This window comes from Prionailurus bengalensis, chromosome E2 (assembly GCF_016509475.1).
Source record: "Prionailurus bengalensis isolate Pbe53 chromosome E2, Fcat_Pben_1.1_paternal_pri, whole genome shotgun sequence".
Taxonomy (NCBI): Eukaryota; Metazoa; Chordata; class Mammalia; order Carnivora; family Felidae; genus Prionailurus; species Prionailurus bengalensis.
Genome location: NC_057352.1, coordinates 17,775,123 through 17,845,305, shown reverse-complemented (window position 1 = coordinate 17,845,305; position 70,183 = coordinate 17,775,123). Strand labels below are relative to the sequence as shown.

Here is a 70,183-nt window from a genome sequence, read left to right as displayed (position 1 = left end):
CTGAGACCACTATGTGTGCAGACTTGAGGCACTGAGAGGTGAGGCACTTAAGGTGCAGCTAGAGAGGGCCTTGGTAATGGGGTAGCAGCCCTCAAGTGCACCAGGAAACAGGCTGTTTGGATATGGCTGCACTCACTTGCTGAGCCTCCCTGTCTGTGTTCAGCTGGGAACATCCAGGGTAAGCTGCCAGTAGGGCTTCTTCTCACTTTCTTAAGAGAGGTAACAGGACAGATCACTAGCATGAGGACTTTGACTTTTACCAGGAGAGAGGTACAGCCAGAGGAGGACTCAGTCAGGAGGGCCCAGTCAGGTCAGGGCCTGACTCAGGGTGTCACAGGCTCCATCTGGCTCTGGGTGGGATGCCCACTGTGAGGGCAGGCATGGGAGCAGGGAGCCTGGGGAGGGGCTACTGTGGTGACCAGGAAGAGGAGGGTGGAGGCCTAGCCAGGGCAGGGGCAGTGCAGGGGAAGAGAGTTTAGATTCTGTTGGTGAAGTCAACAAGGTTTCCTGACAGGTTGGAGTAGGTGTGAAAGAGAGGTCAGGGATGATCTGGGGGTGTCTAGTCTCAGTCACTGGAAGGACAGGGAAGGTGGGGAGTGAGTATATTTGGGAGTAAGTCAGAAGCTTAGTTTAGGATATGTGCAGTTTGAGACAATTATAAGACAGCACCCATCCCCCCCCCCCCCCCCCCCCGCCCAGAAGGTGAGTAGCATGCAGGTTGTAGGAGCCTGATGTCTGGGTTGAAGACAGAAATTTGGATATTAATAGCCTAGAGATGGAATATAAACCATGCATGTGGGGCAGATCCTCTATGACATGAGTGGGATCCAGAGGAGCAAGGCCTGAGACTTGGAACTTGCCAGGATTAAGAGGTCAGGGAGACAGACCTAGGTGACAACAAATGGGATAAGATGGCAGTGTGTGTTACAAGGAAGTATAAGTTACAAGCAGGTGACAGCAAGCCTCACCTAGTCATGGGTGGGGGTGGAGACTGGGAGTGCTTCCTAGAAGAGGTGACTCCTGAGCCGACACCAAAGCCTGAGTACATACATCACCAGGCAAAAAAAGCAGGAGTGTTCCAAGTAGAGGTCACAGCCCATGCAAAGGCTGGCAGCAAGTGAGCCGCTGGAGAGGGCAGAGAGCGGAAGCTTTCCAGTATGGCAGGGAAGGGTGCGGTGAGAAGGGAATCCGGATTAGTCATCATCAGGTTTTGGCATTAGCCAAGCCCAGGTTCACACCTGGTCCTGCCATCCTCTGTGACCCGAGGCAAGTGACCCGGCCTCTATGTTTTCTCTCCAAGTTCCTGCCTCATAGGCAAGTATTGTATAGCAATTCTTTGGCTTGGCTGCAACTGCATTTTTGTCTGTTGTGATCTTGTTATCTGAGATATTATCATATTAATTACATTATTTTATTTTTTTTTAGTAATCTCTACACCCAGTGTGGGGCTCAAACTCATAACCCCGAGATCAAGAGTTACAGGCTCTTCCAACTCAGCCAGCTAGGCGCCCCAATATTAATTATATTACGGAATATATTACGGAAGAGTCAAATACATTAAGGTAGTGGTTAAGGTTACAGGCTAGGGAGTTTATGCTCAGTTTCTTTCTTTGTAAAATGGAAATACTGAATTCACCCATTCCATAGGACTGTTATGAAGGCATATGAAGATATACATAAGTGCTTAGGAGAGTGCTTGGCCTGTATTTTTATCAGTGTTGTCAGTCAGTCAACCACCTGCGGAATCCAGGTGGGCTACAGGAGGGAACAACATGGGTACAGACACACAAAATTACTCTTTACTAAGTGTTTAACTACTTAATTCTGAAGGGAGCTTGGGAACACTTTTACTCATTTTAAAGATTAAAGATTTTAAATCATTAAAGATTTTAAAGATTAAAAAAATCCTTAAAAAAAATAAAATCCTTGCTCAGAGCCCAAAGGATCCGTTAGGAAATGGCAGAGTCAGGATTCAAACTCAAGCTAAGCCAGACTCCAGGGGAGATTCTAAACGCTAGACTTGGGATTAAACTCCATCTGAGTAGCCCTGAAATTTGGAGGTTGGAGCGTGAGAAAGGTCTCCAAAGGAGACTTCAGTCGCTATTTTCCCGGCCAGCTTCTGCATTCCCCCCACCTCTCACCCTTAACCCGCTCTTGGGAACATCTAGCCTCAAAAGCCAAGACGTGGCCAGAGGGACTCTTCCTGTGCCCGGGCCCCTTTAGAGATGGGAAGAATGAGGCGACACTTGGTGACCCTGACTCGGGATAAGAGGGTGCGGGATTGGAGGAGGCAGAGACAGCTTTTGCAGGCGGCAAAGTCCTACCCGCACGACTGACCGCCATCCGGGCTGCTGCAGGGTCCCCGGGCAAGCCTTAGCCCCCTACCCCAAATGCGGGCACTTGTCCCCGGGCTGTGGGCCATACAAAATTCAGGGTCTCCGGATGTTTTGTCGCGACAAGGCTAGGAGCCGAGTGCTAGAGTCCCTTTTCCAGCGGACAGAAAATCGCACCCGTGGCCGCGTGGAGGCTGGCTTTGGGGCGAAAACTCACACTGCAACACTAGGGTGTGATCTCGGGCACGGTGACTGCAATCCCCCCGGATTTCTTCAACAGAGCCGGAGACTAGGGTAAGACCTCAGAGCTGTGAAGCCAGGGCGGGGACAGAACCCACCGTCCTGGAAACCAGCAGGGCGGAGCTGTGGCCGCCGCATCTCGTTTTGTGAGGAGGATCCGGATCACGCACGCGCAGCTTCCATGCCGGCGCTAGGACCGCGCGGGTGCATGCTTGGCCACGCCGCAGTGCTTAACCCGGTCCAGGCCGCCTGAGTCACGAGCCCCGCCCTACGGAGCCGGACGCGGCCGGAGGCCCGGGAGCAGCACAGGCGAACGGACCCGCGGACCTGTGAGCTAGGCGGTGAGCGCCCGATTTGGATTATCCCTGTGCTCTGTAATCCCGGCCCTTGCGGCCCCAGATTCCACGAGACCCTTAAATCTCGGCCTCAGGGGTCTCCCAGACCCATGATCTCAGATTTGAAGCCCCAGTCTGTCCGATCCCTATCCCGCCCCGGGGACTTTTCCACCCTCAGTTTTAGGATCTAAAATACGAGCCCTTGGATTTGAGAGGTACCCCACAAATTCTGACCAGGGTGGGATCTCCAGAACCACGATCCTTACTTAGATCCGTGTTCCCAATTCTAATGGGAACCCTGTTATCCCGGGCCCCGGGATTCACATCCACAATTTTGACCCGAGCCCACAGAACCAGCGGTGACACTGTAATCCCTCTCCTGGGAGTACCTAAACCCTCAAGCCCACATTCTGGATTTCCTAAACCCTGACCCGGAAGCCTCCGGGTCGGGAATCTCTGATCCGCGCCCCTGACCCGCCCAAGATCCCGAAGTCCAGTTCTGAGGCTCAAGTCTCAGATTCGAGTGGCCAGACACGTCAAACTTGTGGCCCTCATCTTGAGAACCCCACCAGAACCGGGACCTCTACCCTTAATGATGCCTATGCATAGACTCAGTCCAGGGTCCTTCAAGCCAGACAGAGATCCTTTGGACCCCGAGGGGATTTCAAGATCCTCCTTCCCTATCCCACTCCTCCAAGAACTACCTTCCTCCGGAAGCCCAGACCCCATCCCAAATGGACCTTCAAGTCCCAGCGGGAGGATAAGTTCCCGCCCGGAGGCCTCATATTACTACCCCAAGTGCAGCTGCCAGAAATGCCTATTTTTGTGGGGAGGGAGCGGGCTCAATGGCGATGCGGCCTATTGACCCCTTTTTTCCCCCTCAGGAATCTAAATTCGCAGCCATGTTCCTGGTTAACTCGTTCTTGAAGGGAGGCGGCGGCGGGGGAGGTGGGGGCCTGGGCGGAGGCCTGGGGAATGTGATCGGAGGCCTGATCAGCGGGGCCGGAGGAGGAGGCGGAGGCGGCGGCGGCGGCGGCGGCGGCGGCGGAGGAGGCGGTGGCGGAACTGCCATGCGCATCCTGGGCGGGGTTATTAGCGCCATCAGGTAAGGGGGGGGGCCTGAGGAGGGGAGGGGCCTGGCGGAGAAGCATGTCCCACCTGCATAGATTGAGGTAGTCTGGGGACTGACCTGCATCCTTAATTAGGCTGGGCGGGGCCTGGGCTGGGGTTAGAGGAGGGCCCCTCCCGAGGGGGCGGGCCGTAGTGAGGCTAATGGCAGTTCAGGAGGCGGGGCTTGTTATGGGCGGAGTCTGACAGTTGAAGGGATATTGTGATGGGACGCGGCTGGGTTTTGGGAGGTGGGGCTTAATGGGTCTGGGCGAGGCCCGCTTCCCGCTAGCCTGGAAACGAACGTTAAGAGGGTGGAGCCAATGAGGCTGGGAGTGGCTTCATGGGGGCAAGGCTTGTCTTAGGGTTGGGGCAAGGCCGTCGTAGGTGTGTCAGTGAGGAAGTAGACGCAGAAGAGGCCGAGGCCTGATGGGATAGGGGAAATGTTCTTGAAAGGGCTGGGTCCGTCTCGGAACTGGCTGGATTAAAACAGAAATACGTCCTGGTGGAGGTAGAGCAGGTTGTCGTTAGGTGCCACTAGGCCCCTAACCTTGGCCACCCCTCGAAGGGGTGGGAACTCGTGGAGCTGGGGTGGGATGTTGGGAAGACACCGGGGTTTAGGAAGCCAGGGGATGGAGTAGGTTCCTAGACAGGACCTGAGGAGGTTAGCTAACCTGGGAAGCTGGGTTAGCGCTTCCATGAAGCAGCCCTCAAAGGGGCTGGGTCTATTGAAGTATCTGCTATAGGGCAGTGTGCTCTGGCAGGAGCGGGACCTACTGTGGGGGGCGGGCCTGTAGGTTTCCTGCCAGGTGCAACCAGGGCAGCAAAGATAGGGGTAGATGAAGACAAGGACAAATGAGGCAGGCAGAGGGGGCAGGTATGGAGAGTAGTGGTAGGGAGGTTGAAGGGTTGGGGCGTGGGGTCTGGCACTGTCTATGGAGGCCCCGCCCCTTAGCGCTAACTCCCTTACTCCTCTCTCCAGTGAGGCAGCTGCACAATACAACCCAGAGCCTCCGGTAAGCCACCCTCCACAATCAAAGACCTTGCTTCTCACTCCAAGGCCTTTTTCATCACCCATCCTTGTCCCCTTTGTCTTATAAAATTCTTCTCATTTAGTTTCTCCCTTGTTGTGTCCCCGAATTTAGTCATGGGTCTTAGCTATATCCACTCCCTCTTTACTGACCACCTCTCATTCCTTTGATCATCCAGTCACCCAGCCCACTCTGACTTTCCCACCTAGGGCTGTTCTGGCCAGGGCACCCCTCCCCCACTTGCTCTGAGATCTCCTCCCTCTACAGCCTCCACGCACCCATTACTCCAACATTGAGGCCAATGAGAGTGAGGAGGTCCGGCAGTTCCGGAGGCTCTTTGCCCAGCTGGCTGGAGATGTAAGTAACCCTGGGCTCCCATCCTTGTCCTAACTTCTATGCCTTCCTTTGGGCTGCCCTTGCATGCACACTCAACAACTGCAATATCCAAAGAATCCCCATTCTGCCTCATGACACTCTTCCCTTTTAACCATCCCCGGCTTCTCCCTACAGGACATGGAGGTCAGTGCTACAGAACTCATGAACATTCTCAATAAGGTCGTAACCCGACGTGAGTGATTGGGGTCAACACACAGGGCAGGTTTAAAGTCATGGGTGCTGGCTGGGGTAGCTGTGTCCTCTGGCCTCTGACTTTCAACCTGTCTCCCACAGACCCTGATCTGAAAACTGATGGTTTTGGCATTGACACATGTCGCAGCATGGTGGCCGTGATGGATGTATCCTTGGGGCAATCTAGAGGAAGTTTTGGATGAAGAAGGAGTTTTGTGGGAGCACAGTTGGGACAGTCAGGGTGTAGCTTTCATACCCACAATGTGGACATGCATATATATCAGAACACACATCCACTACCACACATCCAGACATGTGGCAATAAATAGTAACATCACCTGTCACTTCACAGCCATCCTGTTAAACAGGCAGAATTGTTATAGTCCATTTTATAGATGAAGAAACTGAGACTCAGAGAGGGGCAATCATTTGTCTGAAGTTATAAGTAAAGGGTAAGTGCCAGGATAGGAATTTGGACTCAGGTCTTTTAGGCTTGAGGACCCAAGCTTATTTCTTGCCTTCCTGCCTTCCTTCCTTTTTTTATTTTTATTTATTTTAGACAGAGAGAGAGAGAGAGAGCAGGGGAGATGGGCAGAGGGAGAGAGAAAATCCCAAGCGGACTCTGCACTCAGTGCATAGCCTGGGATTGTGACCTGAGCCAAAACCAAGAGTCAGACATTCAACTGATTGAGCCACCCAGGTGCCCCTCTTTTTTTTTTTTTTTTTTTTAAAGTAAGCACTATACCCAGTGTGGGGCTTGAACTCATGACTCTGAGATCAAGAGTAACATGCTCTACCGACTGAGCCAGCCAGGTGCCCCAAGAACCCAAGCTTATAACTGTTATAGTTGTGCCCATATACATGTACATGTATACAAGGGCATACCCGTATACATGAAGATATGTGAAGGCATGGTCAAAGGAACACATGCATGTTTACACATGGGCCAGTCATTAGCTGATCGTGAATATGCGCACGCTCAGCACATAGGGAAAATGTAGACACACATATTGTCATGTGATCACATACATGTGTTGCACAGTTACATAATCTTGGCTGTGCCATTTAACAAGGTTACTGAGCCTCTCTGTGCCTCAGTCTGCTTGTCTATGAAATGAGGTAAATGATTATGGTGACACTTGATTTGGAGCGCCACCCAAAGGTTTAGCACACTGCATAGCGCTTAGTACTAAATGGTCTGTACACATTAGCTGCTACTGTGATCTTCTGTAGATTTTCATCTCTGAATCTGTTTCTTTCTCTGTGACTGGGGAATAATACTGGTAGGCCAGTGTCTTAAGAATTTAGTGAGAAAAGTAATGTTCCTGAGAAGCTTAGCACTGCCTGGCATGTGTTAGGTAACTTGATAAAATCTTGGCTGTCCTTGTTATTGAGAGTTTATCAAATACTAGCCTCTGAGCTAAGGGCTTTATCTCATTCTGTTTTTATCACAAACCCAGCGGGTGTTTATTATCACCTTTCCTTAGAATTCTAAGACCCTTGTTTTTCACATGTCCTCACATTTATGAAATTGAATTGCTATTACGAATTTTATAAATGAGGAGTTAGCAACTATTTTCAGGTAAGGAATTTATAGTTTAGAGAAGTTCAATATAATTCCCCATGGATATGTTTAAATTGGAAATATAGGGGCACCTGGCTAGATCAGTTAGTGGAGCATGTGACTTTTGATCTTGGGGTTGTAAATTCGAGCCCCATGTTAGGTGTAGAGATTACTTAAAAGTAAAATCTTGAGGCACCTGGGTGGCTCAGTTGGTTAAGTGTCTGACTTGCTCAGATCATGCTCTCATAATTTGTGAGTTCAAGCCCCATGTCAGGCTCTGTGCTAACAGCTCAGAGCCTGGAGCCTTCTTCAGATTCTGTGTCTCCCTCCCTCTGCCCTCCCCCACTCACATTCTGTTTCTCTCTCTCTCTCTCTCTCTCTCTCTCTCTCTCTCAAAAAATAAATAAACATTAAGAAAATAAAAAATAAAATCTTAAAAAATATATGAACTAAACTACGTATGGATAAAAAGAAAAGTAAAACCATATCCAAGGTGACATGATTGGGGTGGGATGGGAGCTAGGGTTTTAGCCCAGGTCCCCCTGCTTGGTCATCATTCCATTGCATACAGTGCATGCCTCTGGGTACAACCATCACACTATTCTTAACACCCTTCTACCAGAGTGACACCACAGGCAAGCTGGGCTTCCAAGAATTCAAGTACTTGTGGAACAACATCAAAAAGTGGCAGGTGCGTGGTAACCTCACACTCCTAACATAGAGACCCTCGAGCCATGAAGATGCCATGCCCCACGATGTTCAGTTGACTTCTTCCCTCCCTGTCCCCACAGGCCATATATAAACAGTTTGATGTTGACCGTTCAGGCACCATTGGCAGCAGTGAACTCCCAGCAGCCTTTGAGGCGGCAGGTACGGCTGGCAGGGACATGGTTGGACTGGGTGGGGGGATAGGTAAGCCCCTAGTGCGCTGGTCTGAGGGTGAGTCCCAGGGGTGGGAGTGGGTTGGGCCTTGTGGGCCTCACACCTGAGAAATGAAACCATTCTCAGGGTTCCACCTGAATGAACATCTCTACAACATGATCATCCGACGCTACTCAGATGAAGGAGGGAACATGGATTTTGACAACTTCATCAGCTGCCTGGTCAGGCTGGATGCTATGTTCCGTGAGTGATATACCCCAGCTCTCTTCCTGGGTGGGGATTTGTTCTACCTCCTATGGGCGAGGTCTTCTCTGAGTCTGGCCCTGAGGCAAGCAGCTCCAGTGAGCGAAACACCCCCAGTTCCCACCCTCACGTCACTCACAGTCCACTGGAGGAGAGGCAAATCACCAGACAGCAGACAGTGACAGCTCAGAATGGTTACATTTGGGGTAGGGAAGCTCAGGGCAGAGTGATCGAGCGTGAGAGGAGAAGCTCAGGGCCAAGTGGGTTTAGATTTATGAATGGGGACTATTCATAAATAGTGGACGATTTGAACCTAGGAGGTACCCGATGCAGACTAAGGGATCAAGAGAGCTTCCTGGAGGAAGACACATGTGAATTGGGGCCTGAGGGACGAGGAATAACTCTAGGGGTGGAGGGGAGACAAGTGTTCCTCTTGGAATAACTCATGCGAAGGCCAACAAGGGAAGGTGCTTTTGGTGTTTTTTGTTGAATTCCATTCTCAATGCTGGAAAGGGGGTAGGGTGCGGAGACAAAGGCTGGGAGGGGTTAGCAGGGGCTAGATTGTGAGGGCTCTTATGACCATGATTGCATTGAATCCTTAAGACTACCCTGAGAAATGGGAGTTACTGGCCCCATTTTCTGGAGGAGGAACCTGGGGTTCAAGGAGGCAAAACTGCTTGCTCACAGCCACTCAGCTAGGAAGTTGCAAAGCCAGAATTTGAACTTGGATCTGAGAGAACTGAGTGAAAGGAAGTAGAGCAGTGGGCATGGTCAGGCCATGCAGGGCTGTGAGTGTCACGTTCAGGGGTGTTCAGACATTACTGGGGGGCATTGGAGAGCTATAACAGGTTCTAGACAGAGGAAGGACAGGGCCAGATTTGGTTTTAGGAAGATCCTCTAGCCTCATGAGAGCCCAGGAAGGGCAAAGCATTAAAACCTTGGGCCGAGAAAAAGGGGCATGTATGTCAAGGACATGAAGGGGAAGGTGGGAATGGACAATAAGGGCAGATGATTCCAAAAGTCACATATGAGAAGGCCTAAGAAATGGCTATTGGCAATAGTAAGTGTAGTGAGTGCAGTGTCTGGGACACTACGTGTGTGGACACCTGAGGGTATAACTGAGTGGTGAGTGAGAGAGGGAGCACAGACAGTGTAGGCTCAGGATTGCTTAGGTTTGGCTATGGGTGGGGAACATGAGTCAGGTTTCAGGGCAGGAGTGGGGACCATACCAGACTGTAAGAGCAGGAAGAGGAGGAGAGCTAGGCCCTTAAAGGTTTATGCAAGGCTGGGGCTTGGGCAGAGGTGGGGCACAGGTCATATGGAGGCCATTATTGAGGGGGCTCACAGCCTGGGTTCCAATCCTGATGTTCCTAGGGCACATTACTTCACATCTCTGGCCCTGTTTGAAAATGACAATCTGGGCGCCTGGATGGTTCAGTCAGTCAGTGCAGAGCCTGCTTTTGAATCCTCTGCCCTTCCTCCACTCATGCTCTTTCTCTCAAAAAATAAATAAAACATAAAAAAAATGACACCTCACAAAATTTAATTAAATCAATTAATACATGGAAAGCACTTTATGCAGTGCTTGGCACAGAGTAAGAACTCAATAAGTGCTTGCCATTATTTTTTTCACGTATGTGTGTGTGTGTGTGTGTGTGTATTATTGAGTAAATGACATCCAATGTGGGGGCTTGAACTCATGCCCCTGAAATGCTGCAGTCAAGAGTCGAATGCTCCACCAACTGAACCAGCCAGGTGCCCCAAGTGCTAGTATCATCATCTCATGTATTAGTATATTTTTATCCTTTTTTTAAAAGATTTTATTATTTTTCTAATGTTTATTTACTTTTTGAGAGAGAGAGCGAGAGCAAGAGAGCATGCAAGTGGGGGAGGGGCAGAGAGAGAAGGAGACAGATAATCTGAAGTAGGCTCCACACTATCAGCGCAGAGCCTGACTCAGGGCTCCAACTCACGAGCCGTGAGAGCATGACCTGAGCCAAACACAACTGACTGAGCCACCCAGCCACTCCTAAGATTTTATTTTTAAGTTATCTCCACACCCAACATGGGGCTCGAACTCAGAATCCCAAGATCAAGAGTTGCATGCTCTACTGACCGACCCGGGCTGTATATTTTTATCCTAAAAGCCGAATCCCCATCCCTTTCCTTCTCTAGGTGCCTTCAAATCTCTTGACAAGGATGGCACTGGACAAATTCAAGTGAACATCCAGGAGGTAAGAACCCCCACTCTGGGATGTGGGTGTCTGGCAGGGGACTCCCTCCTCTCAACCCCATGTACCAGCTCTGAGCTTGGACTCCCGCCCTCCTATTTTCCCAACAACCCCAGGGTCAAGGCAGAGAATGTGTCTGCTAGTATTCCGTTCTCTGCTCCTCACTCTGTGCCTTTCTCTCCGCAGTGGCTGCAGCTGACGATGTATTCCTGAATGAGAACCCCAGACCTGCCCCCTCATTGCCTTGCTATAGGAGTCCCCTTGGATTCTTCCGTCTCTCCCAGGGCTGAGCCAGTCTGCAGTGTCGCCTTCATGGGTCCTATTGGCCCACAGGTCTTTCGGTTCCCCCAGCCCTTGGCACTCGGCTTTTCAGTCAACAGCCAGGGCCCAACATGCCCCGACATGCCATGCCCTGAGTTACCCCTGGCTCTGAGACACTCTAACACACCCTGCTCCAAGGGTTACCCCACGCCCAGCACACCCATCCCACACCCACTCCATAACCCCTCTCATGTACATGTGCCAAACCCAACAGTTATGTTGCTTCCGCACCCCAAGGGCCCTTCCCTCAGTTTTGGGAGGCTCCCTCCAGTCCCTACACACTCTGGCACACCTGTTCACAGTTACTACCCTGGCCGAACTCCAGGCCATAATAGGCCCAGGCGCCCCTGTGCCTTTGTCTCTACTCTGCTCTCAGCCTGCCAGGCCCAGGAGGAAATAAAAGCACCCCAGTTGCTGCTGTCTCTGAGATCTGCCTCCTGTTTTGAGAGTTGAGTGGTGGCTCTGTCTCTATCAGGGGCAGAGGGAAGTCTAGGTCCTAGGAGGCAGGGGTGGTTTTGTCTGTCTCCCATGTCTGTCCCCAGGCCTGGATCTGCATGTTTCCTAGTCCTTTTTTTTTTTTTTTTTTTTTTTTTAATTTTTTTTTCAACGTTTATTTATTTTTGGGACAGAGAGAGACAGAGCATGAACAGGGGAGGGGCAGAGAGAGAGGGAGACACAGAATCGGAAACAGGCTCCAGGCTCTGAGCCATCAGCCCAGAGCCCGACGCGGGGCTCGAACTCACGGACCGCGAGATCGTGACCTGGCTGAAGTCGGACGCCCAACCGACTGCGCCACCCACGCGCCCCTCCTAGTCCTTTTCTTATCTATGTCTTTTTTTCTCATACTGGATTCTAGTTGAGCCGGAGCCTCATTCTTGCTGAGATCTCTCACAGATCCTGTGGAGACTGAGACTGGGACCCATAAGCCTGGGCAATTTCTGCTTCTGCTGCAAGAGCCAGGCTCTTGGGAGGTCTCAGTACCACCCCTGGCTCTGTCCCCCAAGGCCATGTTTGCCCTGTCTCTGCTCTGTCCTGAGTGAGTCTGCCCTCAGTTGCCTCTGCCTCTGTTGTGTCATGGGCCAAACTTAGTATCTTCCTTCCCACCCTCAAACCTCTGCAGGGAGAGGGGCTGCCATCCCAGAATCCAGAGGCCCTGTCGAACAGGGGACACAACCCCAGACTCCCAGGTCCGGAGAGGCAGCCCAGGGGTGCTGTTTGGGGTCCCCAGCCCCTCAGGAGGGCTGAGAGGCAGCGACATCGTAGGAGTAGGCTTGTAGTAGCAGTGATCCTCTAGCATGAGGGACTCCAGGCTGGGACAATGTGCTGTCCATAGTGTAGAGATTCCTTGCTGGTGGGAAAATGGGTTTGGGGGGCATACAAACAGAGGCCACGGTTGGGCTGGGTTCCCCAAGAAGCCAACACATTTATTGATGCTTGTTCAGGTCCTGCAGGCTTCTTGTCTCACTTGTTGTGAGGGAAGGAGGCCCAGCCAAGGCAGTACAGGCTATAGACGGTACCTAGAGAGGGAGTATGGTGACAAAGAGTGAGATCCTAATTGCTTCCCTGAACCCCATCTCAGGCTTTGAAGGCCCTGTGTAGGCTCCTTATCACCAGTCTGGATCCTATCCCCAGATCAGGCTCCAGCTCCCTTCCTAAACTGCACTTCAGGTACAGAATCCCCTAGCCTTGATCCAGACCAGGCTTCCAGCTTTCTCCACAATTCCTGCCTTGGCCCCCCTCACACCCGCTCCTGGGACAGGAGCCCAAGCTCTAGGTGCTACCTTCCTATATGCCAGCGTGGACTCCTGGACGATCCCCAAACCTGGCCAGCCCAGAACCCAATCCCCCTCCCAAAGCCCCTGCCCAGTCACTAGCCCTCTCCCCAGACCTCAGCCCAGGAACCAGCCCGTTTCTCACTCCAGCTCGAGCCCCGCGCCCCCCCCCCCCCCCCCCCATCCCTCCTCGCACAGTTCAGGCCCACAAGGCCCTGCACTCACCCCCTAGACACAGGCCCATGGTCAGTCGATACAGGATGTTGTCTGTTGCCCCGCCCTTCAAGTGTACTGGGAGGTCATTGTCCGCCTGTGGGAGCGACCAATGAGAAAGGGGTGCACGTTGCTCTGTGGACTGTATTCCCCGGCTGCCCCTACTCGGCTCAAGGACCGAGCTTGGGGGTCAGGGTTCTTCCCTTCGCCCCGCCTCCGCTCCGCCTACCTGGAAGACTTTCTGTTTCTCAGCCACTCGGTTCTCAAAGCGGTTCCGGGTGGTTGAGCTGAAAGAGCGAACCAGTGCTTGGGAGACCTGGCAGGGGAGGGAGTGGATGGGTATTGGAAACACCTGAAAAGGCCCCCCGAAGGGGTCCGGCTGTTGGGGGGTGGGGTGAGGAGTCGGGCTTTCAAGAGGCCCCGACACTGGGACGGCTCTATTCCTTGCGAGAGTCTCAAAAGCTAGATCCGAACCGCCAGCACGAGGAAAGGAAGGGGTCCCGTCAAGAAAGCCCAGAAAAAAGGGCTCGCGCCTAGAGGGTCTGACTGAGAGGTTCCCGGATTGTTTAGAGGGTCCTGGAAGAGGGGGGAGGGGGGGCAGATGGGAGACTTGTTCTGCGTGTCCAAGTCCGGGGGTGTTTTTGGGGGCGAGGGTTTCCTGGATTAATGGGAGGAGCCCAGGTCCCAGGAATGATCCACTCCTGGATCTGGGTGCTTAGTGGGGATTCCATACTGCCTAAGAAGTGAGGGGGAGGGGAAGCGGTGTTAAGTTCCCAGGGCCTAGGTCCGAGATGTTAAAGGAACCCTAGATGAAGGAAAGAAGCTCAAACTGGGGCATTGGGCCATGTTGGGGGTTCCCGGTTGCCTCAGAACCCCTTGGATTAGAAGGGGGGGGGGGCTGAGGGTCCCAGACTGTTTAGGAGGTAGTCCCAAAGTCTGAAGGGGGCTCACGTTCCAAGGCCCCAGATCCCGGGATGTTCCGTGAGTCTCGTTATAGGGGCGAGGGCTTCCGGGTTGGGGTCCCCGGCCCAGCTCTTGGGGGCCCTCACCCGCAGGGCCCTCATTCTGCGTCTTCCTCTTCGGCCGGAGTCACCTCCCCTCTCAGCCCAAGGACACACAGGGCCCTCCCCTCCCCGGGAATTGCAGGCCACGCCCTCCGCACGCCGCGGGACAGCTGGTCCCGGGGTCAGTGGTGGCGGGCGGGGTGTGGGGGGAAGTCGAACAAATCCGGCAGCCAGATCACATTTGTCCAACAGACGCGCGGAGAAGAGGCTCCAATCCCGCCCCCGTACCAAAATGTTTAAAGCATTCTCTGTTCCTTGGAATTTCTACTGGTCCAAGTGGAGAGGAAAACGGAATGTGTTTTTGGTTGGTTTCTTCGGAGATACTCGTCCAGGGCAAGTGCAATTCCTCCCCCAGGGTCTCTCAGATCCGTCCTAAGTGGGTGATGGCACCTCAGAGCCTTACTTAGCGTATCTGTAAAATGGGGACTAAGTCTGGATCTTCCTCAAAGGTTTGTCAAGATCATTAAATGAACTAGAACAGCGTAACTGAGCTAACAGTTATAATTGAGGTAATAACTTGCAAAATTATTGCATAACTGGACTAATAACTATTGCACAGAAACAAATAAGACCTTACTCTTACTGTTTTCTAGCGGTAAGCTTGTTAAAAAATTTAACCTCGTAAATTTGAAGATCTGAAAGACTTTCATTAAACGATTCATGAATTGGGCAGCATCCTAACAGGTTTATGTATCAAATATTTTTATACTTAGCTAATTTTCATTTTACCATGGAAAATTTCAAACAGAAAAAAGCAGAGAGAAAGGTACAATGAACCTCCATCTTGGACCCATCACCTGCTTCAACAATTACCACCATTATGTTTTTCTTGTATTTGCCCCGTTCACCTCCTTTTTTCCCTTTCTTGAAGTATTTTAAAGCAAATTTCAAGATTCAAGATCATATTTCATATTTACATACGCATCTCTAACAGCTAAGGGCTTGAAAAAAAGGAAAAACCTGACAATCCACAATTTATGGATTGAATCTTGGATTAGGAAAAACCATTTAAATTGTTTTCTTTTTATTTGTGGGACTGTGGGTAAATTTTCAAAAAGGTCTGTGGATTAGACAATATTGTGTCAGTGTTAATTTCCTGATTTCGATAATTGTGCAGCAGTTATAGGATGTCCTTGTTTTTAGGAAATAACATGCTGAAGTATTTGGGAGTAAAGGGTTTCATATCTAATTTATTACCCTAAGATGGCTAAGAAGCAAATTATATGTCTATATTCATATCTATTTGACCCTGATGTGCTGCCAGAGTTAAGTACAGTTGCCCTAATGGTTTTAGTCATTGATGAAGTTTTGGGGTGATGGTGGGGGGGGTCCAGAGCCAACGACCAACAAAGAATTCTTGAAGACATCTTTCCTGCCAAAAAAGGTGATCGTGATAAAGCATGGGGGACAGGACCCACGGGTAGGAAGGGCTGAACTGGGGTTGTGACAGGTAAGTCATTATATACCCTCAGGTTGAGAGGGGGTCAGAGATAGAGTAAGTTTCTAAGGAATTTTGGAAGCAAGGTTTCCAGGACCTTGAGGGACTAGCTGTTGCTAGGGAAACACCATTTATTACTGTTTAATAAAACTTCAGTCATGAGACCCTTTAGATGCATGGGGAGGGACATAAGTTTGGAGTATGATTGCCAGCATATATCTTGGGGCAATTGAGATAAAGGAAGTAGACTTACAGGATCCTCAAGGTTGGGATAATGTTAGGCCAAGGTTCTCTTTTGCCCCCAGCAAAGTGTCATCCTTGAGGCAGCAGAGCTCCTAGAGGGAGGTCACTCTGCCGGTCTCAAGGACTTGTCAGTGGACAGTAAAGGAATTTAATTTTTCATTTGCCTTTGTTTCCCACATCACCATGGCAAGCTCTTAAAAACCCTTTCCTTTGTTTTTGGCTAACCAGGAGTGTCTGAGGAATATCACACGTATTCCACTTGGGGCGTGCACGTGCACTCTTGCTCCAGCCTATAATTTGCCCTCAGCTTGCCCGGAGCTCCCTCATCAGTCATGATTGTGGCATAGTCTAAAAGGGTTTAACAACCTCTTTTAAAGAACACTTTTACAACAATTAAATTCCCTTAACATTTTCAAACTAGGCTTGTAAATTTAATACGTTAGATGTTTCCATTTAAGAGCCACAGTAGGCTAATTTACCAGATGAAGCTTTGCTCAATACTTAATATAAGTTTTATGACTTTAGAATTATAAACTTATAAATGTGTTAAATCTTATATTCCATTAATCATTCCAATAGTGTATGTAAACAGTAAGGTTTCAACTAAAAGTCAGTCTTAGACATTAACTGGATTCCATATTTTAAGTTGGAATTATAAAGCTGACCTGTTATTTGAATAGACCAATTTATCTTAACATTATAAATACTTAAAATACTAAATATTAACAGATTACCTAAAACAAAACAATTTAATACCATGGTTTCAACTGTCTTCAATATTTCTTTTTTTAAGTGTTTCTTTTTTTTTTTTTTTTTTAATTTTTTTTCAACGTTTTTATTTATTTTTGAGAGAGAGAGAGACAGAGCATGAACGGGGGAGGGGCAGAGAGAGAGGGAGACACAGAATCGGAAACAGGCTCCAGGCTCTGAGCCATCAGCCCAGAGCCTGATGCGGGGCTCGACCTCACGGACCGTGAGATCATGACCTGGCTGAAGTCGGACGCTTAACCGACTGCGCCACCCAGGCGCCCCTTAAGTGTTTCTTAAAGTAACATTTATTTATTTATTTTTTTAAAGTTTATTTATTTTTGAGAGAGAGAGGGAAATAGGGAAAGAGAAGGGGAGGGGCAGAGAGAGCAGGGGAGGGGGAGGGAGAGAGAGAGAGAGAGAGAGAGAGAGAGAGAGAATCCTAAGCAGTCTCCTGACAGTGTGGAGCCTGATGCAGGGCTTGAACTCACGAACCTCAAGATCTTGACCTGAGCTGAAATCAAGAATTGGAGGTTTAACCAACTGAGGCACCCAGGTGCCCTAAAAGTAACACTTACAAAAAAAAAAAAAAAAGCTGGGGCACCTGGTGGCTCAGTTGGTTAAGCGTCTGACTTTGGCTCAGGTCATGATCTCAACAGTTTGTGAGTTTGAGCCCCACATCAAGCTCTGTGCTGACAGCTCAGAGCCTGGAACCTGCTTGAGATTCTGTGTCTCCCTCTCTTTCTCCCTCTCTCTCCCCTGCTCACACTCTGTCTCTCTCTGTCTCCCAATAATAAATACACATTTAAAAAAATTTTTTTAAAAGTATATTTATTTATTGAGGGAGAGAGCACAGGGGAGGGGCCAAGAGAAAGGGAGAGAGAATCTCAAGCAGGCTCCATGCTTTCAGCACAGAGCCCAATTTGGGGCTTGATTTCCTAAACTGTGTGATCATGACCAGAGCAGAGATCAAGAGTTGGACACTTAACCGACTGAGCTACCCAGGCACTCCATTAAATATTTTTTTACATAATATTTCTATACCCATTTTTTATTAATTCAAAATCTTCCCAAGGTTAGACAATGCTTACCTACATTGTAAGATGCTTGATATCACACTATCATGCATCATAAGGGAAATGCAAATTAAAGTTCATTTATTTTGAAAGAGAGAGTGTGAGCAGGGGAGGGGCAGGGAGCAAGAGGATCCTAAGCAGGCTCTGTGCTGCCAGCACAGACCCCAACACAGGCTCGAACCTAGGAACCGTGAGATCATGACGTCAGCCAAAGCCAAGAGTCAGACGCTCAACTGACTGAACCACCCAGGTGCCCTGGGAAATGCAAATTAAAACCACAATGGGATACCACCACATACCTACTGGATGGCCAAGATGAAAAAGACTGATCATACCAAATGCTAATGAGGATGTGGAACAATTTTAATTCTCATATGTTGCTGTCCATTCAGGACATTAATTCACTAGGTTAAAAAGGGAAATTTAATATAAAGAATTATTGGGGCGCCTGAGTGGCTCAGTTGAGCATCTGACTTTGGCTCAGGTCATGATCTCATGGTTTGTGAGTTCGAGCCCCACATTGGGCTCTCTGCTGTCAGTGAAGAACCCGCTTCAGATCCTCTGTCTCCCTCTCTCTCTGCCCCTCTCTCACTCATGCTCTCTCTCTCAAAAATAAATAAACATTAAAAAATTGTTTAAAGAATTATTAACTATGATAAAAGAGTATATGATCTAAGGAAACCCTATACGGTACCCTAGAAATGAAGGAAGAGTAAGCAAAGAAAGAGAAAGTCAAAAGGAGAAGTCCTTGTGGGAGAAGGCATGATTTGGCCATGGGATGGTGGAGAAGTTTGCCAGCTCATATCTAAGGAGTGGTTGGCTGGCTCAGTAGAGCACAAGACTCTTAATCTCAGGGTTGTGAGTTTAAGCCCTGAGGTTAAGGTTGGGCGTGGAACCTACTTAAAATAACTCATATCTAAAAGTATTTTTAAAAGGGAGGGGGGTGGTGTCTGGGTGGCTCAGTCAGTTGAGCGTCCGAGTCAATTTTGTCTTAGGTCATGATCCCAGGGTGTGGTATCGAGCCCCACATCTGGCTCCTCACTGAGTGTGGAGCCTATGTAAGATTCTCTCTCTTTCCCTCTGCCCCCTCTCCCTGACTTGATCTCTCTTCCTCTAAAAAAAAATTAAAAGGGAGGGGAGCAGAAGAAGAGAATGGTTAGAATAAAAACGTTCATGTCACAAGTGTAGAGGAAATATGCGGTTTTCCTTTCTGTAGTTGGTCAGATGATGAGAGTTGATGTCCAAAGCTTTCTTCTTTTATTTTAAATGTTTATCTGTTTTTGAGAGAGACAGAGAGCAGGGAAGGAGCAGAGGGAGAGGGAGAGAGAATCCTAAGCAGACTCTGCACTGTCAGTGCAGAGCCCGACACAGGCCTTGAACCCATGAACTGTGAGACTATGACCTGAGCCAAAACCAAGAGTCAGATGCTTAACCAACTGAGCCACCCAGGTGCCCCTCAAAATTTTTTTCTTTATTTATCCTTTCCATCTTTCCCTGGCCCTCAGCAACAACCTCAACTGCTCTGGGTTCTTTAAACAAATTTTTTAACCTTTTATTTTATTTTTTAAGAGACAGAGAGGGACAGAGCATGAGTAGGGGAGGGGCAGAGAGAGGGGGAGACACAGATTCCAAAACAGGCTCCAGGCTCTGAGACGTCAGCACAGAGCCCAATGCGGGGCTGGAACCCACTAACTGAGAGTGTTACCTGAGCCAAAGTCAGATGCTCAACTGACTGAGCGACCCAGGCGCCTCAGTCAACTGCTCTGGGTTCTTTACATGGTAGAGTTGAAGTTGACCCAAACTTTCATTCCCAAAGGATTTGAGCATCCTGTGTTTTTTCAGTTGTAATTTTACATTAACCTTTACTATTGGGCATGGAAGTACTAAGAGGCCCCAGAGAATCCCCTGGAATCCAGACATAGTCTTCCTTGCCTCCATTGTGTAGAAGCAGCCCAGTTTCACCTGGGTAATTGGGATCAATCATTCCAGCCAATAGATTAGCCACCTTCCTCTCTTTTGTTTTTGCCCACTGGTTCAGTGGCACAGGGTCCCAAAATGTCCAGGCGGAAGTCTTATCTTCTAACTCAGTGAATCCACTGCAGGCACAGCACGACTCCCTGTGGGGACTAAGATCTCCAAACTAGCAGAGCTTGAAGTTGTAGAGGAGAGACGCAAACATTCTTCTCTTCAAGTGAGTTCTTAGTTACCATTGTGAGAGGAGCCTTTCCAATTCACTTCCTCCACTTGATTCCCAGACCCATAGATTCTGGCTGTGGGACAAACAGCACCATGCAGTGTTCTCTGATTCAAAGCATGCAGCGCTTCTTGTAAGATGGACAGGGTAGTGTTTCCCACTTGGCTCTGTCACTGAGTCATTAAGTCATTCCACTTTTCTTTTTTGTTTTTAAATTTATTTATTTTGAGAGAGAGGGAGAGGGAGAGGGAGAGAAGCACACATGACCCGGGAGGGGCAGAGAGAAAGGGAGAAAGAGAATCCCAAGCAAATCCCACAAACTGTGGGATCCTGACCCAAGCTGAAATCAAGAGTCAGATGCTCAACTGACTGAGCCACCCAGGGGCCCCAAATCATTGTACTTTTCAGTTAGGCAAGTTGCAACTGGGAGTAGGCGTATATATGAGACCAGTTTATTCCATGGGCATGAGCCTGTTGCTGCATTTCCTTCATTTTTTTTTTAAGTTTATTTATTTATTTATTTTGAGAGAGAACCAGTGAGGAAAAGACAGAGAGAGAGGGGGACAGAGGATCCAAAGCAGGCTCGTATTCTGAGAAGTCCATCCACACGCTTGATCCCCAAACTTCCTTGTCCCTAATCTTTCAATCTTGTCCCTTCTAAGTTCTGACCATCCATTCAAACCTTTGGTAAGTGCCCATAAATTAGTATACATCCATAATCCTGGCCACTTCTCATTCCGGACAATGAACAACCAAATGTACTCTTTCACGTTTTGCCCTCTGTCCTTCAGGTTCATCCCTGAGTGAGCCTAGCCTGCTGCAGCTGTCCCCTTTCCGGTGGTACCAGCCTATTGTGAAGACAGTAAACCAGGTTCACATTTGTTCCTCAGTTAGCTGGTCACCAGGGACACACCAGAGGACAAGGCTTGGGTTCAGGAAGAGGAGGCAATGTAATAGGAGTTAGTGTTGGAGTAATAGAACAATTTGTACTACATACTGTTGACGACAGAGCGGGGAGAGGGGCACAGGGAGAAAGAGAGAGAATCTTTTTTTTAAATTTTATTTTTAACATTTATTAGTTTTTGAGAGTGAGAGAGACAGACCACGAGCGGGGGAGGGGCAGAGAGCGAGGGAGACACAGAATCCGAAGCAGGCTTCAGGCTCTGAGCTGTCAGCACAGAGCCCAATGCGGTACTTGAGTAGTTGACAACATAGTGCTTTGACAATTCTATACATCGCTTGATGCTCACCTTTTTTTTTTTTTTTTCCTCAGAGCTGGGGGAGGCATAGAAAGGAGAGACAGAATGTTGCTGGGTTTTGTTTTTTTTTTAATGTTTAGTTTATTTTTGAACAAGCACGGGAAAGGCAGCGAGGGAGGCAGAATATGAAGCAGGCTCCACACCTGAGCTGTCAGCACAGAGCCCGACATGGGGCTCAAATTTACAAACCATGAGATCATGACTTGAGCCCGAAGTCAGGTGCTTAACCGAATGAACCACCCAGGTGCATGCATTTCCACCTCACTGAAGTCCCCACCAGCCCCTTATATCTATTTCACTTGTTCATATTCCTTGCCCTGTCCTCGTAGGCATGTGAATTTGCCCCTCAGGGGACAGGGCTTGGCGTGGCTGCTTCCAACTTTAGGGTTGCTTCCTGCTTCTCCATTCATAATTACTGAGGAGGAATCCTGGGTCTCCCTTCCATCCACCTCTTTTCCCCAGCACCTTCACCTTGGTCCAGGCCACCATGTCATCTCCCTCCTGGTTCATTGCACCGGTCTCCCGGCATTGATCTGTAGGCACAGAGCTGCCTCCTTCTCATTTTTAAGCAGAGAAAAATTTTTCTTTGTCTCTTGCCCATGGGCTGTCCAGCTGCTCCCATAGGACAACTGACCTGGTTTCATCACATCACCCTAAGAGTAAGGACTAGGGCAAAGGGAGCTGATGTACTTTTTTACTTTGAGGTATTTAATAAGAAATCTATCTCTGACCCATCATACTCACATGCACATTCACAGTAAAATTAATAAAGATGAATATTAAAAACCCAACAAAGTGATTCAGTCACATTCTACATTATCTGCTTCTTTCTGTCCTGAAACCAACAAGGTCTGCTTATTTCTCATTTCTGCTGTCCTCTAATGTTGGCTTGCAATTGTCTCTTTAGTGACTCTTGTGGCATGATCTGTTAAGTTTCAGATTATAATAGTCTACTGACCAACCTTTCCTATAGTTTTTGTTCAAAATGCTGAGAGAGAGGACTTGATTGTTTCAGACCATCTTTCTGTGTGAGGCCTTCTCATTGGTCTCCAGCAGCCTAGGAATGGCTAACTCCAGTCAGCACGGACAGGATGTCTCAACTACTAGGCAGCAGGAAAGGTGGGAGTGGGGATGGGGTGCAAAGCAAGCAATGATTGGCTCCTTTAGCACAGTGGAGTCTCCTTTTACCTGGATTTGTTCGCATCAGTGCCTGAGGTGAAAATAGTGTATAGTTAAAACTTCCTTGAAAATATCTAGGGACACCTGGCTGGCTCAGTTGGTTGAGTGTCCAACTCTTGATCTCAGCTCAGGTCATGATCCCAGGGGTTGTGGAATCCAGAGCCCCATCGGGCTCTCCGGTGAGCGTGGAGCCTGCTTAAGATTCTCTCTCTTTTGGGGCGCTGGGTGGCTCATTCAGTTGAGTATCCAACTTCGGCTCAGGTCACGATCTCACAGTTTGTGGATTTAAGTGCCATGTCAGGCTCTGTGCTGACAGTTCAGAGCCTGGAGCCTGCTTCGGATTCTGCGTCTCCCTCTCTCTCTGCCCCTACCCCACTTGCGCTCTGTCTCTCAAAAATGAATAAACGTTAAAAAAAATGAAAAAAAATATGATACCATACAGGAAGGTAAGATACCATTTTTATTGTGTCAAGCACAGTCCTTTTTTTTATTGTGTCAAGCAACATGGGAGGCCATGTTGAAACAGATTGCTGTGACTTTGGCTAACCATCAGTGTCAGGTTTGGATTTAGGGACCATGTTGTATGAAAAATATACTCAACTCACACTCAACCAGGTGAGATATGGGAACCAAGGAAACAGATTTTGTCCATATCTTATACTCACTCGGGAGTATATGCTGTTCACTCATTGACTGGAATGGAGGTCAGCATAATTTTTCTTGTTTAATTGGGTATTCTTTTTTTTTTTTTTACATTTATTTTTGAGAAACAGAGTGAGACAAAGCGTGAGCGGCGGAGGGGCAGAGAGAGAAGGAGACGCAGAATCTGAAGCCGGCTCTAGGCTCCAAGCTGTCAGCACAGAGCCTGATGTGGGGCTCGAACCCACAAACCGTGAGATCATGACCTGAGCTGAAGTCGGGTGCTCAACCGACTAAGCCACCCAGGCGCCCCTAAACGGGTATTGTTTTATGATTTTTTGGTTTATTGTGAATCCATATTGTTGACCCCACACTTGTCAAACATGCATACAAAATTCCTCAGCTTCATAGCAACTGTCTTTGCTTCTTCCTATCTTACCCCCGTCTCTGCGCTCAATTTGTCTCCCTGGAAAACAGTGTAGTTGTTCTATTTATCTGTTGACTTTAGACTCCGTTGCATCCCCAGCATCTGGCACATGGGTGAACTTGGTAAATATTTGTTGAAGGAAATATAATCCAAATGTTCTCTAATTTGATCACTCCCACCCATTCAATAAAGAAAGCCCTCTGTGCTTCTCTTTCAGCTGTCTCCTAGATATTCCTGGGTGTCCCCAGGGAGTGGCCACATTTGTGCCACTCACCCAGCTGTCACTGTCATGTGCAGCTGTAGTGTCAGTGTTCAGGAAAGAAAATAGAAATCGATGTAGGGTTGGGGCGCCTGGGTGGCTCAGTTGGTTGTGCGTCTGACTTCGGCTGAGGTCATGATCTCTTGATTCGTGAGTTCGAGCCCTGAGTTGGGCTCTGTGCTGACAGCTCAGAGCCTGGAGCCTGCTTCAGATTCTGTGTCTCCCTCTCTCTCTGCCCCTCCGCTGCTCATGCTCTGTCTCTCTCTCTCTCTCTCTCAAAAATAAATACATGTTTAAAAAAATTTAAAAAAAAATTGATGTAGGGGCTGACTACCAGAAAGGTTGGATAGACTGAGGAGTGTCTTCTACTCAGGATTGCTGCCTAATTTGTGGAGACTCTACAAAATGAAAATATGGGACCCTTTGAAACAGCAGGAAGAAATTAAAATACTAATAATATTTTAGTATTAAAATAAAAATATTAAAATACCATTAAAAATACTAATACATAGGGGCACCTGGGTGGCTCAGTTGGTTGAGTGTCAGACTCTTAATTTCGGCTCAGGTTATAATCTCGTGGTCATGTGGTTGTGGGATTGAGTCCCATGTTGGGCTCTGCGCAGACAGCATGGAGCCTGCTTGGGATTCTGTCTCCCTCTCTCTGCCCCTCCCCGGCTCATTCTCTCTCTCTTAAAAATAAACGTTTAAAAAATAGTAATATATAAAGCTTTTTTCTTTCTTCCATGATCTCTGTCAACCTGTGGTGGTATTTTATTTTATTTAAAAAAAATTTTTTTTCAACGTTTATTTATTTTTGGGACAGAGAGAGACAGAGCATGAACAGGGGAGGGGCAGAGAGAGAGGGAGACACAGAATCAGAAACAGGCTCCAGGCTCTGAGCCATCAGCTCAGAGCCTGATGCGGGGCTTGAATTCACGGACCGCGAGATCGTGACCTGGCTGAAGTCGGACACTTAACCGACTGCGCCACCCAGGCGCCCCCTGTGGTGGTGTTTTAAATTTGCTATTTAGGGGCGCCTGGGTGACTCAGTTGCGCATCTGACTTTGACTCAGGTCATGATCTTACAGTTCGTGAGTTCACGTCCCACATTGGGCTCTATACTGACAGCTCGGAGGCTGCTTTGGATTCTGTGTCTTCCTCTCTCTGCCCTACCCCGGCTTGTGCATGCACGTGCTCTTTGTCTCTCTCTCTCAAAAATAAAATAAAATAAAAATCAACAGGGAAGTAAATAAATAGTAAATAAGTAAGTAAGTAAATTTGCTACTTAATGCTGTGGTCCATAGGGCAGTGGAGACTCCTGGGGTGAGCAGAAACACAGGCATCTGGGGCACCTGCCGTGCAGCTTTATGTATGCCTACAAATGTGCCTAATGACAGCATTTGTCATTAACCAGACTGCCCACTGGCTTCTGGCTTCCCTCCTCCCCACCAGCCACTGGACCAGCTCCTTGTGGACTTGGCCAGAGATGAAGTCGAACCAGGCATCTCTCCTTCCCATGGGCTTGCTGTCCAGGGTAATGCAACTTGTGTGCCAAGCAGAGCCAGGGATCAAGGTGGACAAAACATCCCTTCCTGCTGGGTTACCTGCTGAATGTGTGCCATGGCATGCAGACTGCAGAGAGGGGAGCTGTCACCCTGCCCTGCCCTCAAAGGTTATAGACAATGGATGGTATTGGACCTTGATTTTCCCTATGCCCTTGCATGGGCCCTCAGGCCCCCAGGCCCAGGGAGGCAGAACAGGCCAAGAGCCTGACTCAGGGAGAGTGGTGGGAGGAGAGCACGCACAGGAGTCAGGCCCCAGGTCCCCGGTGCAGGCTCTACGGTCCCATCAGATTTCACTTACAAACATATTTAAAGATGCCATTATTCAGAACTTCAAAACAGCAACTGCAGAGCATTAACCCCCCAAGCACGGAGCCCTTCTGAGTGTGGGGCCCTGCGCAGCTGCCCTGAACACGTCTTGTTTCCAGGCTAGCGACCTGGGAATGACTCGACATCTAAAAACTGACCTTGGAAAGCTGCCGCTGTAAAGTGGCCCCTGCAAGGATGAGGTTGAGAACACACCCCTGTAGCCCTCACCTGGCGTCAGGAAGTCCAGATCAAGAAGCTGTCACTGCTGCCCTTGCTCAGATCTCCTTCAGGAATGGTTTTGTCAACTTGAAGTCCAACTCCTGGTTTTGGCTCAGGTCATGATCTCACAGTTCATGAGTTCAAGCCCCCATTCAGGCTCTGCTGGTGGGGAGCCTGCTTGGGATTCTCTCCTTCTCCCTCTCTGCCCCTCCCCCCACCCTCTTAAAATAAATAAATAAACTTAAAAAAAAAGGGGGGGGGGCTCAAACTCTGGATAAAGAGCCAGCTGGGGATATAAACTATGCTGCCCTGTATTAGCTAGCATGAAGACTTTGTTGCTAAAACAAAAAGGCAACAAAATACTATGGTTTAAAGAACGCAACTTAATATACCAGCCAAACTCCGTATGTAGACCTTATTTGGATCTTGATATGAACAAACAGTAAAAGAAAAAATTGTGACATTTTTGAGACAATTGGAAACTTGAACAATGATTGACTTTTCCCTCAACATTTTATTACCCAAAATTTCAAAGATACAGAAAACGTGAAGCATCTTAGAGTGAACACTCATATACTTACCACCTAGATTCTACAACAGTTTGCTACATTTGCTTTATCATACAACTAGCCATCTATACCTCTATCAATCCATAGCTTTTTTGATGTATTTCAAAGTAGATTGCAGATATCAGTATTCTTTCCCCAAATACTTCAGCGTGTGTCACTAACTGGACTGCCTGGATATTTCATCATAGAAATAATTTGAAATTTTTATATGTGTTAGGGTTACTGTGGTTATGTTTTTAAAAAAAGTGTGTATTTTAGAAATATATACTTAGGGGTGCCTGGCTGGCTCTATTAGTGGAGCATGTGAGTCTTGGTCTCCAGGTTGTGAGTTTGAGCCCCACATTGGGTGTAGAGATGACTTAAAAAAAATCTTAAAAAAAAATACTGAAATATTTTTTGGTACCCCCAAATGTAGCAGCTTCAAACAACACTTACTATCTTACAGTTTTTATGGATCAGGAATCTGGGGATGGTTTAGCCAAGCCATAGTCAACTGCTCAGGGTAAAGATGGGGCAGGAACCCACCAGGATTTGCCAGTTGTGGTCAGTGTCCAGAAACAATCTTTGGTGTCATTCTGCTGCCATCTTGTGGCAGACCTGGAAACATCCCCCCTCCCTTCTGGACCTTCCCACACTAATCCTGTTGGATGCAGTTTTAGGACTTGATTCTTGAAACCTGTAACTTTCAGGGGCGCCTGGCTGGCTCGGTTGGTAGAGCATGTGGCTCTTGATCTCGGGATTGTGAGCTCAAGCCCCACATTGGGTGTAGAGATTACTTAAAAATAAAATCTTTCAGGGGGCACTTGGGTGGCTCAATCGTTAAACATCAGACTCTCGGTTTCGGCTCAGGTCATGATCTGAGCCCCACATGAGGTTCTGCGCAGGCAGCGTGGAGCCTGCTTGGGACTCTCTCTCTCTCCATCTCTTCTCTGCCCCTCACATAGGCACACTCTCTCCCCAAATAGATAAACTTTAAAAAAATCTTTTAAGGAGCACCTGGGTGTCTCAGTTGTGCGTCTGACTTCGGCTCAGGTCATGATCTCATGGTTTGTGAGTTGGAGCCCCGCATCAGGCTCTGTGCTGACAGCTCAGAGCCTGGAGCCTACTTCAGATTCTGTGTCTCCCCCTCTCTGCCTCTCCCCCACTCTCTGTCTCTCCCAAAAATAAACAAACATTTATTTTATTTTTAATTTTTATCCCTCCCAAAATAAACACTTAAAAAAATCTTTTAAAAAATAAAAATAAAATCTTTAGAAAAAAACACTTTTAACTTCTATTTACCCAATTGCTGAATAGATCATAAATTCACATGGCTTAAAATTCATAAGGGTGAATAGGGAGAGAAATATTTTTCTCCTGAGAACTCCTGAGTTCCTCTCCAAGTGGACAATTCCATGTTATTTGTATCTCGTATCTCCTCCCAGGGAAATTTTATGTGTATACGAAAAACAAAAGCAAAAAAAAAAAAAAAAAGAAAAAAAAAGAAAGAAAAAAGAAAAATCCAGCACCCCCCAAAAACACAATAACGACACCCCCAAAATATACTCAGCCTTCCCAAGCATAAAAGAATACTTCATTCCTAAAATCAGCAGATTCATTCAACAATATTAGTGCTGATTTGAACAAACAACATGCATATGTTTTCAACTAACAAAAAACAGAAAAATACATGTGATCCGATGAGGAAATGTGAACATTGCCTGGATATTTTATTGTATTAACAAATTAATGTTAATTGTTTAGGTGCGATAGGGAGTTATCACTTAAAGATGCAATCTGAAGTACTTATGGATGAAATGGTATGATGTCTTGGTTTGATCTGAAACCCATCATGGGGGAAAAGTGAGTGGGAGTGTAGATGAAGCAAGTTTGCTGAGGCTGGGTAATAGAAATGGGGAGAGGTATTCATTATTCTGATTGCTCTAGGTTTGTGTATGTTTGAAATTTTCCATGATGAAAAATTGAATTATATTTCCTGAGTGCCTACTGTGTGCTGGGCACTGTTGTAGACACAGCAGTGAAGAAAACAGAAAAAACCCATCATTCACGTAGCTTACATTCTGGTGGGATAATGATAGCTAACATTCATTGAGGACTTACCAAACGCTAGACTGTTGTAAACTTGTTGGAGTACCTATCAGTACATAAATACCTTCCTCACTCCTGGTATTGCTTTACAAGGTGCCTTGTATTCAGTGTATGGATCCTCCACAATTCATTTTGCTAAGATTAAGTGGGCAGACAGGATTTTAAACAATATTTGCTGTTGTATTTCATTCAAACTACCTTAACATTGTTCTTTTCCATATATTGCAATAAAGCTGGTGATTGCTGTTGTTTTGCTTGTCATAATAATTTCCTTCGGAGTCCTTGACTATATTGCACATGTTGAAACATATAATTTCCCCTTGTACTTTCAGTGCAATCCATTAAGAATGCCAAGAGTGGGGGTGCCTGGGCGGCTCAGTCAGTTAAGCCTCCGACTCTTGATTTCGGCTCAGGTCATGACCTCAGGGTTCGTGAGTTCCAGCCCCGCATCAGGCTCTCTGCTGTCAGCACAGAGACTGCTTCAGATCCTCTGTCCCTCTCTTTCTCTGCCCGTCCTCTGCTCTCTCTTTCTCCCTCTCAAAAATAAATAAACTTAAAAAAAATGCCAAGAGTAACAGTTAAATGTGCCAATTTTGTTTGCCAAACAGCAGCTTTCAAAATATTTGTCAAATGAAATTACTTAAAAAAATTTTTTTTAAACATTTATCCATATTTTGAGAGACAAAGTGTGAGTGGGGGAGGGGCAGAGAGAGAGGGAGACAGAATCCAAAGAAGGCTCCAGGCTCTGAACTGACAGCACAGAGCCCGACGCAGGGCTCGAACTCACAGACTGTGAGATCATGACCTGAGCTGAAGTTGGACGCTTAACCGACTGAGCCACCCAGGGGCCCCATGAAATTACTCTTCAAGTAGGAAAATGTGTAACTCATTACTGAGTTCAGTTCACCTACTTTGTATTGTCCCTCATGACAATTATATTCAGGAGGGTGGTAGCTCCAATCTTTGAACAAAATACATTATTTCAAAAATTCAGCTCTTTGATGAGCTTTATTTGAGCAGTTCTTGCTGAATTTTCAAAGCCATTAATGAGATTCAGTAGAATCTCTTTGGGTGCCAAAGCCTTGTTATATGAAGAATTGAGGCTACAATTCTTCCAACAATGTAATAGTTCCACTGTGTTTTCTGGTTATGCTTGTAGGTCCGTCACTTGTAATTCTTTTACAAATTTTGCCAGTTTAATGCATACCGATTAACAATGTCTTTTCTAATCCTATTTAAGTATATTCAGTCTTGTGAATATGAGGTTAAATTTAAATACAGTTAAACCTCCATCAAGTTTATCTTTTTTTTTTTTAATTTTTTTTTCAACGTTTTTTATTTATTTTTGGGACAGAGAGAGCATGAACGGGGGAGGGGCAGAGAGAGAGGGAGACACAGAATCGGAAACAGGCTCCAGGCTCTGAGCCATCAGCCCAGAGCCTGACGCGGGGCTCGAACTCACGGACCGCGAGATCGTGACCTGGCTGAAGTCGGACCGCGAGATCGTGACCTGGCTGAAGTCGGACGCTTAACCGACTGCGCCACCCAGGCACCCCAAATTTATCTTGCCTGATGTGTTACATTAGTGGAAGGTATTGTGAAGTGCGGAGTGTTAGTGCTCTAAGGAGACTCTAAGTGTTCTAAGACTATCAAATCTATGTCAGACTTCATTGCCTAAAAAGAATTGTGTATATTCACAAGAATTGGGATGCTGGCTTATTATCAAATGGTAGCCTAGAGATGATAAATACAGTCATCACTGAGAGGTAGGGTTTTATCAGTTGATTTATCACTGAAAAATTATACACATCATGAAATATACCAAAATCGGGGTGCCTGAGTGGCTCAGTTAGTTAAGCACACATCTGACTTCGACTGAGGTCATGATCTCACGGTTTGTGAATTCAAGCCCCACATCGGGCTTGCTGCTGTCGGCACAGAGCCCGCTTCAGATCCTCTGTCCACTTCTCTCTTTGCTCCTCCCCCACTCATGCTCTCACTCTCTCAAAATAAATAAACTTTATTAAGGGCTTTAAAAGTAAATAAATGAATAAACAAACAAACAAGCCAAAATAGAGTATAAATACTGATAAAATAAATAAATAAATAAATAAATAAATATTGACTGATATCTTGCCATGCCAAATGCAAATAAATACAATAAAAACAAGACTTTTTTCATTAACAGTCATAACACAATTAAAATATTGAGCTGAGGGGCACCTGGGTGGCTCAGTTGGGTTAAGCATCTGACTCTTCATTTCTGCTCAGGTCATGGTCTCACGGTTTGTGAGTTTGAGCCCCACCCACACCGGGCTCTGTGCTGGCAGTGTGGAGGCTGCTTGGGATTCTCTCTCTCCCCACCTCTCTCTGTCCCTGCCCCGCTCATGTGTGTGTGTGTGTGTGTGTACACACACACACTCTCTCTCTCTCTCTCTCAAAATAAATACATAGCTTTTTAAAAAAATAAAAAATAAAATTAAAAAAATTGAGCTGAGAACGTTGATCTTTTTCTTCCTCTGAAAATATTGGAAAGGCTCATGGTCCACAGAAAGCAGACTTTAAGAGGTCTACATTCAGGATGTTTCACAGGTAGTGCCACAGAATCGGCATCTGTTGGGAGAATGAAGGCAACAGAACTGGGTGGGGGCAGAAGTCCAGTTGCAATGCAACAGCCACAAGGCCTTAGTAACCCCCCACAAGTCTCCGTGGAACTGGGATGGGATGGCCCTGCAGAGCTGCCCATGGGCAGTAGGGCTAAGCCTTTACATCTGTACCCATGGGATGAGGGCCATTATTGCAGGAAGGGCTAAGTGGAAGTTCCTACAACTTCTATTGCCTTCCAAGACAGTAAATGGCAAGCAATACGGCACCCTTGAAGGAATTATAGAAAGTAATCCTGCAATTAAAGACCTGAGAGAATGGGTCGCCTAGGTGGCTCAGTCGTTGAGCATCTGTTTTCAATTCAGGTCATGATCTCACAGTTGGTGAGTTCCAGCCCCATGTCAGGCTCTGTGCTGACAGCTCAGAGCCTGGAGCCTGCTACAGATTCTGTGTCTCCCTCTCTCTCTCTGCCCCTCCCCCACTCACCCTCTGTCTCTCTGTCTCTCTCTCTCTCTCAAAAATTAAATAAATGTTAAGAAAATTAAAAAAAAAAAAAAGACCTGAGAGAAGCAAGGGTGGTGATACCTACCACATCTTCACTTAATTCACCAGTTTGGCTGCATTGTCAACTTAACCTGATGGTGGCTCCAACTGTAGCTCCTGGCCCACACGCAGTATTTTTACTAGAAAAAAAAAAATCAACATATCCCCAGGTACTTGGGCTGCAGCTATTGACCTGGCTAATGCCTTTTTCTCTATACCAATTTGGAAGAACTACCAGAAGCAATTTTCTTTTACCTTTATACCTTCACAGCGTTGCCTCAGGGTTATGTCAACTCTCCTGCTCTTTGACATAAAATAGTTTGCAGAACTTGATCATCCTGACATTCCACAAAAGATCATCCAGGTGCCCTCCATGGTAACTTTTTAGTCAGTCAGTATTTATTTATTTATTTATGTCAGTAAGTTTTTTTTCAACGTTTATTTATTTTTGGGACAGAGAGAGACAGAGCATGAACGGGGGAGGGGCAGAGAGAGAGGGAGACACAGAATCGGAAACAGGCTCCAGGCTCCGAGCCATCAGCCCAGAGCCCGACGCGGGGCTCGAACTCCCGGACCGTGAGACCGTGACCTGGCCGAAGTCGGACGCCCAACCGACCACACCACCCAGGCGCCCCATGTCAGTAATTTTTTAAGTAGACCTCATGCCTAGTGCAGAGTCCAATGCAGGGCTTGAATTCAGGACCCTGAGGTCAAGACTTGAGCTGAGATCAAGAGTTGGATGCTCAACTGAGCCACCCAGGTGCCCCAATGTATAGTAACTTCCAAGTGTGGAATTTTATATCTGTAACTAGCTTAAAAATTGTGTGTGGGGGGGGGTTTGGTAAAGTGAAGGCTTCCCACCTGCATATTCCCACAAAAATATTCTATCATTTGCTTAATTTATTAATTCAAATTTTCTACCTATTATTACTTATTATTTGTTCAACAAATATCTGACTGCCTCTTAGGAGCACAGTAGCAGATACAATTCTCAACACATCAATGATTTAGAATTATGGTAAGAGTTGTGCGAATTCAGTCAACTTTTATTTTTTTTTTTTAAATTTTTTTTTCAACGTTTATTTATTTTTGGGACAGAGAGAGACAGAGCATGAACGGGGGAGGGGCAGAGAGAGAGGGAGACACAGAATCGGAAACAGGCTCCAGGCTCTGAGCCATCAGCCCAGAGCCCGACGCGGGGCTCGAACTCACGGACCGCGAGATCGTGACCTGGCTGAAGTCGGACGCTTAACCGACTGCGCCACCCAGGCGCCCCTCAGTCAACTTTTAAAAAATACAAACAGGGGCACCTGGGTGGCTCAGTCCGACTTCGGCTTGGGTCATGATCTTGCGGTTTGTGAGTTCGAGCCCTGCTTTGGGCTCTGTGCTGACAGCTCAGGGCCTGGAGCCTGCTTTGGATTCTGTGTCTTCCTCTCTTTGTCCTTCCCCCACTCACACTGTGTCTGTCTCTCTCTCACAAATAAACATTAAAAAAAAATTTTTTTTAACTTAAAAGCTAAGAGGAAACATGCAAAAATGATAACATTCATGTTTGAGTGAAGGTACTAAAAATGTTTTCTCCTTATAGTTTTCTATACTCTCTATATTCTTCTATTGAGCATTTTTACTTTTTATAAGGACAAGACAAAAAATTGTTTTAAAGATTCCTATTAAGAAAAAAAAAACGATTCTTAAAACCTTTCATACTTTTGTTCCTAGCATTGCCACTTTTTGTGTTAGCACCATGCATTTTACAGATTACCTGAAAAAACACGATTTTTCCTTTTCACAGCCACACATTTGTGAAGTTGTACGTGCACATGAAACTCTGCCCTATCTTGCCCTTGTAATTTAGGATTCTTCATTTATGAGGCCTTGGACAAGCTAATTAATTTCTTTGACTCTCAATTTCTTTATCTTTTAAAGTAGGGGGGGAAAAAAAGAAGTGAAGCCAGAGACATAAATGACAATGTATGCAAATAACAAAGCAGGGAACACTTGGTGAATTTCAGGCACTGTGCTAGGAACTTTACACACATTTGTTCGTCTCAAAAATAGCTCTTTTTTTTTTTTCAACGTTTATTTATTTTTGGGACAGAGAGAGACAGAGCATGACAGGGGAGGGGCAGAGAGAGAGGGAGACACAGAATCGGAAACAGGCTCCAGGCTCTGAGCCATCAGCCCAGAGCCCGACGCGGGGCTCGAACTCACGGACCGCGAGATCGTGACCTGGCTGAAGTCAGACGCTTAACCGACTGCGCCACCCAGGCGCCCCAAAAATAGCTCTTTTAAGTAAGAAGAATATGGCTAGTCCATTATTAAATGAACAAAGGATATGAACATACAATTAATTTATTTAACAAATATTTATTGAGCAGCTATGTTTCAGCACCATGCTAAAAGCAATACCAATGGTCAATACATGAACAAATGGTCATCTGTCTTAATCATAGTGAAAGGAATACAAGTGAAAACCAAGGTAACTTCCATTTTTCACCCATCAAATGGTCTACACATTTAAAATAAAATGTTTTCTCCAGGATTAGATGAATGTGGTGTTTTGGGATCTCTGCTACTGTGGGCAGATGCATGGAGGCATAATTGTCTTGAAGGCACTTAAGCAATGTGTCTAAACCAGCTGTCTAAAAATGTCCAACCAGAGAATGAAGCACTCCTAGTCATTTGTGGCTTCTGTATACCACTTGGGAATGTACCAAAACAAAAACAAAACAAAACAGAACAAAATAACAACAACAACACAAAAATGACTCCTTGGAAAATGGCTACTTCAAGGTGGGAGGTAGGGTATGAACAAGATGAGCCTGGAACATTTGTGGCAGACTGCAAGCAAGTGATCAAAGACTACTGCGGTCATATCAAAAGGACAGAGGAGCCAGGGGAAGGGGCTCCCACATTCCAAACGTGGAGCAATTTGAGTATCAATGAGAGTACAACCTAATTGTATTTAAATATATTAAATATGCTACACACACAGACCTAAACTCATAGGTTATCATGGCAGAATGCTAGGGAACCAACTCATTATTTTGAAACCAGTAAAGAGAAAGAAAGAAGCGTTTATCTCGCCTTTACTTACAGTAATAGGGAAAACCACGTAGCAGTTAAAGGGGAGTTTTTCTTCATAAAAATATTCTGGCTAATAAAAGAAGAAATAGGATACCATTCCGTAATCCTTAGTGGATTAATAGATCAATTGAACAATGGTTGCTAACATCATAAAAAGACACCTCAATGTTGTGTCTCAATACTAACCACCTGTAAATAGTCTTAGCCAAACACAACAAAACACCTCTTCAATCTGATCAAGCCTCTAGATACCAACTACCAATTTATGGGCAATACCAATAATAGAGGAGTATGTTAAACTACACCAGGGATTCAGTCAGCAAAAACTAGGCTCTGAGAAAATCTACAAGGCAAATGATCTAGTTTCTTCATAAAATAAATTACCAGGGGGGTAAAAAAGGATAAGGAAGAATGCACTGACAGAGACTTAAGAGATGTAACAACTGCATTTTGTAGACATAATTTGGATCTCAATTAACTTAAAAAATTTTTGTTTTTGCATTTATTTATTTTCGAGAGACAGAGACAGAACGTGAGCAGGGGAGGGGTAGAGAGAAAAGGAGATGCAGAATCTGAAGCAGGCTCCAGGCTCTGAGCAAGCTGTCAGCACAGAACCTGACGTGGGGCTCAAACCCACGAACTGTGAGATCATGACCTGAGCCGAAGTTGAACACTTGACTGACTGAGCCACCCAGGTGCCCCTCAATTAACTGTAAAAAAAATTGACATTTATGAAACAATTAGAAATGGGAACACTGACCATCATCATATGTGTAATGACAGTATTGCCATTTTTTTTTAAGGAGTGAAAATCGTCTCTCAAGTTGTGATATACTGTAGATACATACTGAAATATTTATAGATTAAATGATGTTGCCGGGATTTACTTCAAAACTAACATGAGGGTGGAGGAGTGGGTGGAGATAAAGACACAACAAGATGGGCCATGAGCTAATAATTACTGAAGCTGGTGATGGGGGCACTGGAGGTACATTATAAGATTTTGTGTAAACAGAGAGTTTTAAAAATGTATATACATTTTGATCTAGTACTTCCATTTTCAGGAATGTATCTTAAAGAGATAGCACACATATAGAAAATAATTTATGTGCAAGGATATTTATTATACAATTGTTTGAAAGCAAAATTAATGGAAAAAACTAAATTGACAGGATAAATTATGAAACACATATACTATGCAGCTGTTAAGGAAGAATAAGGCAGCTATATATGTATCAATATGATCCAATTTCAAGGTGTATGGATAAGCAAAAATAACAAGTATAGAAATTTGCTACCATTTATGTAAAAATCTTTTTTATAAAGAGTGTTATGTGTATGTCCACACTTAGGCAAACATAAAAATCAGGCAGTACACACAAGAACTTGACAGCAGTGATAGGTACATAGAGTAACAGCAGAGATGGAGTGGAGATTATATACCAAATTGTAACTTTAAGATATTTATCCTATGAGTGTGCTGTTACTATTCAAAGTGACACTTTTTAACGTCATAGCTTTGAACTCCTCCAAATGTACACTGTAATCATTAAACCACTTAAAATGACATACAGAACACTACTTCCTAATCCTGTGTAGGCAGTGACACACGCAGAAAATACAGGTGCTTTAGTCAACAGTCTGGATGACTGAGAAGATGGAAGGCATCGGGACACAACAGGCCGTGTGCCCCAGCCACTGCCTGGACTGAGGGGATGTTTCCTTAAGATTCCCCAGATTCATTCACAGGCTGTGATCCGTGTATCGCTAGGGTTGGATCAGGGCTCTCTCCCCTACCATTGTCATCTCCTGGAGTTATATCAAAATTCTGAAAACATAATTAATCCACAACTGGTGAAATTCTAGACATTCTACTTAACATTAGCTTGTAACTTTAGCCCCATGTCAGGCTCTGTGCTGACAGCTCAGATCCTGGAGCCTGCTTCAGATTCTCCCTCTCTCTCTGTCCCTTCTCCACTCACACTCTTTCTCAAAAATAAACATTAAAAAAAAAATTTTTTTTAATTAGCTTCTAACTTTGAAGAGATTGGATTCAATTAGCAGCAATTTTATTTATATTTATTTTCACAAATGATGATCATCTACAATTTGTTTCTTGGGAGCTATCCTTTTTTTTTTTTAATCATAGTTTTATTTAGCCTTGGAAACGAACTGGCAAGCTTCTCTCAGGGATTATCTATCTGTTCCTTGAAGTTTTAGTAGGCTAAACTGTTTTTAAAGGGAAGAGCTTTGATGTCTTTTTATGTCCTTCTGCAATCATTCAGGTATTCCATGTCTTCTTAAACCAGTTTTGATACTTTTGTAGAAATCCATTCTCTTTAAATTTCCAAATACATTAAAGCCAGGCATAGTAGCTATTTAAAAGAAATACCCACCCCTTCCTTATTCATAAGGCTAAATGTTTTTCTTCTAGTTCAGAGTTGTCAGTCTTCCATCTTATTATATTGTTAAATAAACAACCTTCAGATTCAGCCTACTGTTGTTTTTTACTTTTTATTTTTAATTATCATTCTTACTATTGATATGGGTTTATGTGGTAATTTCCCTCTAATTTTTAGAGTTGACCATTCATCCATTCAATAGGCTTAGTATGTGACTGGCAATGAGTAAGTGCTGGAGATCTACATTTGGAGAACAAAGCCCTTACCTTCAATCCTGGGGTGACAGGAACATAGCTTTGGCTGTACGGAACTGGTTTTGATGTATAGAATTTTTTGACTGCTCTTGAGTTATACTTGGAAGTGGCTTTAGATTTCTAAGTGGGTCGATTTCTTTTGGCTACTCTTCTGTTAATTTCTAATCTTGTGACTTCCTAGCTTTCAATACCATGAAGACCTTCTTATGCTAATTATACTTTACTACTGTTTTCCAGAATGAATTATTGTTAACAAGTGGTTATGAAGGCTTTTTGTTATTTGGCACATTCATAAGGCCCTTCTCTCACATGAACTCCTTAACAGTAATACTGTTATAAATTAACAACAATAACTAATATTTATTGAACTATATATAGGGTTTATAAAAAATATCTGATAGTCCTCAGGAGAACTCTATCAGGTAAGTATAATGATTACTGCTTAAAAACAAGTAAACTGAGAAACAGGAAGATTGCATAATTTGTTCAATGCTATACAGTCGGTAACTGGTAGAACTGAGATAATACTAAATAATATGTATATCATGGTAAAAGGCACATTCAGAAAATACCTTAATAGGGTCATTTTCTCTTAGGAATTCTCAGAAGTTTAACACATTTTGTGTGGTAACAGAAAGGTTTTCTATAGTCACATTAATATTTTTTTCAGCATAAGTTTTCTGATGCTTAGTAAGCAGTGAGTGTGAGGCAAAAAGAATTCCTGCATTTATTGAATTTTCTTCTGGTAGGAATAATCCCATGTTCCGTAATGGAAATGACAAGTGAGGGTTTTCTGACATTAATCACATTACATTACACATAACCTAATATTGAGTCAGGTGTGAAATCCATGTAAAGGCTTTCCTATACCCTTAACATTCAAGGCTTTCTAACCAGTATGGATCCTGTAGTGTTCGATGAGCTGCGAGCCAAGAATAAAGGCCTGCCCACATTCTCTACATTCATAAGGTTTGATACCAGGATGAATTCTCTGATGTTCAGTAAGTTGTGAACTACGAATAAAGGCCATTCCACATTCCCTACATTGATAGGGTTTCTCACAAGTATGAATTCGCTGATGATGAGTCAGTTGTGAAACACGGATAAAGGCTTTCCCACATTCCTTACATTCATAGGGTTTGTCACCTGTATGAATTCTTTGATGTTGAATAAGGTATGAACTACGACTAAAGGCCTTCCCACAGTCCTTACATTCATAGGGTCTGTCACCAGTATGAACCCTCTGATGTCGTGTAAGCTGTGCATGTTGTCTAAAAGCCTTCCCACATTCCTTACATTCGTAGGGTTTCTCCCCAGAATGAATTCTTTGATGTCGAGTAACTTCTGAGCTATGGATAAAGCCCTTCCCACATTCCTTACACTCATAGGGTTTCTCACCAGTATGAATCCTCTGGTGGACAGTAAGCTGTGAATGCTGTCTGAAGGCTTTCCCACATTCTTTACACTGATAGGGTCTTGCACCCGTATGAATTCTCCGATGAACAGTAAGTTGTGAGCCACGAATAAAAGCCTTCCCACAGTCTTTACATACATAGGGTTTCTCACCCGTGTGAGTTCTTTGATGCAGAATAAGTTGTGAATGCTGTCTAAAGGTCTTTCCACATTCTTTACATTCATAGGGTTTGACACCAGTATGAAGTCTTTGATGTAGAATAAGTTCTGAAGTACGACCAAAGGCCTTCCCACATTCCTTACAATCATAAGGTTTCTCACCTGTATGAATTCTCTGATGTTGAACAAGGTGTGAGGCACGACTAAAGGCCTTCCCACATTCCTTACAGTCAAATGGTTTTTCACCAGTATGAGTTTTCTGATGCTGAATAAGGTGTGAGCCACGGCTAAATGCTTTCCCACACTCATTACATTCGATCAGTTTTTCACCAATCTCATTGTTCTGATGTAAAGTGAGGGATGTATGATGCTCAAAAGTGGGCATGTTTTCATATGTGATTTTTACTTGCTTGAAACAGCATTCCTGAGTTACTCGTTGTCTTTCAAATTGGCCTTTGCATTCCCAGTCATCTCCAAAACTGGAGCCCTCAAAATCACAGCATTTAAGGCTTTCCATGATCTCCCAATTGAATGACTCCACTTCAAAAATATCTTTTTGTGGAAATTTCTCACACCTGGACTCCAGCTCTGAAAAAGAAAAAGAGAAAGAAAGAAAAGAAAAGAAAAAAAAAAAAAGAAAATACAAGCAAGCTTCATTAAGAGAAACAAAAAATTTTATAGCTGACTAGAGAGACAAAATGAAAATAACCTTAAAAAGTGAATGGCTTATGTAAGTCTCAAATATTGCTGTGCAATTTCTAAAGAGTACATGAAAGCACAAATATGATGAGGTGCCAGAAGGGAGCAAAAGAAATTAAGCTGGGTGTTCTTAATTTTTATATAGGTCTCTCTTCCACATCTTGCACCTGCCTTCATAATACTTTTATCAGTTGTAATTAGATTTTCATTTACTTATTCATCTGTTGATCTTTTTGTTTTGTTCCTCCTAAATATCCCCAAAGGTAAAAATACAGCCTTTCTAACTAGCTTTTGTAACCAAACCCTAGGATATAATAAACTTTTAATAATGGGTTGTTTGATGAACAAATACTGCATTCTAGAGACAGATAAGTAGAACACAATAGAAAGCCAGAAAGAGACTGGAGTTTATATGGAAATTGAATTTATTATAAAGGTGGTATTTCAAAGGGGAAAAGGATAATTTTTGTAATAAATAAAGTTTGGACAACAGGATACTCATTTGGAAAAAGATAAAAGTGTATCTATCACCAAAAACCATAAAATACCTAAGAATAAACCTAACCGAAGAGGTGAAAAATCTATACACTGAAAACTATAGAAAGCTTATGAAAGAAATTGAAGAAGACACACACAAAAAAAGGAAAAACATTGCATGCTCATGGGTGGGAAGAACAAATATTGTTAAAATGCCAATACAAAGCAAACTACATATCCAATGCAATCCCTATAAAAATAACACCAGCATTCTTCACAGAGCTAGAACAGAAATCCTAAAATTTGCATGGAATCAGAAAATACCCCGAATAGCCAAAGCGATCCTGAAAAAGAAAACCAAATCTGGAGGCATCACAATCCCGGACTTTAAGCTGTATTACAAAGCTTGACAAGTACCATCAAGTACCATCAAGACAGTATGGTACTGGCACAAGAACAGACACATAGACCAATGAAGTACATAGATCTCTACAGAACAGAGAACCCAGAAATGGACCCACAAACATTTGGCCAACTAATCTTTGACAAAGCAGGGAAGAATATCCAATGGAAAAGAGACACTCTCTTCAGCAAATGGTGTTGGGAAAACTGGAGAGCAACATGCAGAAGAATGAACAAGGGCCACTTTCTTATACCATACACAAAAATAAACTCAAAATGGAGGAAAGACCTAAACATAAGACAGGAAGCCATCAAAATCCTAGAGGAGAAAACAGGCAACAACCTGTTTGACCTCAGCCACAGCAACTTCTTATGTGACATGTCTACAGAGACAAGGGAAATGAAAGCAAAAATGAACTGTTGGGGCCTCATCAAGACAAAAAGCTTCTGCACAGTGAAGGAAACAATCAGCAAAACTAAAAGGCAAACAATGGAATGGGAGAAGATATTTGCAAATGACATATCAAATAAAGGGTTATTCTCCAGAATCTATAAAGAACTTATCAAACTCAACAGCCAAAAAACAAATAATCCAGTAAAGAAATAGGCAAAAAACATGAATAGACACTTTTCCAAAGAAGACATCCAGAGGGCTAATAGACACATTAAAAGATGCTCAACATCACTCATCATCAGGGAAATACAAATCAAAACCACAATTAGATATCACCTCACACCTGTCAGAATGGCCAAAATTAACAACTCAGGCAACAACAGCTGTTGGTGAGGATACAGAGAAAAAGGAACCCTTTTGCACTGCTGGTGGGGATGCAAACTGGTGCAGCCACTTTGGAAAACAGTATGGAGGTTCCTCAAAAAATTAAAAATAGAACTACCCTATGACCCAGCAATTACACTACTAGGTGCTTATCCAAAGGATACAGGAGTGCTGCTCCGAAGGGGCGCATGCACCATCGACAATAGCCAAAGTATGGAAAGAACCCAAATGTCCACTGACTGATGAATGGATAAAGAAGATGTGGTGTGTATATACAATGGAATATTACTTGGCAATCAAAAAAAAAAAAAAAAAGAAATCTTGCCATTTGCAGCAATATGGATGGAGCTAGAGTGTATTTAAAAAAAATTTTTTTTAACATTTATTTATTATTGAGAAACAGAGAGAGACAGAGCATGAGTATGGGAGGGGCAGAGAGAAGGGGAGACAGAATCTGAAGCAGGCTCCAAGCTCTGAGCTGTCAGCATAGAGCCTGACGCGGAGCTTGAACTCGCAAACTGCGAGATCATGACCTGAGCTGAAGTCAGATACTTAACTGACTGAGCCACCCAGGTGCCCTAGAGTATATTATGTTAAGCAAAATAAGTCAGTTAGAGAAAGACAAATATCATATGATTTCACTCATATGTGGAATTTAAGATATAAAACAGATGAACATAAAGGAAGGGAAGCAAAAATAATATAAAAACAGGAGAGAGACAAACCATAAAAGACAAATGCAGAGAACAAACTGAGGGTTGCTAGAGGGGTTTTGGGTGGGGGGATGGGCTAAATGGGCTAAGGAGGACATTTGTTAGGATGAGAACTGGGTGTTATATGTAAGTGATGAATCACTAAATTCTATTCCTGAAATCATTATTACACTATATGTTAACTTGGATGTAAATTTAAAAAAATAAAAATAAATAAATTAGATACAAATGTGTCATTTAAAAAAAAATGTATCCATATGTTATGCCACCATATACCAGAACAAACTCCAAGTAGAGTTTTAATGTTAAAAGAAAATGGAAACCATACAAATACTAGGAGGAAACAAAGTAGATACTTTATAACCTAGGTATGGGGAAACCTAACAATGAAACAATGACTCAAATTCAAAAAGGAACCAAAGCGAAGACTAGTAAATTCCATATGTAAAGGTGAAAAACAAAAGAAAAAAAAACTTGCACATGAACAAAAAACACCAAAAGTAAAATCAAAAGACAAGTGACAGGAAAATACTTAAAACTTAAAAAAAAAATTTTTTTTAAATGTTTATTTATTTTTGAGAGATAGAGTGAAGTAGAGGAGGGGCAGAGAGAGAGGGAGACACAGAATCTGAAGCAGGCTCTAGGCTCTGAGCTGTCAGCACAGAGCCCAACATGGGGCTCGAACCCATGAACCATGAGATCATGACCTGAGCCAAAGTTGGACGCTCAACCAACTGAGCTATCCAGGTACCCCCTTAAACTTATATAGCAGGTAATGGGATAATCTTTATGATTTATGAAAAGTTCTTTAAAAATTGAGAAAATATTCTCAAAAAAGTTAATCATACAATTATCATCTGATCCAACAATCCCACTCTTAGGTATATACCCAAAAGAAGTGAAAACAGGCACTTAAATACTTGTATATCCATGGTCACAGGAACATTATTCACAATAGCCAAAAGGTAGAAAGAACCCAAGCATCCATCAACAGACAAATGGATAAACAGAAGGTGGTATATACACACAATGGAAAACACTCAGCTTTTCTAAAAATTCTGGTAAGTGCTACAACATGGATGAACCTTGAAAACATTATGCTACATGAAATACATGAGATACCTAGAATAGTCACATTTATAAAGACAGGAAGTAGAACAGAGGTAACTAGGGGCTGGGAGAAAGGGAAAATAGACAGTCATTGTTTCATGGATAGAGTTTTTATTTGGGATAATGAGTAAGTTCTGGGGTAGTGGTGATGGGTGCCCAACACTAGGAGTGTAATTAATGCTACTGGATTGTATACTTAAAAATGGCTAGGGAAGCCTGGGTGGCTCAGTTGGTTAAGCATCTGACTCTTTGATTTCGTCTCAGGTCATGATCTCATGGTTTGTGGGTTCAAGCCTCATGTTGGGCTCTGTGCTGTCAGCATGGAGCCTGCTTGGGATTCTCTCTCCCCCCTCTCTCTGCCCCTCCCCTGCTTGTGCATGTGCATGCTCTCTCTCAAAATAAATAAATAGGGGTGCCTGGGTGCCTCAGCTGGTTAAACATCTGACTTCGGCTCAGGTCATGATCTCACGGTTCATGGGTTTGAGCCCCGAATCAGGCTCTGTGCTGACAGCTCAGAGCCTCGAGCCTGCTGTGGATTCTTGGTCTCCCTCTCTCTCTGCTCCCACCAGCTTCTCCCTCTCCCTCTCCCTCTCTCTCTCTCTCTCTCTCTCTCAAAAATAAAAAATAAAACATTAAAAAAATAATAATAAATTTATGAAATATAAGAACAACAATAGTATGAAACTAGAATTCCAGATCATGAAAACAAAATCAGAATGGGGTGAGGGTGAGGATGAATCTAGGCAAGGGCCAACAAACTTTTTCTGGAAAGGACCAGATAGTAAATGTTTTAGGCTTTGTGGACCACATAAGGTATCTGTAGCATATGCATGCATGCATGTGGGTGTGTGTCCGTCTGTCTGTCTATCTATCTTTAAGCCCTATCTATCTATCTATCTATCTATCTATCTATCTATCTATCTATCTATCTTTAAGCCCTTTCAAAATGTAGAAACTATTCTTAGTTTGTAGGTGGTACAAGAAGTGGCCACGGGCTGGATCTGACCCATTGATTGTAGTTTGCCAAACCCTGGTAAGGCACAGGGAAGTAAAATATGGTAAAAGTCTTACTTTGCTCAGAAAAAGACATTCAAAGATGCTATTTCATACCATTCTCCAATAAAAGAAACCAGGGCTTCTTTGAGGAAGGGCTGGGGCAGGAAAAATACAAGATAAACCTGAAACATGCTGTGGTAAAATAAGGAAGTCCTCAAAACAGAATGAGGACATGTCAAGAGAACCCAGGGACAACCTGAAGGTGTTCCCAATGGCCAAAGCTTGAATAATTTGAACAACAAAATAAATAACGTATTTATTTTGTTCAATTGTACTGGGCTACAACCCATAGAATATAATAAATACCCATGAGCCCATATTAATAAAAATAAATCACTGAATAAATAAATGAATGGGAGAGGGGGAAGGGACAACTTTTTCTGACAGGAGAATTCCAATTAATAAATTTAGAAGGAATAAGGTACAAAGAAAATCAACACGAGGCAACACTATTGTAATAACTGCTACAGAGAAGATCCACCAATGGATGCTAAAATCAGTAGGCAAAATGTATATTCTCAAAGTATCTCCCCCCAAGATAATTACCAATTACAGATGGGAAAATAGTAACTTTATAGGGACAAACACGAGAGACACTACCTTAACCAAGTGATCAAGTTTAACACCACCAGTATTAAACCATGTTAACACCAAGTACTCTCCACAATAGTACTCATCAAAAGTATCAAGGTCATGAAAGACTGAAGAACTATCACAGATTAGAAGATGCTAAGGAGACACAATAACTAAATGTAACAGGGGATCTGGGACTGGATCCTAGGACAGAAAGAGAACATTAGGGGAAAATCTGACAAAATTCTAATAACATCTATATTGGTTAATACTACTGTACCAATGGTAATTTCCTAGTTTTGATAACTGTACTATGGTTATGTAAAATGTTAACATTAGTGGAAGCTGGGGGAAAGGCATATGGGAATTCTAACAATTTTGCTAGTTTTCTATAAGCCTAAAAATTATTCAAAATAAAAAAGTTAAAAACTTTACTAAAAAGAAAAAAATTCTATTTCAGTCTTGAGGTAGGTAAAGAAACACAGTTTTAAAAGTACATTTTAAATTTATTATTATTTATTTATTTATTTAGTGAGCGCTGATACATGCAAGTGGGGCAGGGGCAGAGAGAGAGGGAGAGAAAGAACCCCAAGCAGGCTCTACACACAGCAAGGAGCCCTAAGCGGGGCTCAATCTCACTACTGGGATGTCACGGCCTGAGACAATATCAAGAGTCAGATGCTTAACCTACTGAACCACCAAGGTACCCCAATTTTTAAAAGTCATATTAAAGACTATTCTTTCAAAGCAATAGGAAGTACAACTTTAAAATCATTTGAGGGTAGAAAGAGGGATAATCAAAGGTGAGCAGAATGGAAATAGCCAGAAATAGAAGTGAAGAACAGAACATATGAAATAAAATGACAGGAATAAGAATAGACACATTAGTCATTACAATAATGAGAATAGATTGAATCCCCTTATTAAAGTGAAAGAATCTTGGATTGATTCAAAGAAGAAACTCTAACAAAATCTTGAGTACATGGACACACTTCAAGTGGCTGTGACTTTTTAAAAAAAGGATACGCAAAGATATGTCATAATTTTTAGACCAAAAAAAGAGGGTAGAAAAAATATAATTCAAGTTTTACAAAAATGTAAAATACAATAACATTACATATAATACAAGAAACAGTTCTTAGAACTTCATAGCACCAGTACAGAGAAAGTTAAAAGGACATGCAGATTTGAGCGCCTAAGTGGCTCAGTTGGTTAAGTGTCTGACTTCGGCTCAGGTCATTATCTCACAGTTTGTGGGTTCAAGCCCTGCATTAGGCTCTCTGCTGTCAGCACAGAGCCCTCTTTGAATCCTCTTCACCCTCCCTTTGTGCCCTTCCCCAGCATAAATAAACATTAAAAAAAAAAAAAAAGGACATGCAGATTCTAAATCATATAATCAAAACGATGAGAGATAAACAGAGAAGCAAGTTTCCTTTCCAAGTAACACTAGTTTTAAATATATGTAGGGGTGCCTGGGTGGCTCAGTTGGTGAAGTGTCTGACTTCGGCTCAGTTCACGACCTTGCAGCTCGTGAGTTCGAGTCCTGTGTCGGGCTCTGTGCTGACAGCTCAGAGCCTGGAGCCTGCTTCCAATTCTGTGTCTCCCTCTCTCACTACCCCTCCCCCACTCTCTTACTCTCTTTCAAAAATAAATAAACATTAAAAATTAAAAAAAAAAATATATGTAGAGAACATTTTCCAAAATTGGAACAACTTGACCTAGTGATGACATTGGAAGAGAAAAGTCAGTGGTAGGATTTCTTCTTTGGAAAATTCCTGCTAACACATTAATTCCATTCTCATTTAAAATATCCTACTGGCTGGTTCAGTCAGTATAGCATGGGAATCTTGATCTCAGGGTTGTGATTCCAGCCCTATGTTGAGGGTAGAGATTACTTAAAAATTAAATCTTTAAAATGAAACAAACAGGGGCGCCTGGGTGGCTCAGTCGGTTGGGCGGCTGACTTCGGCTCAGGTCATGATCTCGAGGTCTGTGAGTTCGAGCCCCGCGTCGGGCTCTGCGCTGACAGCTCAGAGCCTGGAGCCTGTTTCGGATTCTGTGTCTCCCTCTCTCTGACCCTCCCCTGTTCATGCTCTGTCTCTCCCTGTCTCAAAAATAAATAAAACGTTAAAAAAAAAAAATTAAAAAAAAATAAATAAAATGAAACAAACAAATATATAAAATATCCTATGAGAAAGAAGGTAAAGACCTTTTTTTTTGTTTTGTTTTGAGGGAGAGTATGAACACAAGTGAGGAGGGGCAGAGAGACAGGGAGAGAGAAAAAATCTGTGCTGTCACAACAAAGCCTGATGTGGGGCTCGATCCCACAAACTGTGAGATCATGACCAGAGTTGAGATCAAGAGTCAGACACTTAACCCACTGAACCACCCAGTCTCCCCAAAGACATTTTCATACGGTCAAAAACAGAATTTATTGAACAGACCTACACAAAAGGAAATTTTTAGGTGTTCTTTAGATAGAGAAAAAAATAATCCCAATGAAAATAAATAAATAACTACAACAACAGAGGAGTTGGGGGGGGGGGTAACTGGTAAGTATTCAAAGATACCAGTATTGCCCAGCAAGTGCCAATTAATAATACTTGATAACTTTTATTTAATGGTCACTACTGCCTGGCATTGTTCTGGGCATTTCACATTATTAACTCCTATAACAACCATAATAATTACATGAAGGGGGCTCTATTTTTATCTCATTTGCAAAGGAGAAAACTGAAGCACAGAGATTTTAAGCAATTTACCTAAACTCACAGATTCAGTAATTGGCAGAGCTAAGATTTGAACTCAATCTGATTCCCAAGTCAGTCCCTTAGCCATTACATGACCTTACCTCTCAAACATTTAGAGAATAAATGAATTGCTGAATTGGGTAAAATGAGCTGTTTTAAGAAAATAAGTATTTTTAAAAAAATTTTAATGTTTATTTTTGAAAGAAAGAGAATGAGAGTGGGGGAGGGGCAGAGAGAGAGGGAGACACAGAACCCGAAGCAGGTTCCAGGCTCTGAGCTGTCAGCACAGATCCCAACCCTGAGCTCGAAACCACAAACTGGGAGATCATGACCTGAGCTGAAGTTGGACGCTTAGCCGACTGAGCCACCCAGGAGCCCCGAAAGTATTTTTTAAGGGATGAAGATGCTTGCAGGAAAAAGAATCCAAAGTACAGGTAAAAGTGGAGCAAAAGGGGAAAAAGGGAGCATGTTCTTTTTGAAGTGGGAGGAAAATATGCAAGAAGAAAGGATAATGGGGGTAAGGGCAAGGTTCCCTTGGGAGCTGAGGCTGACACAATCTCTGCTCTTTGTGTCTTCATGTCTCAGGCTGTTCTACAGTTTTCAGTACACCTTGGAGGGGAGCCTCTCAGTAATGACTTAAGTTACTGCTGTCAGTTGACTCACCTACTGGCTATTATCATTCCCAATGACCTCCCCCCACTAGATCACCCCTCACTCACCTGGACACCATGGTCCTGTCACGTCATTTGCAATCATCCAGGGTTCTCTCCCTTGTTCCAGTAAGGAAATGAGGTCAGGCTTAGAAATGGAAAGTCCTGGTAATAGGAAAAGAAATGGAGCATAATTGTCCTGTTCCAAAATTCAAACACAGTCCCTTGGTCACCAAGGAAAGAGACAATTATGAAGGAAGGAATGAAGGAAGGTGTAAAGTTTGTCCAAAGGACAGGAAGACAGAGGTGCTAATGGAACTACCCCTTTGCACATCCATAAACCACAAAGAATTCCCTTGGAAACAGAGAGCAGAAATTTAGCCAGAAACCTATAGGTCTCCCTAGAAATTCACTGTGAAGAAACCAGAAATTCCAGAAGGCTAGTCCTGAGTTATTTAGAGTAGATAGCTATGGTGGTCATTCTCCATTTGCCCTCTCCTCCCCACTCAATCCATTCCTTGCTCTGTGCCCCACACAGAGGGACTGTACTATCCTGGCTCTGTGGTTTCTCATTGGGTTTGGCATATGGAAGCATCAGCAGAAGGCCAATGGGTAGGATGAGAGAGCTCAGGGTATTTATCCTTTTCCCTCTCTCCTCTGACCCAGGAGTTTTGGAGGCAGCTACAGTTGCTGCCAGCCAGGCCCTTCTCCATGACTCTAGCTCTCACCATTGTCCAGGGGCAGTTTCCTCCCTTTACCTTTTCCTGCCAGAGGTGATAACAACCTATCACTGTGACAGTCCCTGGAAGCTTCATTTCCTGTCTGGCCCTAGATTATACAACATCCTTACCTAGTGACACCAAGTTACTGAAGTTCTCCAGAGTCACATCCCTGTACAAGTTTCTCTGGGCAGGTTCCAGGCACTTCCATTCTTCCTGAGAAAACTCTATGGCCACATCCCTGAATGTTACCAGCCCCTGAAATAATAAACCCATGCATTACTAGTAAATGAGAGGGCTTTTATTTTTTACATTTATTACAAAATTTTTCAAAAAATATACCAAAGTATACAGAGTAGTATGACCCCCATGAATCCATTGCTCTGCTTCAACAATTAGTAAGACTTTGCAAGACTTTTCAAATCTTGTTTTATTTCCTTTTTTTTTAACCCCTCGTGTATTTTGAGGCAGATCTTACATACCAAATACCAAACATCATAGTATTTTATCCATAAATACTTTAGTACCTAGCAGATTAGAACTTTTTTTTAAAAATAGCATATAACAACCAGAATATCATTATTATACTTAATAAAATTAACAATAACTTCCTAATAACCAGATCAAGTTTCAAATTGCCCCAATCTTCTCAAAAGTAATTTTTTACAGTTGGTTTGTTCAAATCAAGATTCAAATTAAATCCACACATTGCATTTAGTGGGTAGGTCTCCTTAAGTCTCTAGAATCTATAAGAGCCCCTAGAAACCCTTCAAAAATTTTTATTGCTATTTATTTATTAATTAAAGAAACATTTGAATCAGTAGAATCTCCCACATTCTTGGCTGATTGCATCTTCATGGAACAGTTTAAAATGTTGCTTTACTTCCATACTTTCTGTGAAAAGGTAGTTAGATCTGGAGGCCTGATTCACATTGTTTTTTGGAGGGGCAGGAATATGTCAGAGGTGGTGCTGGGTACTTCCTATAGCTTCCATCAGGAGGCACATAATAACTGTACCATTTTTAGTGAGGTTAAAATTGATGAGTAGGTTCAGGTATTGACAACCTGACTCATCCAGGAAAACGTCTGTAAGATAGAAAGAGAAGATATGGAGAAGGGCACTGTAGGAAGGAGGTGATCAAGCAAGCAAGCTATGGAGGAGTGCCTATGCCATGAAGGTAGTATAATAAGCACATTTATTTGGCTAGAGGCCTACATTCATTTCAATATTCCTGTAACTGGAACTAAAACCTCTTTCATACAGTAGGACTCTTCTATATTCTACAAGGGCCTGGGAACGAGCAAAATCTAGCTAAGTGGGATCTTACAAATAAACAAAATAGCATATACAAAATACACAGCAAACAAAAGCCTTGCCAATAATAAAGACTTTTAAAAATGAATCCTTTACCCTTTCTCCATGGAGAGAGAGAAAAAAAAAAGATAGGATCCAAAATGTCTTATAAATCTCTATCTTAAAATATAGGACTGGGATGCAGATTACTTAAAAAAAAAAAGTAAAAGAAAGTAAAAATCCAAACCACAAAATTGGGAGAAAATATTTACAAATCTTATAACTGGTAAGGATTCAGTATATATAAAGAAGTCTTACAATTCAACAATAAAAAAAAATTAAAAACTAAGCAAAGAATTTGATTTCTCCAAAGAAGATATACAGATGGCCAATAAGCATATGAAAAGATGTTCAATACCACTAATCATTAGGGAAATGAAAATCAAAATAACAATAAGATGCTACTTCATGTCCTTTAGGATGGCTATTACCAAAAAAGACAAAATAACACATGTTGGTGAGGATGTGGAGAAATCAGAACACATTGCTGACAGGTATGTAAAATGCAGCAGCCACTTTGGAAAAGTTTTGGCAGTTTCTCAAAATGTTAAACATAGAATTATGTAGGTACAGAGAAACGAAAACGTTATGTCCACCCCAAAACCCTGGTATACACCAATGTTCACAGCAGCGTTATTCATGATAGCCAAAAAGCAGAAATAACCCAAATGTCCATAAACTGATGAACTAAAGAAAAAGGTAAACTAAATAAACAAAAGAATAAAATTTGGTATAAAAATGAATGAAGTACTGATAAATGTTACAACATGGATGAAGCTTGAAAACATACTACATGAAAAAAGCCAGACACAAAAGAGCAAATACTGTAAGATTCTACTCATAGGAAATCTCCCGAATAGGCAAATCCATAGAGATAGAAAAGTAAATTAGCGGTTGCCAGTGGATGAGGAGGAGTGGTTGAGAGGGACTAATGCAAATGGGATTTCTTTTGGGGGTAACAAAAATGTTCTAAAATGGATTGTGCTGATGGTTGTAGAACTCTATAAATACACTAAACACCACAGAACTTTACACTTATATGGGTGAATTTCCTTGTACAAAATTATATATACAATAAATAAAACTGTTAGGGGCAGAGAAAGAGGGAGAGAGAGAGAATCCTAAGCAGACTCTGGCCTGACAGCAGGGCTCAATCCAATGAACTGTGAGATCATGACCTGAGCTGATACCAAGAGTCGGATGTTTAACCGCCTGAGCCACCCAGGCACCCCTCAGAGAACTCTGTTAATGCTGGCTATATTTATCGATAATTACCAGGTTAGAAATTAAAAGTGAGAAATTTAAAAATATTAATTTATTAATTTATTTAAGTAACCAATAATAAACCTGTTACATGTTAACATAACATACAATTTATGAAAAAAAATTATTGTCAAAAAAACTTAATAGCTTTGTTTTACATTTTTGCAATCTCTTTAATGACTGGCTGAAAAAAAGACACTTGGATTTTCACATCTACTTCTGCATTCAGTCTGTTGGGATAACATATATCATATAGCTTCTAAGAAACTCCATTGTACAGTAATTGGAGAGTATGAGTCAGAAAGGCAAATAACATGTTGGTATTATCTCTTGAGAGGGTGTCAGAGTCTTCCTGCTTGGAGAACTGCTAATCTAGTGCTACACAATTTAACATGAATGATTTGAAAGCACATTGTGTTGAATGAAAAAAATCTGGTCAAAAATATAGAGTAAGATAACTTCACAAAAATTTGAAAACAGAACACTCAGCAGTATATTGCTTAGTATGCATTCATATATGGTAAAACTATTATAAAAATCAAAGGACTGGGGGCGCCTGGGTGGCTCGGTCGGTTAAGCGTCCGACTTCGGCTCAGGTCATGATCTCATGGTCTGTGAGTTCGAGCCCTGCGTCGGGCTCTGTGCTGACAGCTCAGAGCCTGGAGCCTGCTTCCGATTCTGTGTCTCCCTCTCTCTCTGACCCTCCCCCATTCATGCTCTGTCTCTCTCTGTCTCAAAAATAAATAAACGTTAAAAAAAAAATTTAAAAAAAATCAAAATACTGATAAACACAAAATCGAAGGCAAGCATAACCATTGGTAGGAACAGTAATGCAGTGTGGAAAGGAATATGATCTGGGAAGGGAATATGGGATGCTTAGATGGTACATTAGTCTAAGTAATGAGTACATCAATACTTTTTTATTACTTTTAAAGTTTATCTATTTTGAGAGAGAGAGAGAGAGTGCATTAGCAAGTACGGGAGGGACAGAAAGAGGAGGAGAGAGAGAGGATCCCAAGCAGACTCTGTGCTGACAGGGCTCGGACCCATAAGCTGGGAGATCACAACCTGAGCCAAAGATGGATGCTTAATCAACTGAGCTACCCAGGCACCCCAATACTTTATTATTTTTTACACCATATACATGTTATAGATATGTTTTTATATATATTCTTTGGTAGTATGAAATATTTATTATATTTATTTATTTATTTTTATGATTTTTAAAGATGTAACATTTAAAAATAAAGGATGGGGCGCCTGGGTGGTGCAGTCGGTTAAGCATCCGACTTCAGCCAGGTCACGATCTCGCGGTCCGTGAGTTCGAGCCCCGTGTCGGGCTCTGGGCTGATGGCTCAGAGCCTGGAGCCTGTTTCCGATTCTGTGTCTCCCTCTCTCTCTGCCCCTCGTCCGTTCATGCTCTGTCTCTCTCTGTCCCAAAAATAAATAAACGTTGAAAAAAAATAAATAAATAAAAATAAAGGAAACCACCTAGATTAATGGAAAAGATCAAAGTTATCTCATCTTTGGCCCCACTCAACCAGGGTTCTGATAAAGGGGGCTCTCACATTTCTTATAAGACAATATATTTCTGCTCCACTGTTGCTCTGATAAGAGCCATGTGTCCATATGTCTACACTGTTGGAGAAGAGAGAGCCACTAAGGGAAGTGGAACACCATCACCCATCCCTGGAATGGAGGAACTGGGAACAAGAATGGGGCTCAGTGAGATAGGGAAGTTTCAGGATAAAGAACACAAATCATGTTCACATGATTTGAAAGGAAGAGAGATTATTTCAAGGATAGAGGAAATTTCAGCTTACCTGTGCCATGGCTTTCAGAACTACCTGGGCTGCTCTGATTTCTTTAGATTCTTCTCTTGGGCAAGTGCAGAGTCCTGAAAAAGCAGAGTAGGGGGAAAAAAGGGGAAATCTCTCATAAACTGAGCTTGCCTGAGCACTCCTAAATAGACGACCTTAACACAACTGTACTTCCAATGTCCTGCTCTGCTTCCCTTGTCCTCCCCCTTGTCCCACCACACAACACTAATATCAAGAACTACAGAGTTAACAAAACCCAGCCCCTCCCTAAACTCCAGGGAAACTAAAAAATGGATTCAAAGAAGATACGCTCCAGCACTCACATAGAATCCTACCACCTCAGCAGGAGGGATTCCAGCCTGAACATTCCCCCATCTTGCTGATGCTAATCTATACCCTACACGGGGACTAGTTGGCTCCCACCTGTTCCAAGCTGATCTTCCTCTACAGCTGCTGCAAAGAGTGTCAAGACTCAGACTTGCTTACTTTATCCTCTAAAGATGAGGACAGTACCCACAGGTTACAAACATAGCATACCTGTGCAGGCCAAACCTTGAGAAAAAGATATCCCTAAAACTAAGTCTTCCCGCTTCTCTGAGCTCAACAGGCAAAACCTCTTGGGTACTTCTTTGGCTCTACTTCCTCCTTCTAAGTCTAGAAAGGAACACCACCTACACCAGAGGCCTCATCAAAGACTCCAGCCCTGCCTGGACTCACCAGACAGGAGCAAGAAAATAATAGTAAACAGGTATCTTAAAGCACACCTGCATATCCAGAGTATTGACCTGAATGGGAGCTCAATTTATAGAAGCCTCTTGGGCCAGCACTCCTAATCTTCCATCTAAGCCTTCCCTACTGCTTTCCTGCAGAATATCACCTCTAGTATTTGTTAAGGGTGGAGTTCTATGGAAAATGGCCTGTACTTCAAAGTAATGAGAACTCAGGTGTTTTTTTTTAAGTTTATTTATTTTGAGAGAGAGAGAGAGCGTGCGCATGCAAGCGAGCACGGGGGAGGGGCAGAGAGACAGGAAGAGAGAGAGAATCTTAAGCAGGTTCCGAGTTGTTAGTGCAGAGCTGGATATGGGGCTCGATCTCGCAAACTGTGACATCATGACCTGAACTGAGATCGAGTTGGACACTTAACCAACTGAATCTCCCAGGTACCCTGAGAACTCAGGGGTTTTAAGGAGGACAGTAATGCTGGTTCTAATCAGAGGTGCAAGAAGCTTCCCATGGTTTGTGGGTGGGGTGGGTGAGAAGGAAGACTAATTTTCTCAATGCAGTGGGGTCAAGGAAAATGTCTTCTACGTTGTAGAATATGAATTGGGACTTCAAAATCAGAGAATTTTAATAGGCAGAAGAGGTGGGGCGCCTGGGTGGCTCAGTCGGTTAAGCGTCCGACTTCAGCTCAGGTCACGATCTCGCGGTCCGTGAGTTCGATCCCCGCGTCGGACTCTGGGCTGATGATGGCCCAGAGCCTGGAGCCTGCTTCCGATTCTGTGTCTCCCTCTCTCTCTGACCCTCCCCCGTTCATGCTCTGCCTCTCTCTGTCTCAAAAATAAATAAACGTTAAAAAAAAAAATAGGCAGAAGAGGTACAGAAGAGTATTCTGATCTATGAATAAAAGTGACAAAAATAGTGGACCAAAAGTATATGGTGTATTTGGGGAGCAGAGAATAATTTGGAATGACTTGTGTAGTTTGGGGAAAGGTCTAGACTAGTGCTGTCCACCACATCTTTCTGTGATGATGGAAATCTTCACATCTGTACCCTCAATAATTTGGCATTAGCCACATGCACTAAGTATGTAAAAAGTGTCTAGTAGGACTGAGGAACTGGATTTTTCTCTAAATTTTTAATTATATTTAAATTTAATTCGTTTTAGAATCTAGAGGAAGTTTACGCTGGTGATGACATCAGGGGTTGGAAAATGAAGGCGAATGAGTGAAATAAAATAACAATGAGGACAAAGACCAGGCATCATCATCACTGTGACTGGCACCTGCCATGCTGTCTGGAGGAGAAGGGTCCAATGACTACTAACTGAATATATAAATGTTTGTTTTTCACCCATTAATGAATGGAAGGCCACTGAAGAATTTAAAGAGGGAAATGATAGGGTCAATATGGCCAGAATATTTTATTGGAGAGGAGTAAAACTGGAGACAGAGAGATCAACTGAGAGGTGCTTATACTTTTGCAAGCAAACAAAGGACCTGATGAAGGATAATGGCAGTGAAGATAAAAAGGAAGGTATAATTTCAAGGTGTACAGAAGTAAAATCCACAAGCTCTGGCATCTGATTAGATATGGAGATGGAGAAAGAGGAGTCAAAAATTCTTTCAGATTTACTGAGCTCCTACCTCAATTGGCATGGTTCTAGGTGTGAGGAAGATAATAAATCCAGTCCCTGTCCCAGTGGATCTCACATTCTAATGGAAAGAGACAATAACAAATATTGATATACTGACATTGATACTCCTATTTATATGTCGGGTGGCCCAAATTCTATGTAAAAAAATTAAGAAGCGTTAGAGGATAGGGAGCTTTGGGGAAATGGAAGGTGGCCTGAGAAGGCTTTTCATTGAGAAGGTGATATGTAAACACTGAGTGAGTGGAGTGATAAATGCAGGTATCTAAGAGTATAGGGAACAGTAACTGCAAAGGCCTCAAGGCAGGAGCAGAGTTTCTTTGATTAATAAAGGGGACTAGGGTGGCTGGAATGGAGTGTGCAAGAGAAAGTCAGCAGCTCATTTGGGTGACAGAGGTGTCTGGAAGCTGATCACATGGGGCTTGTGGGCCGCTGTAAGAACTTTGCTTTTTATTCTTGAATAAGACAGGAAGCCACTAAAGGTTTAAGACAAGGAATGGCACACTCTGATTTACATTTAAAGGGATCATGCAAAGAAAGTGAAGGAAGAAGACAAGGGGAGGGAAGCAGGGAGACCAGTGAGAAGGTAGGTAACTGTAGTAATCCAGGCAAGGGGTGAGGGTGGCTTGCACTAGGGATGGTGGTGGTGGGGGGAGTGATGAGACTTAATCAGATTAGACATTCTCTGAAGGTAGAGCTGATGGGATTTGTTGATTTTAGGTATAAAAGAAAAAAAAAAAAAAAGGAGGAAGAAGCCATAATGATGCTAAGGTATTTGGCTTGAGGAAATGGAAGTATGAAGTTGTCATTTTTTTAACACAAAGAACCCTGAGAGGAGCAGGTCTGAATAAACCAATTATGAGTTCTGTTTCAGACTCTAATACTTGAGATTATTATAACATATCACAGACACAGTGGGCTCTAGCTGTGTAAACTTCCAACAAGGCAATGTTAACAGAAATTAAACTATGTATGTCCTCTGATGAAGCAATTCCACAGCTGAGACTATCCAAAAGATGTGTGTGGGCTACATGATGGAGACACTGCTGACACTGGAAACAACTTGGAAAAGAACTTAAAAAGGAGGATTGGTTAAATAAATAAATTACAGTATATCCACACAGTGGGAACACTGTTGCCATAAAATGAACACATATATTTGTTGGTGTTAAGATGTTAAACAATGCTGGACAAAAAAGGTAGCTAATGAAGTAGTATGTGTAGTGTAATCCTATTTTTATAGGAAAAATATACATACGTTCTATATATGCGTGTGTGTGTGCACAGAAGATGGACTGAAAGAATTTTTAATTACGTTTTTACATTTGTCTCTGTGTGTATAATTACAGGGGGAATCTTGGTTTTTTTCTATATTTTCAAGTTTTCCCTTAAGCATATGTTTTATAATCATAAATAATTTATACCTTCCTCTTTGTTCAGGGGGGTGAATTATAAAAGGAAATATGAATGGAATGATTCATGAGTGACAGTGAGGTGTTTTGGGGAACTTATATGCTGAAGGAGATTGATTTTCTCTATAGTTCTACAGCCTTTTAGGGGCTTGTTCTCAAATAATAACATAAAGCTCCTGAATGCCCACAGAAGTGAGCTTTCATATGAAAGCCTTCCATTTTTGTTAGTCTGCTCACTCACCTGTGCACAGACCTCTTGTCAACCCTCAATCCAGGATATCCTCCTTGCTCCAAAGAGAAATCACATTTAATTTACAGAAGCAACTTCCTACACACACAAAAAGAAATGGGTCTTAGCCAGTGTGGCAGACATTAATTTAATTACTATTATTTCCCCATTATTCAGTTTTCCTCTCCTTCTGGGTACATAGATGACATGTTCCAGACTCTTGCAGTTAGGCAAGGCCATAAACTGTTTTGTCCAATGGAATCTGAGCTGTGGTGATGTGTGTCACTTCAATCTGAGGCACTGACAGGACTGCATAATTCTCTAGTTTTTCTATTCCCTGATGTGTGGCTAGGGGGACCATGTGTTTCAGATGGTATAGCTATAGATTGGTGGAATCTACTTTGGTCTGGGACTCTGCCTACATGGATGCGTGTGGACATCCATGGGGACGCCTGAGTGGCTCAGTCAGTTAGGTGTCCAACTTTGGCTCAGGTCATGATCTCACAGTTCATAGGTTTGAGCCCCGCATTGGGCTCTGTGCTGACAGCCCAGATCCTGGAGCCTGCTTCAGATTATGTGTTTCCCCCTCTCTCTGCCCCTCCCTCGCTTATGCTCTGTCTCTCTCTCAAAAGTAAATAAACGTTACAAAAAAAAAAAAAAAAAGTCAGAGGAAACTTCAGAAATAACAGAGCAGAGCTGTTAATTTCCAACTCCATACACCTCAAAGGGATTTTTCACAAACATACGATGTGAAACACAAGGCCCCAAAGAGAGAGATTATGAGTTATAGGATAAGTTGATCTTGACCTAGCAAAACCATGCTTCTCCACATCCTACCATCAAATCTTTGTGCAATCCTTCTGAGCAAAGTTTAGCCATCCATATACCACTTGGTGAAGCTTGAAGCTACATCCCTGGATTTTCTCTATCTAAACTGATAGACATTCTTATTCTTTAGAGGCCAAAGGTCCCACATCACACAGGGACTGGGAGAAGTTGCCAGGTCATGAAAATTAGACATATAGAGATATCTCCACCTTAACATTAGTAATCTATTCCTAAAAAGCAATCATTCTGTGCAAGAACTCTAACCAGAGCCTTTTTCCCACTATTTAAAATGTGAAAAATATAATGCATCACATTTTAACACAAAGCACCCAAATAATTTCCTAAAACATAATTGAACACACAAAAAAATCTACATATAATAAAGTATTGTATTAGGGGCGCCTGGGTGGCTCAGTCGGTTAAGTGTCCAACTTCAGCTCAAGTCATGATCTTGGGGTCTGTGAGTTCGAGCCCCACATTAGTCTCTGTGCTGACAGCTCAGAGCCTGGAGCCTGCTTCAGATTCTGTCTCCCTGTCTCTCTGCCCCTCCCTGGCTCAACTCTGTCTCTCTCTCTCTCAAAAATAAATAAACATTAAAAAAATTAAAAAAAAATAAAGTATTGTATTAGATTGTAATTTTCTTAAAACATTACTTCTTGATCCCCAATTATTAACAACTAGTTGCTCTGAGCATCATGAACATCAGCATATCCCTTTTGTTAACACACCAATCTATGTACCTGTCAAAATATTTGCATGATTGATGTTTTATTAATTGTATTTCTTTTTTTCTTTAATGTTTATTTTATTTTTGAGAGAGAGAGAGAGCATGAGTAGGGGAGGGATAGAGAGAGAGAGGGAGACACAGAATCCCAAGCAGGCTCTAGGTTCTGAGCTGCTAGCACAGAGCCTGACACAGGGCTCTAACCCACAAACTGCAAGATCGTGACCTGAGCTGAAGTCAAACGTCCAACTGATCAAGCTGCCCAGGCACACCCTTATATGCTATATTTTAAATGATGTATTGAATTTTATTGATGTAAACATACATTTCCCCAGTATAAACATCAACCAAAAATCATTACAATGAGATATATACATTTTCAGGCAATATTCAGTTTTCTGAGTAAGACAAGAGCAGGGAGTTTAACTAAATGAAAGATTTCTATGAAACAGTAATTCTAAGTACTCACAAATTTAGTAGTAATATAATAGCTAATAACAACATAAAAATGTTGCAGGTATGGTTAAATGGAAAAAAAAAAAAAAAAAGGTTACAAATGTGCTCATGTGCTCCTATCTGTAAAATACACAGATACATCAATACAGACAATATAGACAGACAAATTACATGAAAAATGTCTAGGAAGTTTTGTCTTTAAAGATTACTTTGGTTATTGCGGGCTATGATCTTCAATGTTCTTCGTTTTACTAAAGTGCATGTTTTTTCAATAATTATGTATTAGTTTTTAAATTATTTTTAAGTTCTGATAAATGTAAGCTATCCCTAAGTAGCAGATAAAAAAGAAAATACTTACTTTTTTTTAAGCAATCTTCCCTTGAACATAAAATAATAGCTTAGGATATTCTAAAAATAGTTGTATTTTCACAGAATCGCTTTTGTTTTTGCTTTTGCAGCTCCCAGTAGTTGCAAACTTCTTGATTTGGTAACTATATTCATGTCCTGCCTGGAAAAGAATGAAAAGTCATTAGTATATTACATATATATGTATTATGTATAACGGTATATAACAGTGTGTAACAGTGCTTCCTTTCAGCTCTTCTTGCCAGATGAGTCTATTATGCTTCTGTACCTGCCCCACTGTTCTCTAAACAGCTACAAACTTAGCTTGCCCCATTGGTCATACTTTGGATTTCTGATGATTAGAATGATGAAAACTACAAGCATTGGGGTGCCTGGGTGGCTCAGTTGGTGAAGTGTCTGACTTCGGCTCAGGTCATGATCTCATGGCTTGTGGGTTTGAGCCCTGCATTGGGCTCTGCACCGACAGATTGAAACGCTTGCTTTGGATCCTGTCTCTCCCTTTCTCTCTGCCCCTCCCCTGCTCACTCATGCTTGTTCTCTCTCTCTCTCTCAAAATAAATATTAAAAAAAAATAAAATTTAAATAAAAAAACTGCACGTCTTGTATAGGACTCAAGAAAACTAATTTACCTCCACAGAGCTCTTATGAGATCAGTTTGACTTAGACATGGTCAATATGACAATGGTCAATAATATGGTCACAGTCATGGTCAATAAGACAATGACCGTTCTGGTCACACAAGTTATCTCCCTCTTATGAATTATCACAGCATTACTATCAGGATAAAATAGTGCTCTTTATTATCCTTTACTTTGAATATCTGTATACTACTTTTGTCTCACCTATTATGTTATTTGCACTTTAAAAGTAAATAAAGACTATAACTTTTATTTTTTCCCTTAAGTAATCTCCACACCCAACATGGGGCTCGAACTCACAGCCCTGAGATCAAGAGTCGAATGCTCCACCAACTAAGCTAGCCAGGCACACAGAGACTATGACTTAAAAAAAAAAAAATTCTTTTTAAAGTTTATTTATTTTGAGAGAAAGAGTGAGAGAGCGAGAGAGAGAGAGAGTGGTGTCTGGGAGGGGCAGAGAGAGAAGCCCAAGTAGGCTTCATGCCGTTGGTGAGGAGCCCAACACAGGATTGCAACTCTCAAACCATGAGAGTATGACCTGAGCCGAAATCAAGAGTCAGATGCTTAACCAACTGAGCCACCCAGGAGCCCCGAGACTATAACTTTTAAAAAGCAACTTGTCTCCCTGAGTTCTAGATTAGGATTTTGCACCTTTGAAAATTCTTAATAAATTTCTAATGTCCCAAAGGAATCCATTATAAAAATATGTGAGTGGTATGTGAGCCACCTGGGTGGCTCAGTTGGTTGAGCGTCCAACTTGCTCAGGTCATGATCTCGTGGTCCGTGAGTTTGAGCCCTCCATTGGGCTCTGTGCTGACAGCTCAGAGCCTGGGGCCTGCTTCAGAATCTGTGTCTCCCTCTCTCTGCCCCTCCCTCACTCATGCTCTGTCTCTCTCTCTCTCTCTCTCTCTGTGAAAAAGAAATAAACTTGAAAACTATGTGAGTGGCATGCACAAAAACACTTTTGGGAATAGCTCATAACTAAATTATAGAAATACAAATTCTCTTTAGTAGGCAAAAATGAAAAAATTAGGGTTATCTTGATAATGAAATACTAACGTTTATTTACTTTTGAGAGACAGAGCTCAAGCGGGGAGGGGGAGAAAGAGGGAGACACAGAATCTGAAGCAGGCTCCAGGTTCTGAGCTGTCAGCACATGGCCCGACGTGGGGCTCAAACTCACAGACTGTGAGATCATGACCTGAGCCAAAGTTGGACACTTAACCGACTGAGCCACCCAGGTTCCCCCATGTAATGAAATAATACATAGTGACTATAAAATACAACATTACCATGAAATACATTATTAAATAATAAAGGCAGGTTACAGAATTTATACACAAGTGATACCCCTCTATAAAATCCCATAGACGGGGCGCCTGGGTGGTGCAGTTGGTTAAGTGTCCGACTTCAGCCAGGTCACGATCTCGCGGTCCGGGAGTTCGAGCCCCGCGTCGGGCTCTGGGCTGATGGCTCAGAGCCTGGAGCCTGTTTCCGATTCTGTGTCTCCCTCTCTCTCTGCCCCTCCCCCGCTCATGCTCTCTCTCTCTCTCTCTCTCTCTCTCTCTCTGTCCCGAAAATAAACGTTGAAAAAAAAAAATCCCATAGAAAAATATTTGAAGTATATCCACCAAAATATTAAGAATATTTATTTCTGGATGAAGGAATTTTTAGCAAATTTCTATTTTTACATTAACCTTATATTTTTCACAAGAAAAATCATAAAAATATTGTTTCCATTTAAAAATAAATAACCAGGGGCACCTGGGTGGCTCAGCCACTTAAGCTTCAGACACTTGATTTCGGCTCAGGTCATGATCTCACAGTTTTGAGACTGAGCTCTGTGTGGGGCCCCTGCATTGAGCTCTGGCACTGGGTACAGAGCATGTTTAAGATTCTCCTTCTCCCTCCGCCCTTCCCCACCATCTCTCTCTCTCTCTCTCTCTCTCTCTCTCTCTCTCTCTCTCTCTTAAAAAAAAACCCAAAAAACAAAAAAACCCTACCAAACCAAACCAAAAATAAATAACCATAGTTGTAGATAGTATTTATTTTCCTGGTAGTAGAAAAAATTAGGAAAAATTGAGACAACGTTTATGACATGAATGGGATCAAGAAAAGAAATTAGTGTGATTGAAACCAATAACAACTAAAAGTTCTTTAACAGTCCTTTAAATGTTGATTCGTATTTCTTGATACATTGGTATAGCTTCATTATCAAAAATATTCTGTGAATGACCAATTTTCAAGAAAGTTAAAATTAAATAAAACAGCATATGTAAAGTAGAAAGAATGGTGCCAGACACACAGCGAGCTTCTCCATTCAATCACTAATTAGAAGATTTTTGGGTAGGATCTTTGCAAAACCTAAGCACTTTTTAATTTATCATTTTGTTTATGACATCCTTTTCATTGTTCTCATTAAAGCTTTGTAAGCACATTATTAGCTGGATGAATATAATAGATGATGGAACATTCCTCTTCTCTTTCCCTACTGTTGGGTGCAAATTTGAGACATCTCAAAGGCTATTATCAGGTATTATTATCCTTGGTTTTAAATTTTCAGGGGTCATGAGTATCTTTGAAAATCTTCTGGAATATGGCACCTAGGTGGTTCAGTTGGTTGGGCGTCCAATTCTTGATTTTGGCTCAGGTCATGATCTCAGGGTTATGGGATTGAGCCCCTCATTGGGTTCCATGCTGAGTGTGGAGCCTGCCTAAGATTTCCCCCTCCCCACCAGAATTGGGTCGTCCACCCCCAATTCATGTGTTGAAGTCCTAACCCCTAATGTCACCGTATTCGAAGACAGGGCCATTGTGGAAGACACACCAGAGCTTGTTTTTTTTTCTCTCTCTGTGAAGATACAGCAAGATGGTGGACAACTGTAAGCCAAAAAGAGAGCCCAACTAGCAACTATCTATGCTGACATCCTGATCTCAGAATTCCAGCTTCCATAACTGTGAACAGTCTCAGCCGATCAAGATAGATGTCAATATTGCCTAACGTGATACACAGAGTCAATGGAATCCTTATCAAAACCCAATGATATTATTTTTTGCAGAAATAGAAAAATTCATCATAAAATACACACAGAATCTGAAGGAGCAGTCTTTTTTGGTTTTGTTTTTGAGAAAGAGTGGGCGCAAGTGAACGAGAGGCAGAGAAAGAGGGAGAGAGAGAGAGAGAGAATCCCATGAGGGGCAGAGAGAGAATCCCACACTGACAGCACAGAGCCTGAAGTGAGGCTCCTTCGAGCTTACCCAAAGTGGGGCTCCTCTGAGCCCACCTGAAGTGGGGCTTGAACTCATGAACTGTGAGATCATGACCTGATCCAAAGTTGGATAATTAATGGACTGAGCCACCTATATGCCCTTGAAGGTACAGTCTTGAAAAACAACAAAGTTGGAGGTCTCTCAATTCCTGATTTCAAAACTTATTACAAAGTTATGGTATTCAAAACAGTGTGGTACTGCCACGGAGTCAGATACCTAGACCAGTGACATAGAATGGAAACCCTCATATATATGGTCAAATAGTTTTCAACAAGAAGACCCAAGACCATTCAATGGGAAAAAGGACAGTCTTTTCAACAAATAGTATTGGGAAAACTGGATATCCGTATGCAAAAGAATGAAGTTGGATCCTTACCTAATACCATATACAAAAACTAACTCAAAATGTGTAACAGTTCCAAACATAAGAACTAAAACTATAAAACTCTTTGAAGAAACATAAGGAAAAATTTTCACAATATTGGATTTAATTAATTTAATGATTTATTGGGTATGACAAAGAAAGCACAGACAACAAAAGAAAAAATAGATATATTGTGGACTTTATCAAAATTAAAAAACTTCTGTGCATCAAAGGACACTATTAAGAGTAAAAAGACAATCCATGGACTGGGAACAAATGTCTATAAGTCATGTATCTAAAAAGGCATTGATACTTACAATTGATACTTACTTACAAAACTCCTACAATGTAGCAAGGAAATACAATCTGATTACAATTAAATCTTTCTCCAAAGATATTCAAATGGCCGATAAACACATAAAAAGATCCCCAACATCATCAATTGTTAGGAAAAGGCACATCAAAACCACAGTGAGGGGGGCACCTGGGTGGCTCAGTTGGTTAAGCCTCAGAGTTCCACTCAGGTCATGATCTCACGGTGGAGTTTGAGTCCTGAGTCTGGCTGTGTGCTGACAGCTCGGAGCCTGGAGCTCACTTCTGATTCTCTGTCTCGCTCTCTCAAAAATAAATAAAAATTAAAAAACAAAAAACACTGCAATGATGGGTGACTGGCTGGCCTAGTCACAGAGCACGGGATTCTTGATCTTAGGATCATGAGTTTGAGCCCCACACTGGGTGTAGAGACAGTTAAAAAAAAAAATAAGTGACTGTAAGCCAGCTGAGTGACTGCGTAGATCTTTTGTTTAATTATGGCTTTTAGAACCATGGTAATGTTTCATGCATTCAAAAAATAATTACAATCAACCAGGATGTATGTGTGTGTGTAAAGCCAAAATAAAATACAAAAAGTAACAAATGAATTTATCTATGTTATAAGTAACATCACCATGCAGAAAGGTATAGGGAAAGGTGTCCTTTTACTATATACTGTAAGACTAAAAATAAAAAGCGGTATATGAGGTATGGGAGTGTAGGTTAGCGATTTTTTAAAAATGTTTTATATACTTTTGAGTGTGCACGAGAGAGAGAGAGAGAGAGAGAGAGAGCGCGCGCGCACAAGCAGGCCAGGGGCAGAGAGAGAGGGGAACAGAGGATCCAAAGCAGACTCCATGCTGACAGGAGACAGCCTGACGTGGGGCTCAAACTCATGAACTGTGAAATCATGACCTGAGCTGAAATCAAGAGTAGGATGCTAAACCAACTAAGCCATCCAGGCACCCCTCTAAATATGATTTTCTAATAAAAGGAGCCAGTTTTCTCTGGGAAATGTGCACGTTCCAGAACTGGGGCTGGGACAGTGTGAGCAGAAAGAGTTAGGGGTCCCTGGGGAAAAAAGAGACAGACATAGCTTTTTTGCTATAAGAAAAGTCATTTCAGGCTCCTGGCCATCTTGTGAAAGAAAGTAAGAACAGCCACTATCAGGCCAGGAGATAACTTAATCATATCAGGGACAACAAATTGGCTGGTAAAACTAACAGTGCTGATTCAAAAGTGAAGAAAACTAACTTGATGTATACATTCTTGGGTTATATTTTCAGGATTTAAACCCCTTTGAGAACTCAGATACCAGACCAATTGATGATGCTGTCCTTTGCCAGCCCTCATGACTTTGACCTACACTCTGTTTTTAATGTTTGTTTATTTTTGAGACAGAGAGAGACACACAGACAGACAGAGTGGGAGCACAGGAGGGCCAGAGAGAGGGGACACAGAATCCAAAGCAGGCTCTAGGCTCTGAGCTGTCAGCACAGAGCCTAACATAGGGCTCGAACTCACAAACTGGGATTCATGACCTGAGCCAATCAGATGCTCACCCGACCAAACCACCCAGGTGCCCCTGGACTCAGTCATTTTAAGATGACTTTTACCCCAATTCCATGCTATATTCCCCATTGTACAAGGCCCTTAAGATGTATGCACCCTTAGTGTAAAACTTCCCCAATTCTATTGTTCAGGGAGACACTGCTTTGGGGAAGATCCCTGGTGTTCTCCTTTACTTAGCAGAAGTAAAACTCTTCCTTCTCCTATTTTTTGGCTGGTTGTGTGTTTTGGCTTGACACCCATCAAGAGGTAAACCCAGTTTCGGATAACAAAATAGCCTGGAACATCTTGTGTTACCAGAGAATATGGCAGTACTAAAAAAAATAAAGGGAACACACTGAAAGGACACACTAAAAAGTCAACTTGAAGAAGCTCCCAGTGGCCAAATCTCGAGTTATTTAAGGAATAAAATAGTGATAGTAACGAAATGCAACCTACAGAATTAAAAAAAAAATCCAATCTATACTTACATAAATAATTTAGTAAATAAATAAGTCAGGGAGAAGGAATATCTCCTTCTGACAGTAGTATTCTCCTTGGCAAATGTAGAAGGAAGGATGGAAATTTGGGGGGCACCTGGGTGGCTCAGTCGGTTAAGCATCTGACTTTGGCTCTGGTTTGTGGGTTTGAGTACCACAACAGGCTCTGTGCTGACAGCTTAGAACCTGCCTTGGATTCTGTGTCTCCCTCTCTCTGCCCCACTCCCGCTCATGCACTCTCTCTCTCTCTCAAAAATAAATAAACATTAAAAATTTTTTTCTTAATTTTTTTTGGTGTTTATTTTTGAGACGGAGACAGAGCACAAGCAGGGGAGGGGCAGAGAGAGAGGGAGACGTAGAATCTGAAGCAGGCTCCAGGCTGAGCTGTCAGCACAGAGCCCGACGTGGGGCTTGAACTCACAAACCCGCAAGATCATGACGTGAGCCGAAGCCAGATGCTTAACTGACTGAGCCACCCAGGCGCCCCTAAAAAAGTTTTTCTTAAGTCACCATTTGGCAAATAGCCAGTAATGACATTTTCAGGGGAAAATTATCAATGAGTGTTAAGATTTGCAGGTGGAAGTAGGATGAGAAACAGGATATTTATATAGGCTTAAGGTATTTCTCAAGACACATATTAATTATAATGGGGGAAATGGCAACTTTGCAGTGGAGAAATCAGACAGCCACTTTAACCAAGTGATTAAAGTTACCACTAGTAATGAGGCAAATTGATCTCTTAGGTCTCACAATAGGACGTCTTGAGAACACATCACTTTTGGGGTATGCTTGTCCCAAAAGCATACCCTGAATTTAATTACAAGGAAGCATGTGACAATCTCAAATAGGGGAACATTCTACGTTGCATAGTTTATAAAACAAATGGTCAATACCTTTTAAAAGTGTCAAGGTCAAGTGAGACAAAAACCGAGGAACAAGAAGACTAAGAAGACTTATCAACTAGCTGCAACATATGATCCTGGATTGGATCCTTGTGCAGAAAAAGGACACTAAAGGACACTGATGAAATTTGAATAAAGCTTGTAGATGAGTTAGTAGTAATGTATCAATGTTAATCTCCTGGTTTTTATCATGTACTGTGATTATGTAAAATGGTAATGATGTAGAGAACAAAGGCAAAAGAAATGTAGATAAAATTAAATTTCCTTGGGGCGCCTGGGTGGCGCAGTCGGTTAAGCTCCGACTTCAGCCAGGTCACGATCTTGCGGTCTGTGAGTTCGAGCCCCGCGTCGGGCTCTGGGCTGATGGCTCAGAGCCTGGAGCCTGTTTCCGATTCTGTGTCTCCCTCTCTCTCTGCCCTTCCCCCGTTCATGCTCTGTCTCTCCCTGTCCCAAAAATAAATAAACGTTGGAAAAAAAAAAAATTAAATTTCCTTATAACTTGCAGCCCATTGACAAATACCTGAGGCGGGTGGGTATAACATTCCTCAGGAAACTCCTGATCTTAATGTTAATGCCTTGCTGGAGAGAAAAACCACTTAGTTTGACAATAGTCAGGTCTCCATGATCCTGTAAGTCTTAACATATGAAAATCCTTTCGGGACCTTCCTTTGTCTTTACCTTCCCCAACTCCACAGTGTATAATCAATTGCTCCTCACAATCCCAGTGCAGCTCTTTCTACCCATGGGGCCTATCTCTGTGCTATAACAAAACCAGCTTTTTGTACTTCATGTTTCACGAATTCTTTCTCAACCATTCCCTCATGAACCCCCTTCAAATGGAGAAGTAGGTTAAGAGTATGTGGGAATTCTATTTTTGCAACAGTTTTAAGTCTAAAACTAATTCAAAATGAAAAGTTGAAAAAAATGTTTAACGAACATTAGGTGTGCAGGGAATAGGGGGTATATGAACCTTTCAGTTCATTTCGAGGGCTCCCAATAATTTACTCCAATGGCAAATACTGGAGACCAGGTCACTTTGTGGGGGAGGAGGAGTTAGGCAAGAAGTTTCAGAACAAGAAAAGAATGTCATGAAAAACAAGGGTCTCAGGGAAGGAAGAAAACCTTATGCACCTTGAACTTCGCTTTTGGATGTTCAATAGCAATTTTTTCTTTTTCCTCTCAACATCTCTCTTGGAGAAGACTTCAAAAAAAAAAAAAAAGAGATAATGAGTAAGCAGGACATTTTGACCTCCGCACAAGAGACAGAAGTCGGATAAGACTGGATAACATGTCCAATACCAGTGTCACTGGGAGAGGCTGCGGCAATCACTGTCCAGGGCCACAGTCTGTTCTAACTTCACAGGTTCTGCAAGGGTCAGAACACTGGAGTTACAGGCACCTCCTGCCAGCACATTTGGTGCTACACAAATGGTGTCACACAAACACACATCCACTCTTGAAACATACAAGACACAACCACACAATCACAGACATCTCCATGCCCTTATACTCACCCACTAAAAAGACACACACAGTCACACAATCTATTAACCACCATGACACACAAAGTCACTCATATAGTCACAGCTTGCCCACACCAATACTCGCAAATGTCTCACACAATCACATACCCCCTTGGGGGATATACAGAAGCACTGGCACTCCGGCCCAACCAACGTCATAACTGAACATTCACTCCGGAGACACAGTCACATTCACACAGGCAAACACACGTTACCCTCAAACACACAGCACCACACACTGCCACCGTCTCACAGACACACTCCATGGGACACAAGAGGGATACACACACGCGTTGTCACCACACAGTCACAGACACACAACTACACAAACTACCACACGTGGCTACCATATCATGCAACCAAAACCATACGATCACCTTGGAGACATATAATCATAACCGCACAGACGCCTTCACCTGTCTCACAGTCACAACCACACTCACATCCCCCCAAGAACAAGGCGTACAGTCACAAGCAGATATCACCCCCCACAGTCGCAAGGACCCCACACCCCAACACACAGTATCCCACATGGTTACACAAACACAACCAGACTTACACCCTGGAGACAGGCGGCCACAGCCACACACTCACAGTCACCCACCCCCGGTCACGCAGCCCCAAAGACTCATTCTCAATCCGGCATTCTCAACCCGCTCCCGCCAGCGCGCACAGACCAGAGGCTCTGGACACGCCCCGTCCCCGCCCCGGACTCCCAGACCCCTCACCTTCTGCCTCCCCTTGGTCGCGTCCGGGTCCCTGCGGAGCTAACGATCTCGCCACGACGTCAAGGAAAGCGTAACGTCGGCCGCTTTGGACTCTGGGAAACGTAGTCCAAAGCCAGACCAGACACATGCAAGATGGTGTCCTCATACCTCAGGGCCTGAGTGTGGCCCGTTTGATACTGCGCTCGCGGAGCTTCAAAGACGGACTCCCTCCTCCAAACCTCCCACCAGGCTTGAACTGATTTTTTTCCAAAGCGGGACTACTCACCCCGCGAACCCCATCATCACAGGAAAAGGCAGCCAAGTTCATGTGGGACAGAGTGCTGACCAGCAAAGCCTTAAGGGAAATGTAGTTCAAGGCCGGAAAAGCGGCCTTGCTGTTAACAGAAGGTAATCAAATACCAGCCTGGGCCAGGCCGCGGTGACCGTGTGGGCCGCGTCGCGGAGACTTCTGGGAGCTCTTGCTCGCCATCGGAGTGCGCAGGCGCAGCGCGCCGAGTGGACATTTTGGTCTTTGTCCGCGGGTCAGTCCGGCCCCTGGGTCCACGTGGCGCGAAAGTAGGAGGTGGGATGTGGGCGTCTTGGGCCGGTCGGGTCGGGGAGGTTGAAGGGGAGGTTTCTGAATCTATTGGGGCGCGGCGCGGGGATGGGGAGTGGGTTTTAGAGCTTCTGGCCTACATGTGGGGTGGGGGTGGGGGTCTCTGAGGAGGGTTCGAGCGTGTGTGACCCTGAGTTTGTCCGCAAGTTTGACTGGATGTTGGGATTTTTGAGAAACTGTGGGTGCAGGATTGTATATGGCTGCATCTGAGGGGGAGATATAGACCAACATTGAGGTAATACTGAGTCGCACTTCCCTTGTCGAAAGTGCTGGTAAATACGGTGCCATCTTCGCGGAGTATGTTTATTTGAATGTTTAAAGGGGGAAAAAAACTAAGTGGTAAATTAAAAGTGAGTTTTTACATAAAAAGGCATTTACTTTTAATTGGAGCAGAATGTAGATCACCGTGATTTCTTATTTTTTAAGCAAACAAGAATATTTCAAAGGCACTTTTTGTTGTGAGGGAGCTGCAGGCGATCT

The 70,183-nt window shown here is 43.3% G+C and overlaps 4 protein-coding genes across 11 annotated transcripts in view; 2 read left to right on the top strand and 2 right to left on the bottom strand.

The window, feature by feature from the left end:
* The first annotated feature begins 2,752 nt into the window (after nucleotides 1–2,752).
* Nucleotides 2,753–11,281, top strand: CAPNS1 (calpain small subunit 1). The gene is made up of 11 exons (XM_043600742.1): nucleotides 2,753–2,914; nucleotides 3,793–4,013; nucleotides 4,998–5,031; nucleotides 5,314–5,403; nucleotides 5,557–5,614; nucleotides 5,716–5,780; nucleotides 7,800–7,868; nucleotides 7,969–8,047; nucleotides 8,186–8,302; nucleotides 10,478–10,536; nucleotides 10,720–11,281. The coding sequence occupies exons 2-11, from the start codon at nucleotides 3,811–3,813 to the stop codon at nucleotides 10,744–10,746; spliced, it is 801 nt and encodes a 266-aa protein (XP_043456677.1). The 5' UTR covers nucleotides 2,753–2,914; nucleotides 3,793–3,810; the 3' UTR covers nucleotides 10,747–11,281.
* A 972-nt stretch (nucleotides 11,282–12,253) lies between these two features.
* Nucleotides 12,254–14,014, bottom strand: LOC122495057 (cytochrome c oxidase subunit 7A1, mitochondrial). Of its 2 annotated transcripts, none has more exons than XM_043600774.1 (4): nucleotides 13,889–14,014; nucleotides 13,069–13,155; nucleotides 12,852–12,936; nucleotides 12,254–12,371 (listed from the first exon to the last, which is right to left on the bottom strand). In XM_043600774.1, exons 1-4 carry the CDS (start codon nucleotides 13,901–13,903, stop codon nucleotides 12,316–12,318), a joined length of 243 nt encoding a protein of 80 aa, XP_043456709.1. In that variant the 5' UTR covers nucleotides 13,904–14,014; the 3' UTR covers nucleotides 12,254–12,315. The 2 variants fall into 2 exon arrangements, with proteins under 2 accessions (XP_043456709.1, XP_043456708.1); XM_043600773.1 differs by having other exon boundaries at nucleotides 13,069–13,126; nucleotides 13,791–13,918.
* Nucleotides 14,015–35,448: 21,434 nt separating this feature from the next.
* Nucleotides 35,449–59,770, bottom strand: ZNF565 (zinc finger protein 565). 3 transcript variants are annotated; one of them, XM_043600679.1, is made up of 7 exons: nucleotides 59,316–59,770; nucleotides 56,962–57,048; nucleotides 55,301–55,369; nucleotides 52,941–53,014; nucleotides 48,632–48,758; nucleotides 47,851–47,946; nucleotides 35,449–39,161 (listed from the first exon to the last, which is right to left on the bottom strand). In XM_043600679.1, the coding sequence occupies exons 4-7, from the start codon at nucleotides 52,947–52,949 to the stop codon at nucleotides 37,891–37,893; spliced, it is 1,503 nt and encodes a 500-aa protein (XP_043456614.1). In that variant the 5' UTR covers nucleotides 52,950–53,014; nucleotides 55,301–55,369; nucleotides 56,962–57,048; nucleotides 59,316–59,770; the 3' UTR covers nucleotides 35,449–37,890. The 3 variants fall into 3 exon arrangements, with proteins under 3 accessions (XP_043456614.1, XP_043456615.1, XP_043456616.1); XM_043600680.1 differs by lacking the exon at nucleotides 55,301–55,369; XM_043600681.1 differs by lacking the exons at nucleotides 55,301–55,369; nucleotides 56,962–57,048.
* Nucleotides 59,771–69,216: 9,446 nt separating this feature from the next.
* ZNF146 (zinc finger protein 146) overlaps nucleotides 69,217–70,183 on the top strand; it is a 26,003-nt gene continuing 25,036 nt past the window's right edge. Inside the window, exon 1 of one of the 5 annotated variants that reach the window (XM_043600737.1) lies at nucleotides 69,217–69,495. The gene's annotated coding sequence lies outside the window, so the exon portion shown is untranslated. Of the gene's footprint in view, nucleotides 69,496–69,579; nucleotides 69,671–70,183 lie in introns of those variants that run through there. The other 4 variants (XM_043600741.1, XM_043600739.1, XM_043600736.1 and 1 more) reach the window with 4 other exon arrangements.

Excerpts from the sequence above, each read along its gene's own strand:
- CAPNS1 (XM_043600742.1), top strand. The coding sequence starts at position 3,811 with ATGTTCCTGGTTAACTCGTTCTTGAAGGGAGGCGGCGGCGGGGGAGGT. Across the intron at positions 5,615-5,715 it reads CAATAAGGTCGTAACCCGAC|ACCCTGATCTGAAAACTGAT; the intron begins GTGAGTGATTGG and ends TGTCTCCCACAG. Across the intron at positions 8,303-10,477 it reads CAGGCTGGATGCTATGTTCC|GTGCCTTCAAATCTCTTGAC; the intron begins GTGAGTGATATA and ends TTCCTTCTCTAG.
- LOC122495057 (XM_043600773.1), bottom strand. The coding sequence starts at position 13,903 with ATGAGGGCCCTGCGGGTGAGGGCCCCCAAGAGCTGGGCCGGGGACCCC. Across the intron at positions 13,127-13,790 it reads GGGATCTGGGGCCTTGGAAC|CTCAACCACCCGGAACCGCT; the intron begins GTGAGCCCCCTT and ends TCGCTCTTTCAG. Across the intron at positions 12,372-12,851 it reads CATGGGCCTGTGTCTAGGGG|GTACCGTCTATAGCCTGTAC; the intron begins GTGAGTGCAGGG and ends CTCCCTCTCTAG.
- ZNF565 (XM_043600679.1), bottom strand. Across the intron at positions 47,947-48,631 it reads CAGTAACTTGGTGTCACTAG|GACTTTCCATTTCTAAGCCT; the intron begins GTAAGGATGTTG and ends TCCTATTACCAG. Across the intron at positions 39,162-47,850 it reads GACAGGACCATGGTGTCCAG|AGCTGGAGTCCAGGTGTGAG; the intron begins GTGAGTGAGGGG and ends TTTCTTTTTCAG.